Source organism: Solanum stenotomum, chromosome 2, assembly GCF_019186545.1.
Source record: "Solanum stenotomum isolate F172 chromosome 2, ASM1918654v1, whole genome shotgun sequence".
In the NCBI taxonomy this organism is placed as follows: domain Eukaryota; kingdom Viridiplantae; phylum Streptophyta; class Magnoliopsida; order Solanales; family Solanaceae; genus Solanum; species Solanum stenotomum.
The window spans coordinates 9,727,293-9,799,381 of record NC_064283.1 but is presented as its reverse complement, the minus strand read 5'-3'; the positions used below and the strand labels follow the sequence as shown (position 1 = coordinate 9,799,381).

The 72,089-nt window shown below is 30.9% G+C and overlaps 6 protein-coding genes and 1 pseudogene across 6 annotated transcripts in view; 3 read left to right on the top strand and 4 right to left on the bottom strand.

Moving 5' to 3' along the window:
- Nucleotides 1-2,785, bottom strand: part of LOC125855602 (uncharacterized) — a 6,839-nt gene extending 4,054 nt beyond the window's left edge. Inside the window, exon 1 of the mRNA XM_049535342.1 lies at nucleotides 2,448-2,785. Within this exon, the coding sequence (XP_049391299.1) occupies nucleotides 2,448-2,784 (337 nt within the window). The 5' untranslated portion in view covers nucleotide 2,785. The remainder of the gene's footprint in view (nucleotides 1-2,447) is intronic.
- A 7,355-nt stretch (nucleotides 2,786-10,140) lies between these two features.
- Nucleotides 10,141-13,348, top strand: LOC125857052 (laccase-14-like). Its single transcript, XM_049536723.1, has 6 exons — nucleotides 10,141-10,261; nucleotides 10,374-10,525; nucleotides 10,613-10,857; nucleotides 10,933-11,061; nucleotides 11,623-12,567; nucleotides 13,099-13,348. The coding sequence occupies exons 1-6, from the start codon at nucleotides 10,160-10,162 to the stop codon at nucleotides 13,227-13,229; spliced, it is 1,704 nt and encodes a 567-aa protein (XP_049392680.1). The 5' UTR covers nucleotides 10,141-10,159; the 3' UTR covers nucleotides 13,230-13,348.
- A 10,505-nt stretch (nucleotides 13,349-23,853) lies between these two features.
- On the top strand, nucleotides 23,854-45,867 carry LOC125855003 (exocyst complex component SEC6). Its single transcript, XM_049534632.1, has 24 exons — nucleotides 23,854-24,267; nucleotides 25,054-25,092; nucleotides 25,317-25,405; nucleotides 25,485-25,575; nucleotides 26,249-26,338; nucleotides 26,434-26,513; nucleotides 27,052-27,144; nucleotides 27,815-27,841; nucleotides 28,061-28,168; nucleotides 28,273-28,435; nucleotides 29,567-29,622; nucleotides 31,264-31,372; nucleotides 32,486-32,626; nucleotides 32,716-32,895; nucleotides 34,001-34,084; nucleotides 34,185-34,271; nucleotides 35,693-35,737; nucleotides 39,261-39,339; nucleotides 41,452-41,521; nucleotides 41,737-41,824; nucleotides 41,925-42,014; nucleotides 44,324-44,440; nucleotides 44,776-44,838; nucleotides 45,381-45,867. The coding sequence occupies exons 1-24, from the start codon at nucleotides 24,139-24,141 to the stop codon at nucleotides 45,510-45,512; spliced, it is 2,250 nt and encodes a 749-aa protein (XP_049390589.1). The 5' UTR covers nucleotides 23,854-24,138; the 3' UTR covers nucleotides 45,513-45,867.
- A 526-nt stretch (nucleotides 45,868-46,393) lies between these two features.
- Nucleotides 46,394-47,062, top strand: LOC125856325 (ethylene-responsive transcription factor LEP-like). Its single transcript, XM_049535839.1, has one exon. The coding sequence runs from the start codon at nucleotides 46,410-46,412 to the stop codon at nucleotides 46,890-46,892; it is 483 nt and encodes a 160-aa protein (XP_049391796.1). The 5' UTR covers nucleotides 46,394-46,409; the 3' UTR covers nucleotides 46,893-47,062.
- Nucleotides 47,063-51,681: 4,619 nt separating this feature from the next.
- LOC125855381 (uncharacterized) lies at nucleotides 51,682-54,050 on the bottom strand. The gene is made up of 2 exons (XM_049535102.1): nucleotides 53,569-54,050; nucleotides 51,682-52,114 (listed from the first exon to the last, which is right to left on the bottom strand). The coding sequence occupies exons 1-2, from the start codon at nucleotides 53,899-53,901 to the stop codon at nucleotides 52,037-52,039; spliced, it is 411 nt and encodes a 136-aa protein (XP_049391059.1). The 5' UTR covers nucleotides 53,902-54,050; the 3' UTR covers nucleotides 51,682-52,036.
- A 5,519-nt stretch (nucleotides 54,051-59,569) lies between these two features.
- Nucleotides 59,570-61,511, bottom strand: LOC125855660 (ATP-dependent 6-phosphofructokinase 3-like; annotated as a pseudogene).
- Nucleotides 61,512-62,908: 1,397 nt separating this feature from the next.
- On the bottom strand, nucleotides 62,909-65,425 carry LOC125855519 (putative F-box/FBD/LRR-repeat protein At1g78760). The gene is made up of 3 exons (XM_049535249.1): nucleotides 64,442-65,425; nucleotides 63,975-64,136; nucleotides 62,909-63,272 (listed from the first exon to the last, which is right to left on the bottom strand). Exons 1-3 carry the CDS (start codon nucleotides 65,423-65,425, stop codon nucleotides 62,910-62,912), a joined length of 1,509 nt encoding a protein of 502 aa, XP_049391206.1. The 3' UTR covers nucleotide 62,909.
- Nucleotides 65,426-72,089: the final 6,664 nt, after the last annotated feature.

Here is a 72,089-nt window from a genome sequence, read left to right as displayed (position 1 = left end):
ACAATATATGGCAAATTCGAATTTCTTGTAACAAGTATTTTCGCGGCATCTAAGTTGCCAAAACGCGCAGCATAATGAAGAGGTGTTTCCCCGAATTTATCTTGTATAGCTAACATATCATCATCTGTTATTGAATTTACCAAATTTTCTATGAAAAATCTGGCATTACCGTCTTTCTTTGACCCGATTGAAATATGAAGTGTTGTTTGTAACAAGGATGTGATATGAGCTCTACTTGCTGCATTGTCTTTTTTCAAGAATGTTTTTGCATTTTCCCAATCACCACATAGTGAAGCATTGTAAAGTGGCAAGTAGTACTTGTAGTCTTTCTTTGTCTTTGTACTTTCTGTAATTTCTGCTAAATATTTAACGATAATTAATATTAGTACTGACTATTTATATTGATTTGACTCTTTAAAAATATCAACAATATAATTAGAATCTTGGACTAATACTTGAAGCTATCTTTAAGTTTATTAATTTGATCAGTATAAAGACCTCCAACAAAGAATGTGAAAGATCAAGCACTTCAAGAAGTACTTTTTGGTTAAAAAGTAATTAAAAAAACATAATTTAATAAGTCTCTTATGTTTTCATTATTTGAATGAAAAAAAAGAAGAAGAAATACCATATAAAATAAAATCAATAAAGTAATTTAAGAAAAACACGTATTTACCCCACATATGTACACAACCCCACCACCCACCAAAAAGATGGAAATTGTGTTGGTTTATTTAGCTTAGCAGGGGCCCAAATACGAGATATTTAAGCCCGTTTGGCCATAGATTTCCCAAATAATATTTGGGGGGAAATTTGGCAAATAGTATTTGTTCATACAATTTGTCATTATTTGACAAATATTTTTGGCAAATATCTCAAATACTAGTTTTTTTTAGTATTTGGGCCAAATCTATTTTTTGAAAATTAAAATTTTACACCAAACTTTTATCTTTTACAAAAACACCCTCTATAGTAGTTGTTTGCGTTGTATTACATAATTTTTTACGTGAACACCAAAGTAGTGATGAAATATTTCGTGGATATGAAACTGATGATATGGTTATTGATGAAAATGATGAACAATTGGTTTATAGGATAACAAAGTCATGTGTTTTGTCTACTGCACGATGTAAAATGATGCTTGTTGCACTCACTCCAAACTACCACATTGCTCTAGTGTCATGGACACTACTTATTATTTGTTGCAACGAAGATCCAATTGACTTGTAATACAAACTTATGATTTGTTTTGATAGTTTTTGAAACTTATGGGTATAAATCATATTTTCTAAAAAAGTGAAATATATTTCCCAAATACTATGGTCAAACACATGGTGAAATTTCACCCAAATTTTTATCCAAATAATATTTGTCAAAAATATTTGAAAATCTAAGGGCAAACGGCTAAGTAATGCTTTTTGATTTATCACATGCGTTTATCACATGACGTTTGAGGGTAATGTTGGAACATTCAATTAATTTGAATCTTCATTCGTGCATTAGACGAAACTTTTAAGTGAATACTTTCTCATCCATATTAGTTGTTATTTTATTATAAATAGTTGTTTCAAATGACTTATCAATTTATAAAATTAAAATAAAATTAATTATTATTATATTAAATTTTGTCCTTACAATTAATAATTTTCTTTAAAAAGTGTAAATAAATTTGTAAGGTTTCAAAAAGAATTCTTACGGATACATTAGTAAAAATAATTCTACTTATTCATGATTTTTCAAGGGGCTTATAAAGTGAAAATTAAAGGAAAAAATATGAGACGGAAAAAGTATTAATTTTGTTATCCATCATAATTCACCATTTATGTCGCGTATTTATAGCTTGTTTGTCTTGTTTTTGGATAACAAGAGATTTTATTTTTCAGCTTTTAAGAAAAAAAATAAAAAATATTTTCTCTTAAAGATAATGCTTTTGAGCCTTTTTAGAAAAAAAAGATTACTCATATGAAAACTTATCTTTGCTAAATGAATTAGTAGTAATTATTATCGTAATTTAACAATTAAAATTAAATCATTTAATGATAATATTTGAATCAAACACAAAACACTAATCTCTAAAATATTTTAATTAATCAATATATATAAAATAAGTTGATTTTAACTGGTTGAAAAACCATACTTTTATTAGTCTCGAGAAAAATAACTTCCCTTAACATGTCAGAGAAAAGTCATTTAAGAAAAATTAAGTATCGCAAAGTTAGGCGCTTGATCATGAAAAAATTTCACTTTTTTTTTTTTGGAGTTTGGCTATAAAATTATGGAATTTAAATATCATTTTCCAATTTGAAAACAAAAATTACTTTTTTTCCTCCATATTTCACAATAAAATATGATCAAACGCTCACTAATTATTATTTTTTAGAGTTCTCTTTTTTCCTCCATAGGCAAAAACACACATGATAAATAAAGTGAGAAAAAAAAAAACTCACCTTGAAAATTGTCAAGTGAATTATGGCAACAAATTTTCTCCAATTCCAACCAAACATCTCTAGCACTAATTTTCTCCACCACATACTGAAACATTTCTTCAGCCAAAGAGCCAAAAATCCATCCTTTAACAAGCCTATCACTTCTTTTCCACTTCAAATCCAACGATGGTAAATGAATTAAATTAGTTCCATCAATAAAACCAACTAATTCTTGACTTTCAAGAAGACAAATAATTTGTGCTTTCCATAGACTATAATTGGAAGAATTAGACAGTTTTATGGTTACAAAATTGTCTATATTAAGAGTTGATGGATAAGGATATGAATTTTCTGTCATTTTGATGAGTTTGAGTACTTAGAGAGTGAAGGAAATTGGTCAATAATTAGCTCATATATTCAAGGACAATATGTGAAGGAACATAAATAGTATTGCTAGTACATTAGATAAGTTTTTGACCACATGCACATGCAACTTTTGTCAAGTGGCCCTAAAATATACCATACTACGGAGTACGGGGGGTATTTTTTTTATTTTTTTTTGTAAAAAAGGATAATATTAGAGGTGATGAAGATTAGCTCATTAAATCATAACTCATCTAATTAGTTAAGTTTGGTGTCATTATTGATCCACTCATTTGTTAGTTTAGCTTATTTTAATGATAATGTTTGTTAGAAAATTGCATGACTGTTATAGTACTGAAATGTTATTATATGGAATATAATATATGTATACTTATATTTGATGTTTAGATCTCATTTAGTTATTAGAAACAAAAGTGAGCCAAAAGATAGTATAAAGATTTTGTGTATCAAGGAAAATGAATGTATTTGCTAAAAGAAGTATTTTAATTTTAGAAAAAATATATTTGTTCAAAAAAAAAAGGAAAAGTCTCATCCAAAAATATTTCATAAGAGGGTTGTCATTCGTATATGAATGTATTTTCTAAAAGAAGTATTTTAATTTTAAAAAAATATATTTATTCAAAAAAGGAAAAGTCTCACCCAAAAATATATATATTGCATAAGAGGGTTATCAATCGTATTCATAATTCAATATGTGAAGGAGGTATTGTTTTCCAAGGGATAAAGAAGGTAAAGTGGAATTGAGTAAAAGATAATATGTTATTTTTTTCATGTGTCTACGCTTTAATAGATAAAGTTACTCAATTTTATGATGACAGAAGATATATAGTATATTTTGATCTGAATATCATCCTCATGAGAAAATAATATTAAAAAGAAAAAAAAGATAAAAGAACTTATTTTCACTTAGTTAGATTATCACTGCGAGAGTGCGAGGTAATGAAACTTTTCAGTCCATTTTTATTTGTTTTAACTTGTTACGACTCAAAAGTTTGAGTCATGATAACATTTATCAACACCCATTGATAGGTAAGTCGATTCATAGTCCAAAACGACAAGTAACGACTCCAATGAGCAAAAATCTCAAATCAATTGAATCAACAATATAATAAAGAAATAAACAGTGGAAAAGATGAAATGACAAAAATATACGCAACAAACATGATCCACTCCCGCGACCTGGTGGACGATAGTACAAAGCTACTATAATGAGTACAGATTCCAAAATAAGAAAAATAGGTACAAACTTGTTTCGAATACAAAAGACTAGTCATAAACTATATGCAGATGGAGTCAGGATAAACTAGAATGTCATCAGCTCGCCCTCGAACTCTGAATGTCCCAGATGTTGTGTCGGATCAATGTTATCGGCTGATGCTCTGCATCTACTTTGTATTGACTTGACACGATCCTTAAAGAGTACTCCCTCCTATGGACATCTTACTGAAAATATTTGTCCTATATTACTTGATCGCTTACTAAATCAGGAAAGAATTAAAGGGAAAGGATTAAAAATATCGCTCAACTTCATGTATTAGTTAACTTTACCCCTACCGTTAAATTGAAGAATTAAGGTTTGATCAATATGAAGATTTTGTACTAGTTTTATCTCGCTCAGTTAATTATCTTCGCTACAATGGAGAGGAGCACCAATATAGAGTATTTCCATGGTCCATTGGATATAATCCTAAGGAGGAAATGACTTTAGTTGTGGTTTGGATTTCTTTACCGAACTTATCTCCTTATTTGTTTGCAAAAAAGTCTATGTTGTCTATACCATCGACGGTTGGGAAATAAATAGCTATAGATAAAGCTACTCAAATCAAGTCAAGACCTAGCATGGCTAGCGTCAAGGTTATACTTGATCTAATGGACAAGCTTCCAAATCATATAAGGTTGTAGTTTGTGGATGAAAAATTTGATAAGTTAATAGAGGTTTTTCTGGACATTGTATATGATAATCTACCTTTGTATTGCAATTATTGTAAGCACCAAGGTCATGATGAAGGTAGTTGTCGTTTGATCTCGAAAAAAATAAAAATGACAAATAAATTTATGGTACCATTGAAGTTGCTTTAAAAGGTACTCTCGATGGTGAAAAATATCAAGGTGATGAAGGAAAATACTAAATGAAAAAAGAAGAGTTGCAATTGTAGATGTCGATCAACGTAAAGCTACTGCTTTAGATCAAAAATTGGTTGTTGTCACTACTGAAAAAAATCATGCAGACTCAATGGATATTGATACATGTAGTATTGGTCTTGAAACAACTACTGAAAACAAAAATATTTTAGAGGTTTCAAATGATCTAAAGTTAGCTCTAAGTCCTAAATCTATAGAGATATTACAACAACAAAAAGTGTGCATGTTTCGGGTGATTGCAATAACCAATAAGTTGCTACTAATGAGGTGCAATGAAAAGAATTTGGGCTGAATTGATGTCTAATGCAACTAAAAACACAGGGGATATCAATAGTTGGGATTGATGCGTTGCGAGTTGATTCAAGACAAAAATTAATGGATACATTTAATTTTAAAGATGCTGAAAATTTTGTGCAGTATGTTTTGCAAGTTGACAATGAGAATGCAACTAAAAACTAGATACTGGTTCTGCACAAAAATTAAACTAGTAGTCGGACCCTTTCGACTAGTCAAAATAATTCTTCATGTAGTGGAAAGGGTGCGACTAAGAATTTTTATGACAGTGAGAAAAGGCAAGATATTAGTAATGCCTCAAGATACCTATTATGTTCGAATAACTTTGATGCTTTTTGAAGGCTGCTAAAAAGCAAGTAAGGTTAACATAGAATGACAAACGATTTGATCCAAGAAAGCCAGGTTCACCACTTGCTTTGAATAGAAAATTAAGTCCAAAAGCTTTCGTATTTGTGCCTAATAAAGAAGAATGACTCACAGGCCTTAGCATCTAATACAATTGATTTGGGCAAGAATTCTCTTCATGAAGATGGGAAGACAATATGCGGGACATATGCTTTGATAGAGTTGCTAAGGAAAAAGATATATTACCTAGGCAACAAAGAAGTGGAAGCAACAAAAGCACAAAGAAGACATGTGGAAGGCAACATAGTTGGAATGGTAAAGTGATTGAGGAGTTTGTTCCAAGGCACATATCGATGCAACAGACAAAGCAAAACAATACGACAATATCAATAGGTTCAACAAGATCCAATAAATCCATAAAGAAGGTCTGAATTATCAAGAGTTGTTGGATAGGTTTGAAGAAGAAGACACGAGAAAAATATTTTTAAGTTACTTTGGATAGACAATCAATCTTTTTTAATTCATACTTTCGTAATAGAAAGTTTGAAGTTGATAACTCAACCTTCTTCTAGATTGTCGTATATTTGCATCATTTAAGCATCCTCATTTGTAATATCATCATGGAGTGAATTATAAACTTCCTGGTGATCACAAAATACTTAGTTCTCTCTAACTCTTATTTTCTCCGTGCCTATTAGTTAGAAGAAATTAGGTACATTAGGATTGGTAAGGCAAGACCTAGCCCCTTACTTGTACTTATCCTATTGATCTCTTTTTATTTTTAATAAAAGATTGCTAGAAACTTTATTTAGTGGTAAAATTGCTTTTTCTTTAAAAAAAAAGAAAGAAAGTTGAGTATTTGATTAAGTTTTTTTTCTTCCTTAAGGTATATACTTGTTTTAGAAAGTTAAAATATTTGATGAAGCTTTTAGAAAAAACAGGAAAAAAGTACTTTTAAATAATAGGAGGAATAAATTATTTTTTAGAAACAAAAAAAAGTAACTTTTCTCTAAAAGCACGTGTGGAAACCTATCCGAATTGGATCTAATTAAAGCACAAACCAAAATAATTGTTGAATCTCATGTACGATAAATATATACTTTTTTTGCCTATATAGTTAGCGAATATAATTATTTTCAACCTAACTTTTTACATAAATTTTACATTTACAAAGCTAAGGGGAATTTAGGGCCAAACTGGTCACGAGGAGAACCTGAAACATGTAGCTGAGCCCATTTATTAGTCCAAACCTAAGGATTTCTGGGCAGACTGGCCGAAACAAGCCCAATGAGTCCGACTAGGGAATAGTCGAAAAATAAGAGTAACTTACATAAATTTTACTAGTTTAAGAACTAATTAATTAAATTTGTGCTAGTTTGTTTGTATACATGTATCACGAATACATGGGGTCAAATTTAAGTTTTTTGTTCTACATACACTGTATTCAAGTGAATTCGCATGTATCTGACTCTCTCCATGCATCTAATATCCCATGTATTTGGGGATCTTGCTCGCCTCCATCCTATCTTGCCCATCTCTCTCACTCTTTCCGCATGTTAGTGAATTTGGTAGCAACAATACATGTATCTAGTGTATCTGACTTGAAATATGGTATGAAACTATTTATTAGTAAGATACATAATATGTAATTATTTCAAACTATTAGAAGAATTAGTAAATATGGTAGGAATATGTTTGTTTAATTGTGTAGTTTTTCCAAATAATATTTTGTGGTAATATATTGATCCATTTCAAAATAATTGACATGTTTCTGTTAATTTGACTATTCTTAAGTAAAATTATATTATATCTACTCAACATTTTAGTATTAAATTTAGATATTTAAAAATTGTATGAAAAATATTATAAATTGCAATTTTACTTATACTAATTAATATGATGAATAAATATATCTTAAAATATTAATTAGAGTTTAAATAATTTAACTCTTGAAAATAACACATAATAATTAATTAGAGAGGGAAGGATACTTTGAATGTGTTTTGTAATGAGGGGAAAATAGTGTTCACAAATCACAACTACTGCAGATATCAAAATATTGTTCCTAATTTTCTTTCCGTGTTGTCAGACAATATTATTTAAGGAAAAATTATAGGGAAAAAAAGAACAAATCATTAATGTTAGGAAAAAATGATGATCCTAAACGTTATATATGCCAAACATTAGATATGCAATAATATACTATATACTTACTATAATTAAAAGAAATGTTACGAACACCAACTCATTCAGAGAAAAAAACATGGACATTAGACTCTATGGGAATTTTTTAAATTTTCGTGTTCAATATTTACTTTGATGTGTCGATTAATTTAAATTTATATCAGATAAAGCTTATTAAATGAAGAATCGCTACCTTTTTTTCTTTCTTTTTTTACTTGCATTCAAAACCTTTGATTAAGAATGAAGAGATCATATTCATTCAATCACAACAAGTCAATAATTCGTGAATATTTTTGTCTCAATATTATTAGAGGTATTTTTTTTTCTTATAAAGGAAATAGAGGATTAGAACCTTAATTGTCTGACTTTTCTAAAGCTCCAAAATAAGAAAGTTGTGTTCTGTTTTTCTTCAAACAAATTATATAATATTGACTGTGATATTATTTAATATTCTTCCCTTACACGGTACTACTACTACCCAATCGACAATTTTCATCGACTTTTCCCTATTCGACAATTATGTAATTCTTACGTGGCATATATTCTTGAACCAATAATATTAACCAAAAAATGTGAGAGATTTTCCTAAATTTATCCACGTTGTTATTACTTTCATGGGTCACATAAAAATTTATGTAACATCGATCTTATTTTTTAATTCTTCAATATGATGCTATTTAATGTCTAAGGCTAAAAAACTGAAGCATGACAATTTTTATTTGGGTTCCAACATTAGATAAGATAGTCTTATTTTGTAAAGAAATAAATCTTGAATCCAAAGTTAGATTATAAGGGAAGAATCGTTCAAGACTATATAAAGAGACCAATCATTTTATTAACAACTCATGTAGAACTTTTTTGACTCTTCAACATAAAATTGAATAATTAATTAAATCAACAAGGATTGTGATAAAGTGATAATTATTTTTTCATCCTTAACCTAAGTTTTCAGAAATCGTCTTTGTTATGGAGCTGTAGTTACTCATATTTTCTTTTCTTTGTACATTTGTGATCAAAGGGAAAAGATCAACTGACAACATATTTGTTGTTAGGTTAGTTAACATTATATTGTTTACTATTTCCTCAAGCAAAGTAATTAAAAGGCAAGTATTAGTTTTTTTTTTCTTCTTCTTCTAAGGATATATATCTTCTTGGCATGCAATATTTTCCAGTCAAAATTAGGTGTAAAAAGAAAACGAGTAAATTAATTAAGCAGCCACAAATATTTTACTTATTAATTTTAATTTCAAGAGAAAAGTCAGATCACAATTGAAATTTACCTAATTCTAGAAATCGACTTTTAGCGATTTAATAGATTAGCTTTAGTATAAATTAACCCTCTGATTTAAAAAAAAATGTTTGACTAATGAAACATTTGGAAGATTAGATTTTCAACCTTTTAATGTACGCGTATTATGATTTATGATGAGACTATTGAATTTTCAAAACTGTACAAAGAAATACTTTTTTTTTCTTTTCAATTTCAGATCTAAACAATGGGTAGCTAATGATATTTTCAAAAATTGTAAACTGTACGTATACAAATATTCCACGAGGAAGATATACAGGTAATATAATTATTTAGTGACTTTTGTGATACTCAGATCATTATAAAGAAAATTAAGTGATCATTTTCTTAATCCTAAAAGATAGCTAAGTAATTAACTTTGATAGAAGATTACCATTCTCGAAATTACTCATATAAAGGAAGGATTTATAGTTTAACTTAATCAAATATAATAATTTGAGTGTAACTTCTGTAACAATCCAAAAACAATAATCTGAGTTTAAATTATATACATTCTTAATTTAAAATATTTCCCAGACTATAAGGTAACTTAAAAGGATATTTAAATTATAGGTGGAACTATAATTATGGGCTTAAACCATTGACCATCTAATTTAATGCGAGTAATATATACTCCCTCTGTCCCTAATTATTTGTCCACTTTTGAATTGACACACTTATTAAGAAATCAATAATAGACATAGTGAGTTACCATTACCCATATTAATTATGAAGTAAATGAATTAAAAATTTAATATTTTCAAGAAGTTTTACATTTCAAAGTAATTAATTGAGGGTATAATTAGAGACCGGAGTGGGGTTGACTTTATTATGTGAATACGGGAGTGGGGTTGACTTTATTTGCAAAATTATTCAAAATCTTTGAAAAGTAAAAAACCAGACATATTATGAGAAACAGCTTAACTATTTTTGTACGCTAATTAATGGTAATGATAGTTATTTTGAAGTTTGCTACGACAATATTGTCCTCTTTTTCTCTTTTGATAACTTCATGGTCTCTATAAATACATTAACATCCTTTACACATTTTCAGATCATATTATTAGTAGTATTTGTTTGCACAAAAAGAAAAATCATGAGATTGAAAATGAATATCTTCATTCAAGAAATTATAGTATTTCTTTTTTTACTTGGTCTTTTACCTGCCCATGCTTTTGTTCATCATCATCGATTTATCGTAAGTAGTCTCTCTACCTTCTTTAATAAATAATTTAATATAACATATAGTTTGGTTAAGAATAAATTAACATTTATAATTTGTCATGCCAAATATATTTTAATTCATGCAGATTAACGAAGCACCATACTCAAAGCTTTGCAGCTCAAAGAATATTTTGACTGTGAATGGCCAATTTCCAGGTCCAGTTATATATGCCAATACGGGAGATACCCTCGTTGTTAATGTCCAAAATGATGGAACCCAAAATATAACAATCCACTGGTAAATATTGAACTGTGTAACTATCTCATGACACTTTTATAATACTATACGATCGAGTATACTAAAAATTAAAATGACAAATTTCAGGCATGGAGTGAAACAACCGCGATATCCATGGTCAGATGGTCCTGAATTTATTACTCAATGTCCAATTCGACCAGGAACAAATTTTAGTCAAAGGATTAACCTTTCAGATGAGGAAGGAACTTTATGGTGGCATGCTCATAGTGATTGGTCAAGAGCTACAGTTAATGGAGCACTTATTATACGTCCTGCAAATAAAACTAATTATCCTTTTCCTAGGCCTGCTGCTGAAATTCCAATAATATTAGGTACGTATTAATATACTCCTTTCGTTTTAATTTGTTTGACTGGTACAGAATTTTAAAATTATTATTAAATTGCAGGGGAGTGGTGGAAAAGTGATGTACAAGCAGTTGTAAATGAGTTTCTAGCAAGTGGAGGAGATGCAAATAAATCTGATGCTTTTCTTATAAATGGTCAACCAGGAGATTTATATCCTTGCTCAACAAATGGTAAAAACAAATAGTATTAATTAATGCTAATTACACTAATTTTTGTACTAATCTATATGTTATATTCTATTCGGCCACTTTTAATTGTCATGTTGCGCTTTTCGAAAGTACTATACATTTAGTGAATTACTTAATAAAAATATGAAGTTTGAGCAAAAGCTACTGAGTTCACGTGAATCTGTAACTAGAAGGCTAAATTTGCCTCTAAAATGATTTATAATCACATAAACAATATCTTACTTACATCAGAATTTTCAATTTCTTTATTTTTTCTTTCTTAAATTTCATACCAATGTTAAATTTTGTCACGTATATTGAGATAGAGGGTGGAGTGTTACTTTTCAAAGCTTAACCGCGTTAGCATAATTCAAAAGGAGAAATGAGAGAAGTCATGATAATATTCAAGTATATGTACTTTGTTGTAAAATTCAAACTAGTCAATGGGATTATATATATTTGTTTTTATTTCCCTTTGTACCACGTAATATATAGTTTTGATGATGCAAATTATGTTGAAAAATCATTTATGAACATAACCAATTTTTTTCTTTTTTTCAACAGACACATTCAAACTAACGGTGGAGAAAGACAAGACATATATGCTCAGAATTGTAAACGCCGTAATGAATAATCTCATGTTTTTCTCCGTTGCAAATCACCAACTCACCGTCGTAGGAACCGACGGTGCGTATGTTAAACCATTCAAGTCAAATTACATCACAATCTCCCCAGGTGAAACTATTGATGTTTTACTCGAAGCAAATCAAAACCCTAACCACTATTATATGGGTGCAAAGGCATATAATAGCGTAGTTGGAGTTGAATTTGACAACACAACCACCACCGCTATCATTCAGTATAGCGGAAATTACACCGCTTCATCTCCACCCATCCTCCCCGATCTCCCGAATTTCGACGATACAAACGCATCGTTTAATTTCACTAGGTCATTAAAAAGTCTAGCCGATAAAACACACCCTATTAACGTACCATTAAACATTACTACCAATTTATTATTCACATTTTCCGTAAATACCTTACCTTGCGAGGATGAATCGTGTGGTGGACCTAACGGGGATCGATTCGCGGCTAGTGTGAATAATATAAGCTTTGTGTTGCCTCGTATCGACATATTAGAAGCTTATTATAAAAATATTCAAGGGGTTTATGGAGATGAATTTCCTAGTTTTCCGCCTTTAAATTTTAATTTTACGGGTGGTTCTCTTCCCGTGGAATTACAACGTCCCGATCGTAGGACGGAGGTTCATGTTCTTGAATATGGAACAAATGTAGAGATTGTATTGCAAGGAACTAGTTTATTGGGTGGAGTTGATCATCCAATTCATTTACATGGATATAGTTTTTATGTTGTTGGAGCTGGATTTGGAAATTTTGACAAAGATAAAGACCCTTTGAACTATAATCTTGTTGATCCACCTCTTCAGAATACTATTGCTGTTGTTAGAAATGGATGGGCTGCCATCAGGTTCAAAGCTGATAATCCAGGTATTTTTTTTAATTGATTATATTCTTTGTATACATTGTTATTTATTGTTACTATACTTTAGAGGTGTCAAGTAGGTGTGCTTGACGAGATTTGACTAGTTAATATTAAAAGAGTATACTGAGTTAATAATAGGTGCATTAAACTTATATACATTGAGCGAGTCATCATATTTTTATGAGCAAATTTTAGTAAGCAAGGTGCAAATTTTATTGGCACGTGCTGTGCTCTAGCATGTTGATCTAGTCAAAACAAAGACATTTTGTCAATGTAAAATTTGTTTTACAACTAATCACAATTTTTTCTATAGATACCTTGTTATTTTTAGACGTTAAACTCAGCTTTATTTTATATTAGATATAAATATATCAAGCATGTACTCTTGTAAACCCTCAAAACATGGTAAATAACTTATTACAATATGATCAAGTAAAATAATTATATAATACTTATTGTATTAAATTAAATTATGTCATCAGTGTATATAATTCGAACTCTTTATCTAATACTATGCATTTTTTTTTATGTGACAGGAGTATGGTTTATGCATTGTCATTTAGAACGTCACGTAAGTTGGGGAATGGAAATGGCATTCATTGTGAAAGATGGAAAAGGTTCTCAAGAGAAATTGCTTCCTCCCCCTCCTGATATGCCCCTGTGTTGAATTTAAATATACCTCACATTTAACTATAATTTATTTTTAATTTTGGAACATACTCTAATGAGGGGAGAAAGAAAAAATGTATTTGCTTATTGATTTTATTAATTCGTTACGATGACATATATAGCTTGGATATAAATATTTATGTCTCTGTTTTTCTTATATGTAATAAAATTGATATTTTATATAGCTTATTGGAGCTATATTTAATACTATGATAATAATGTTAATCTGGTTTTATGTTAGTTATTGACTCTCCCAATTTCCTTCATATACTTATATTACATGTTAGTTTATCGTTGTTATTCGATCGTGTATTCTTTTGTTATTTAATATTATTTTATTTTCCTTATTAGTTTTTTTTTTTTAATTGAGAGAGGGGAGAAAATAAAAATAGTGGTAATGGACTAATGGTAATAAGGATATATAAGATTTTGTTTAATTACATTGGCAATATATACGATTAAGATTTGTTCTTTTATCTTTTAAATAAAGTTATTGCATCAAGTGATTCTTCATAATGTAGTCATTGCCTCACTTTATGTCCAATTGTCCATGTATCATAATTTATCAAGTTAATATTTATATTTATCAAAAGGTTTAGTAATTTCTTTCGATTGTCATTTGACGACAAACAATAACAAAACAAAAATAGAGATAACGTCAATATCAACTAGAAGGATTTTACGAACAAACAATATAGCGTTATAAGATGTTGTTGTGATTGTTGTTGTTAAGGTCTAAGAATAGGAGCTTGATGAATGTTTCAATTTTAGTAAAAATTAGGCAAATCACATAGTATAAGAAGGAAATTACTTTCTATCCCTACTCTTTCATTAATTACCAAAAATTCCTTTTTTAATGTCTTTCGGATACATAATATAGCAGCGCGGATACTTTAATTAATAACAGGCGGATACTTAAACTAATAAAGTATCCGGTTAAGTTGAATTGGGGGAAAATAAGGGATTTTTGTATTTTAGTAAAAGAGTAGGGAAATATTGAGAATAGGTAAAGTAATGTTGTGTACTTAAGTAATTTATCCTAAAAAGAAACAGAAAGTCAACAATAAAGGTTGAAAGCTTTTCATTCCTCAAAGTCATCACGTTAAGGTAAATAAAATTTGTTTCTAATAAATAAAAATTGAGGAAATGTATGAAAACACCTTTTAACTTGTTAGATTTTATATCTATACATTTAGGTTTTGTGAAAATCTTATTACCTGTCATTAAAAATTAGAAAAAAACAACACCGAAGATGTATTTAGATTTGGGAGGCACAACACTAGTTCTAGAAATGATAATATCGAAGGAGCGTTTAGATTTTGGGAGACACGATATCAGTTCCATCATAGGATTTTTTTTGAATATTTATGAAATTATATGCAAATGTCTGAAACGACTTTTATATTATCTATATTGATTATCTGTTATTTAAGTCGAACATAAAACTTTCTTATTGATAATACCTTAGACACAATAATTATATTACGTAATATCACTACCAACCAACAAACTATCTATGTGCCCTTTCTAATTATTAATTATCCCTTAAATATGTATTTCTCTTCTCATTATCATGTTTTCTACCTCCATTTGGATTTCCTACAGGCTATATATACACGTTCCTTCAATTTTTGTTTAATGTCTAGTACAACCTATTTTATATACTTTGTGGTTTGGCCATCTTCTGGTTATAAATAGTCTTATGTTTAGCCTCGCCCTTTTAGCCATTATTAACCATATTTTGTCATGTTGATTTGCACCCATAGTAATATCTCCTTTAGGCCTCGGAGAAAATATACTCAAAATAAATATGTTCAATTGTTTTGGCCAGTGCCACACATAACATGCATTTTTCATCCCATAGTACTATTCAAATATGTTGATTTTCTTTAATAAAAGTTTAATTCAATTAACTTATGAAAAAACATTTTTTAAAAGACAAATAAAGATCAAAGATACCAAATCATTTTTTTCCTATGTAATAATAAACAAAATGATAAAAATAATTATATTTATGAAAACATGACTATAAGAAAATTCATGAGAAAGACTAGTTTTATTAGTATTTTTGTGAAGTCATTAAGGTGCTACATGTGATGTTATGTCACCCCTGAATGCATTGTTTAAAATATTTTGTTTAGTATTTAAACATTAGGCTTTTGTATAAAATATATATTTCAAACTTTTAGTTAGACAATTTGGACTTATAAAAATAAAAATTTGGCCATTGTTTAAAATTTTAGAACTACTGAAGATAGCATTGAATCAAAGTTAAGTGTGAGCATATTAATAAAGTGATGAGAAAACGTCATAAATGGTCCCTAAATAATTGGAATGGGTCTAAAATAGTGCAAAATTGACCTCTCTGAAAACTAAGATAGCAGATTGGTATCAAAATGACAAATACAAGTTGACAAAATGTGGTACTTATTCAGTCACAAGGAGTTATAATGCACTGATAGGGGCTCAAACCAGGCTTTGGGAAGCAAATCTTATATGGACAAAAATTATGCAGCCAAAACTTAGATTTATCGTATGGTTAGCAAACCAGAACAAACTGCTCACCAAGTCTAGAATGATGAGATTGACCATTCATGTAGAGGATGCAAAGTGTCGTCTCTGTTTGACAGGCGTGGTAGAAACTCCTCAACATCTATTCTCCGAGTGTGAATGGATTACTGCAGTTCGACATGGTCTGGCAAACTGGACAGAGGTCAAATGATTCAGAAGGATGTCCCACAAAGTCTGAAATGGATGAAACGAAGGAAATGGAAGCAAATACAAAAGGAAGTTTGGGTTGCAATATGAGGGGCAATGATCTATCACACATGGAAAGCTAGGAATTGGAAGATTTTTTGAAGCATAGATGTGAGTACAAGTTGTGCAATTGTACAGATACAGAAAGAAGTGAGAACTCGAATAGTCACTATCCAGGACATAAGAGGAGTCGCGAGGTGTCAGAATCTGCTGAGAAGACTAACTAGAGAGTAAATAGTTTAGATCAAATGAATAAACTTGTTTGTATTTGGTAATAGCTTATGGTTTTTTTTTCTGGAACAATTTTGTTTGAGACCTGGATAGTCCTAAACCTCTTCTTAGAGGTGGTTGGACTAGAGATGCTCTTTAGAGGTGGTTGGACTAGAGATGCTCTTTAGGTTGTAAAGTTGAAGTTTTCATGTTGGAGTAATGGTAGTAGTTTACAGTTATTACCAAAAAAAATTATATACTTATCGAATTTAGTCCTTTAACTATTTCAAATCTTATCAGGTTTGATCTCTTAACTATGCACTTGCCGATTTTAATCCTTTAAGTATTCAAAAACTTACCAGGTTTGATCTCTAACGATTTTTTATACAAATATCATTTGGTGTGAGGGATAAAAATAAGTATAACTTACATAAATCCCATAGTGTAAGACCTAAATTACATCTTATCCCTACTCTTTTCTATTTTACAAAAATCCCTTAAAATATCAGTCATCCGGATACATTGATTTTGATACAATATATGTGAGGCTGTTGCGCTTAAAAAGGGAAAGAAAATGGAAAAAATCTTATTCAATCCCATGATTTATGCTATTCAGTTCCTCCCTTACTGTCAATCACTGAAACATAGATCCTAACATAACACACCAATTCAAAATTTTAATTCTCTGTTCATCGTTCTCCCTGCTTCGTCGAATAAATTTTTCACTAAGATTCAAAACTTTATCAAACACGACTTTTTGTGCATAGTATAAAGCCTCAGGAATCTGCAAGCATACCATTTATGAGCAAAAGGAGAGAAATAATTCATCTAGGCAACTTACAAATAACACATCCTTCTTTACGCAAAAGGAGGAAGAAGGGACACCATCAAAATTCAGACCAGGAGAAAGACCAAATTGTGTGACAATGAAAAGATTATGTAGTCATTTTAGCTTGACAGTATCAAGTATCAGCTACAAAGTGATGGTGCCAAGACAAAGTAAATTGACTTACATGTATATGTCTAAATGTTGAACATTCAATACATGTTTTGATCTCTCGAAATTGTTGCATAATTGGTGACAATGGTTAATTTCAAAATTTTTAGTCATTCGTGAATCTAATTTCAGTCATTGTAATTGAGGTGAATATTGAAGAATTGAGGAAAAAAAATTGAGATCCGATACATTATAGAAGGTAATTCATCTTCACTGATTATTAAGAATGATATGAGAGTAAAGTTATACGTTGAGGTGAAGAAATGTGAGGTTGGATTGGCTATGTCTCCCCTCTATATTGATACAACAAATACGAATGTTGGTGAGATACAAGACTTTGATGTATCAATTGGTGCAATTGTCTGAATTTGCTATGTATACCATCTGTTTTTTCATTTTTGAATTTGTACATTGATATATAAGTCGTGATACATACTGATTACAAATTGATACATTGGTAGTTTGACATATATGTAATGTGTTCCTTCCAAGTGTTAGCAACAGTAGATTATGTATCAATATAATAACTATAAACATGATACATTGCATAAAACTCAATAGTCGAAGTATCAGCAACATTAGATTATAAGTATAATCAGTATAAACATGATACATTGCATAAAACATAGTCATTGTATTAGAAAGCTAAATTATGAAACAAAATAAACTGGATACATTGAGGTTATATACATTTGGTAACGATAGGCGTGATAATCCAGATCCATTCTTTTTCTCTTTTTTTTTGGACGTTTTTTTCACAATCGATTTAGAGATCGAAGATACATCCTTCTTCGACTTTGACTTCTCTAATTTCAAATTCTTTATGAATAATGAGTATTTAGCAGTATTTTTTTATAAATGTATCATGGTCATTAATGTGTATTTGATAATGTGATACACATTAGTCTTATCAGTTATAGTACATTATAGTTTATATATCACGATTATTATTGGTAATCTTGATAGACAACAATAAAATTGATTTATTACTATCTAAATTAAAAAAATATTGAAGATACATTATAGAACTTGATATATTATAAATGATACATTAGGCATTACTCATGTATCAAGTACATAAGTATTGAACATGAACCCACTAGTTGAATATTCATCAATATTAATTGGATACATACTTTTGGTAACGATAGGCGTGATAATCCAGATCCATTCTTTTTCTCTTTTTTTTTTTGTACGTTTTTTCCACAATCGATTTAGAGGTCGAAGATACATCCTTCTTTGACTTTGACTTCTTTAATCTCAGATTCTTCATGAATAATGGGCATTTAGCAGTAATTTGTATAAATGTATCATGTTCACTAATGTGTATCAGATACGTGTGATACACATTAGTCATTAATATGTATCAGTTATAGTACATTATGGTTTATATACCAAGATTATTATTGGGTAATCTTGATACACAACAAACAAATAATTTATTACTATCTATATCCTTTTAAAATTTAAAAAGTATTGAAGATAAATGTAAATGATACATTATGTAGTGTTTATGTAACAACACCATTTATATTGAAGTGGGAAGCCAAGAAACATAAAACATGTGAAAAGTTGTCCATTTGGACCGTATCAGAAATTGATCTGATAGAGAAAGCTTTGTCTTGCTTTTGGAGCACTTGCTTGGCCATGCCTAAAGAAGATAACACCAAAGTTGTTATTTGGCCCAATTTAAGGCGCATAATTAGGCCATGAAAATCGACGAGTTTGGTTAGGAATTTATGGGAATAAAAAATGAGAGAGTTTGTGGAGTGAAATAAGGAAGTGATAAGCATGGGTTTGGGAAGTGAAATTATGTATCCGGAATTTTGGCTGTTGGGCTCAAAATAAGGGATTTTGGAAAATTTTAGAAATGGTAGGGAATAATGGGAATTATGGAAAAAAAGGGTGTGTATATAGGTAATTTTTCCTAAAAATAAACAGTGATGGGATAAATTTTTTGTATCTTGTTTGGTTGTCATATTTGGAATAACTTATCCCACCATTTATATCTTAGTGATTGGATAAGTTTTTCCATATACATGGTGCGATAAGTTATCCCAGTATAGCTAACCCCATAATAACTAATCTTGGATAACTTGTTTCCAACCAAACATTAGGGTTATATTAATGGATTCCATGCCTCCATGAAATTAAAATTTTTAACCCATTTTTTCAATTGTTTCTCTCCCCGCTACTTTTTCTCAAATTACTCTTATAAAAATATTCTTAACATCAATGGTTCAAAATAAAATTTACGAGAAAAGTAAATACAAATCTTAATTTTCTGGCAAAAGTACTCATTACCCCCTGAACTTGAAGCTTTTTATACGGTGTACACCTGTGTACACCTAAACTAAATTCCATTTTAATTACCCCCGAACTTGTTTATTCCTCCTTCGCGTACACCTTTTTCGTCCACCTGCTCCTATTGTGACTACACGCACGCGACGGCTAGCAAAACTGATGATGTGGATTTCCACCTGGATAAATAATAGCCACCTAGATAAATTAATATTGCAAAAAATAAATTTCTTAAATTTAAAATTCATTGTTTAAAAGTTATATTTGAATAAGGGCTTATTTCACGGAACTTCTTTTGGATTTGGGTTTTTCTAGACGTGAAGTTGGTCGATTAAATTTCAAATTTGTCTGAAATTCTTACCAAGTAAGTATTAATCTTTGTTTCCTTTACTTTTCATTTACATTTTGCCCTATTTTTCGTTTAAAATATGCCAAATATTAAAATTCATTGTTTAAAAGTTATTTTTGAATAAGGGCTGATTCGCGGAACTCCTTGAATTTCAAATTTGTCGGAAATTCTTACCAAGTAAGTGTTAATCTTTGTTTCCTTTACTTTTCATTTACATTTTTCCTTATTTTTCGTTTAAAATATGCCAAATATTAAAGAAAAATGGAGATTTTACGTTTTTTTTTACCGTTATAGCTTTGTGATGTGGCAAAAAAACACTTCCTCACGCGCCTAATAGAGTGTGTTGTCAATTTCTACGCCAGGTGGACAAAAAAGGTGTACGTGACGGAGGAATAAACAAGTTCGGGGGTAATTAAAACGGAATTTAGTTTAAGTGTACACCGTATAAAAAGCTTCAAGTTCAGGGGGGTAATGAGTACTTTTGCCTAATTTTATTCAGGGAAGGATAAAATGAAACATAGTTGTTGTTATTAACTTGAATATGCTAATACTTATTATAAAAAGAAAAAAGTTATTATCCGTTAGATGTGGCAAGAGATTTATTTATATTTAATGAAAATATTTTTTTTGCAATGAGAATAAAATTAAAAGTTCTTTACTCACAGGTTTTGATTTCAAAATTTGTACTCTAACAACTTTATTGAAGGGAATTGTTTAAATTTTTAGAAGTTAAAAATGATAGATTTGCATGTAAATTTTTTAGATTTTTTATATTTTGAAATAGATCGATTTTGTTACTCTGTTTAATTTATTTCATGTAGAGAAATTTGAGTACTAAGATCAAATTTCTTATTTTTCTTTTGCATAAAAATAAAATTAAAAAAATCACGTTGATTATGAATCGTTAACTGCTAAAGGAAGAAATATGACATATTCAAGTCATTAGCAATAATAATATGCTTCATTTTATCCTACATTGAATAAAATAAGGACTTATATATTCTTTCCTCATTAATTTTATTTTGAATAGTTGAGGTTTGAGTTCTTTTCACAAGAGTAATTTGAAGAAAAAATAGCGAGAGAGAAAAAACTGAAAATAGGTTAAAGATTTAATTTTATGGAGGCATGAGTTCCATTAATATAAATTTAAGTTATTTATATATATATATATATATATATATATATANCGAAATTGCTGTTACGACACCAAACTTTATGGAGGACTTATTACCCCCCTAAACTATTTAATAGCGTATTTTTTACCCCCTGAACTATTTAATAGTGTATTTTAAAGATATATATGTTCCCACGTGGACACATTACTATTTATAATTTTGCATTAATTTTTATGTCTACGTGGGTAAATATATATATATATATTTAAAATGTAGTATTAAATAGTCTGGGGGGTAATAGGTCCTCATTAAAGTTTGGTATCGTAACAACAATTTCGGCCAAAGTTGGGGTATTTTTCAAACCCTTATCCCTTTATAAAATAAATAGAGACCAAACCTGATATATTTTTTTAATACTCAAAGTGCTAAAATCGGTAAGTGTATGATTAAAAGACCAAACGTGCTAAAATTTTAAATAGTTAAAAGACTAAATCCGATAAGTATATAATTAAGGGACTATTTTAGACCTCCACTATTAATTTAGAGACTATTTAGGACATCTCTCATAAAATATAGTGTCATTGTTTTTAGGTGTAATTGCTAAACAAAATACTTGATTAGAAATATGTCAATTCTATCCTAAAGTTATATACATATTTTCATTTGTCAATATGCTTGATCACATTGTAGCAGGGGTGAAAATAACCCCTAAAAGTCCTTTTAACAATAACAAAAAAAAAAGAAACTCAATTTTTACATTTCTAAAAGATCTTCTATAAAGGTATTTCCTTAAGGAACGACTTTGGTAATGTATCTAATAAGAGATTTCGATTTCGAGTTTTGGGTATAAAATTTTTTTAATAGAAAGAGCAACTTTCGAATAAGCCTTACCCACTACAAATTCAAATTAGCTGAACTTCAAATTTTAATGCAAATATCGAATCCGATTTTTTTTCTTTTATTATCCAAGTGTTCCTCTCTCTGTTCTACCTCAAAGATTTCTTTCTACCATTTTTATTATATTATTGAAAAGATTTAAAAGAGGTTATACGAATGGAAAATTAAAAGCTTAACTATTCGGGATGAATCATTCATTCTCTAGAACATCTACAAGAAAAATTTAGTAACATTATCTTCTACTCTCAAACATCTGGATATTTTAACAATATTAATATCCAAATGACTATCCTAGATTATTCTAGAGACTTAATTAGAAAATTATGATATTTATTGTCAAAATAATCACTTTAGATATATTCACAGATATATGCTCTGGCAGCTAAGTAGTAATGAACATGCTTTTGGTTGGCATCTAAAAATGCAATCAATTGCTTGTCATGGGCTAATTGCAATATAGTCTCTTGTAAAGGGCTTTATGTAGCTTTCATCATTCCAACTATTGTTAGAATATGATTTGCAATTCCCAAAAAGAGAATTTTATTCATTGCAAGGGAAAGTGAAACAAGAAAATAAAGTAGCTTAAAAATAGATAAAATAGTTGTGAGGGATAGTTCACTAAAGGATGTATTTGGCCATTTACTTGCTATAAGGACACGAGTAAGAATAGAAATGAGGTATGTAAAAAAGCAAATTTGAGTAAATAGCCAAATACATTCTTTAACTATGTCTCTAACTTAAACTTCATTCTTATATTATTATTGTGAACAGAAAACATTCGTGAACTATTTTGAAGTTACAAGTTACATCCCTCCTTAGTTTTCTTCAAAAATCTAACGACCATCTCCTAATGAAAAGAGATTTTGTCCCCTCACCGTCTTCTTAAATCTAACGACCATCTCCTAATGAACTATTTAGATAAATATTTTTTAAAAATTTTGGCCAATTAAATATAAAATTGAAAATAATTTTTTTCCCGGGCATCAAAACATACACTAAGAGTTCAAATCCTTCTACTTAAGTATCACATAATTTTTTTGGTTATGTCCAAAGACAAATGTGCAAGTTTCATCTGATTTTTATGTTTAAAGTTTTCATTTAAATAGTTGAGCGTATAGGAAATTTGGTGAAAGCTGTTGGAGGAATAACGTACAAATTAGAAAATGAGAAAAATAAAGCATACTCGATGTGGCATTGGATCAATAGGATTCTTGATAAGAAAGCTAACAACATAATAACAATCTCAGTAAAATATAATTAAAAAAAAAGGACAAAATGAAGCTAAACAAGTCCCAAGTTATAAATCTTTAGGCCTTAATTAATATTCCTACAATAATGCTAGCCATGGAATACCCTTTAATATGATTACTAGTTTACTACTTGATAGACAAGATCAGTGAGTGGGCAAAATTGTTGCATTTATCGGGAAATCGTGTGCTTCTAGTTAAAGTGGTTAGTTTCTTGACAGAAAGTTAACGGAATGATGTAACTTCCAATTTTTTGGATAGTTAAATGGTGTTTTTTGTTCAATGTAATGACACAAGGATGTAGTTTGAGTTTGAGGTATAGTTTAGGGATGCTTTTAGCTATTTACTCCCCTATAGCCCCCCTCTACTTTCACCCACTTTTTTTAGTGCTTCATTTGTCTCAATTTATATGATTTACCTTCTTTTTAGTCCGTTTTCAAGAAATTGTCACATTTTTATATTTAATAACAATTTAACTTTAAAACCTCATTTTATTTTTAGTGAAACGAGTTATAGTCACATAAACATTTATGACTTATTTTTGATCAAAAGTTTCTTTTAACTCCTTTAAATTAAACTAACTCACATAAATTAAGGTGGAAAAAGTATTTACTATTATATACAAATATTTTTAAAATAATGTATTTTTTATATATACCAAACACAAAAAAATAATAATTAAAAGCAATTTATTTCTTAAAAAAACATTTTATAAAAAAATTACCTGTTTCGACACTCATGCATGTTTTACCTTTTACCAAACGTAAAGGTTATCTTTTCACCTGATAGGTTGATCTTTGAATAGTCCAAAATATCAAACCCATTACCATGAAACCCGACCCGATTTGCAGAAACTCTTCCTTCTCCATTGAAAAATCGAGCTGGATTGTTCACACTCTTTGAATCAACCCTTCGAAGGTCTTTTCCTTCGAGATCCCTATATACTCCATCTTCAATTTCAATTCAAACAAACAGAAACTTCTTCAAAATTTTCTCAGTGAATTAAGCTGTGAGATTTGTAAATAGTTGCGAAAATGATGGCTGATGATCTCGGCGTTGAGGCGAAGGAAGCCTCCGTTCGTGAGGTCGCTAAGCTATTGCCTTTACCTGAGCTTTTACAGTCTATTTCATCGATCAAAGCCGATTACATTGCTCGTCAACAGGTTTCACATAGATCCACTGCTTATTTTTCCTTTTGTTTGTTTTATGGTGAAATTTTGAGTATGTTGTGAAGTTTTAATTTGTTCTGTCTAGGGAAATTTACTGTCATTTGTAGTTCAATTGTGTAGAGGAACTGTTATAAGAAACATTTGAGTTGTTGACAGTCTTTTTGAAGTAGATAGTGATTGATAAATATGAATTTTGGAGACAAACATGATTATTTCTTAATTCAAGTTTAAATTGAGGAAAAAATCTATTGTGATCAGGAAATTCTTTAAGAGCTACCTTATGCATCTGGTATCAGATGGCTTGTCATTTTTTTTTCTTTTTTCGTTGCCACATAAATGTGTTGCTTTGAACGTTTGGGTTTGGTCACTAAGTCGTTATTCCTGTATTTCAGTTTCTTTTCACATTGCTTCTTTATTGAAAATCTAAAAGTAATGTAGAAAATGTCATAAATACGATGGATTAAATTTCAGCTTTTGATATGTTGTGGTATTCTGTTGAAGTGATTTTATTACCTGCTAAAAGCAATAAGATTTTTTCTCGTGATTATAAACGAGTTGTCGATGGATCTTCTCTGGCTTTCTTAGCCTCGCTTAGTTTATCACACATTGTAATAACATGAAGGTCCAATTTTGGCTGATGTTGTTGCACATGGTCATGTTTATTTGTGGCTTTGTTGTAGAGAAGTTTCTTGTTTCCTCATAGTTTCAACTTAGTGGTCTGAACTTAAATTGAACTGCACGACATTACTAATGATCTGGTACTGTTTCATGTTGGATCAGGCAAATGATGCACAACTTAGTACGATGGTCGCCGAACAGGTATGTGGATGCTTCGACTTAATGTTTAAACGACGCATTCTTATATTTAGATGATGTTATTGCAATTTCTTCTGTTTTTTGCTGTATTTTTACTTGCAAAGCTTTTGAAGCTCTAATGTTCACCTTGTAATTTTTTCTTACATGGAGAGAAATGTTTGATTTGAGAAACATCATCTGTCTCCAGATACTAAACTCTAGCTGCTGTATAATTTTCTGGAATGCAGGTTGAGCAAGCTCAAGGTGGTCTGCAATCACTTTCCTTATCTCAGAAGACTATAAACCAGCTCCGAGAAAACTTCCTTTCTATTGAAAAGTATAATAATGATTCACTATTGTAGTTACGTATGTCATTATGTCTTGTGCTTGAGCTGACTTCTTTCTTCTTGAACCAGGCTTTGTCAAGAGTGCCAAACTTTAATCGAAAATCATGACCAGATAAAAATTCTCAGTAACACCAGGAATAACTTGAACACTACTCTGAAGGTATGTCTTGCTCGTAGCTTTTTGTTCCTAGCTTTAAGGTAAAGCAGGTAAGTGAAATTTTTATATGAGCTCTGAAGGTCTGTCTTGCTCATATCTTTTTGTTCCTAGCTTTTAGGTAAAGCAGGTAAGTGAAATTTTTATATGACCTTTTCCTTAAAGATGACATCTTCCATCAAATCATGCTACACTGTCGCTGCACAGTCAACTGCACAATGTCATATAGGTTGCTAGTACTTCTGCTATTTTAAACTCTGCTTGTGCACCTAACATTATTTATTTCATAGGTAAGCATTGTGCCTATCTTTATAACAGTGACTTAGGAGCCATTTGTCCATGGAACTTTTTTCTTTTCGTTTTTTTCCAAAGTAGTGTTTGGTTATACATTGATGGTTGAACTGATTTTTTGAAAATGAATTTCAAGTTTGAAAACGTGATTTTGACAAGTTTTAAAGTGAAAATCTTTTCCACTCGCAAAATTTCATTTTTTTTCAAGTCAACTACATGTCCAAACACAACTTCAATTTCCAAATACACTTTTTCAACTTAACTTCAAATACTACTTTTCAAATGTCACATTTTTATGTCCAAATGCCTACTTAGTTTAGTCCAAAAGCTTGGAACTTTATGATGCTTCGCTGATTCTCAATCCATATAATTGCTTCGTCTCTCGTAGGATGTGGAGGGAATGATGTCAATTTCAGTAGAGGCGTCTGAAGCACGGGATTCTCTTAGAGATGATAAGGAACTAATTAACACCTATGAAGTAGGTTCTTCTCAGATTTATCACTTTCTTAATCATCAACTCTCTCCCTAGTCTTGCGCTGATAGTCTGGTGCGTCTAATTTAAATTGGTTACAGAGGTTAACTGCTCTTGATGGAAAGCGAAGGTTCGCGCTAGCTGCTGCAGGGTCTCATAAAGAAGAGGTTGGTAGACTAAGGTCAGTATCTTCTTTTTACTTAACTGCATGTTCATTTAGGTATGAATCATAGAATAAGTTCCTCTTTTCTGATCCCATAATTTTAAAGTTTGTTTGACTGTTCGCATTTTACCTGTGCTGCTTTTGGTTCTTGATATAATATCTATCCCGTGCAAGAAAATCTAATTGAACCATTCATGTTGGAATTTGGATAAACACACTAAGAATCGCTGCAGTCGAGGGCTTGCAGCTCTCTTTATGGAGAAAAGTAGTGACTATCAACTTATACGTGCTAGTTTCAATTTCTCAATAGCTGATGTAGTAAATTATGATGATGACGGAACGTTGCAACAACATACCATACCAACGAACAGATAAAGGAAGAACATTGCAGTGGCATCCGAACAATTATATGCTACTTAAACTGTGTGTGCAGTGAATTGTTAATTATTATAGTAAAACATATAAAAATGCTTTAATCCACTGATTGTTAGAAGACCTCTTACTTGTTGGCATTGGAATCTGACCATTTTGATTTGGAACTTTTGAAATTTGTCAGAGAATATTTTGAAGATGTGGATAGAACATGGGAGACGTTTGAGAAGACACTGTGGGCCCATATTGCAAATTTCTCTAAACTGGCTAAGGATAGGTATTCTTTATTGTTTAAAGAATCATTTATCAAGCTGTCCAATCACGCTGCCTGCATTACGATAATCTTGTTCGTTGTGGGAGTTAATGGTTTGTGATTCATGATTACAAAGTACATAATTCATGATTACAAAGAATGCATAGATGGATGAATGATCTAATCATCTAATGAACGAACAAATGATAAATATATATGAAATATTGTAGTTGCGTCACTCATATCTTAATCTGTAGGAGACGAAGTGCAAGATTAATAGTGCAATGAGGAATCTAGGCTAGACTACACCATGTAATATGTTTGCACTGTTACCTAGATCCTACATGTTTGTCCACATACAATCAGTTAGCTCAAAAGCTACAGTATCACTTTAAGCTTCTCATTTTTTCCTTCATATTTTAATTCTTGGTTCTGTACTCTGAATCTTTTCTCTATAACCACTTAAATAGATCTAGTTTGCTTTCCATATATTTTTATTGAAATATTATGATTTGTGCATGTCATTTATAATTCCTAGTGAACTAATCTCTTCATGTACCTTATAGAAAAAATGAGTAAACTTATTCTTCATGTGTTAATTGACATCTTCTAGTTTGTGCTGAATCTCTTAAATTTCATTTATTTATTTTTTGAATTCTGATTATGATATTTGTTTGTTTGGCATAATTTGCAGCCCACAAACACTCGTCCGTGCTATAAGGTATGTTAGCTTAAATGGAAACTTTCATGGTCAATGCTGAGTTGATTAATAAGACATTTTTTCCCATTTCTAATTAACATACTTGTACTGTGTTGGAGCTGCCCCTATTATGCCAATAATCTTGACATATATTGCACATATACAGTGTATAGTACCTTCATGCTCATCAATACATGTTTCATGAATCCACGAACTGATAATTTATTCACCCTTATTCAGGGTTGTTGAAATGCAAGAAATCCTAGATCAGCAACTCGCAGAAGAAGCAGCTGAGGCTGAGGGAGGTGGTGCTATGGCTTCAGTCGCAAATCCTCGAAGAAATGCCAAGTAGGTGCTTTATCTTGCCTGGTTTGTGCTTTGTTTAACTTCCTGTGTGCATCAGACATGTCAAAGTTATCAGTGTATATTCTGATTAACGTTTTGGCCTGCAGAAAAACAACTTCTTCTAAAAATCTCACACAGCAGAAGTTGAAGGTTCAGGGAAAAGGCTACAAGGACAAATGTTATGAAAGTATAAGGAAGTCCGTTGAAGCACGTTTTGACAAATTGCTTGATGAGAAAGACCTTAAAACAGCTATAGAGGAAGCTAGAGTGGTTAGAATATCTACTTTTGCATGTCGTCGTGTTCAACTTGCCTGCATTTAGAAGTTAAAACTGTTTACTTCTCCGAAGACATTTTTTTATAATCGACAAATTGAAAGACAATGATTCTAAAGTAGACTTTTATATGGTAAAAAAAACATATGTTCATCTTTTATGAAGTCTTTCTGTTTGATGAAACTCTTGATGCTTATCAAGGACCTCCTCGCCTGTCAGGTATAGTCATACATGTTGACACGAATTGTCCCCATTTTCCTTCATCTTTCTGACAGAATACCAAGCTTTCCCGAGCACGTGCCCCATTTTTGTTGCTGATATCATGCCTTCCTAACTAATGTCTTGTTAACGACTCAACTAGCTTTCTGATGGAGCAGACATTGAGTGATTTGACACATTTGGTCCCTGTAGGTCTTATACTATCATTTCTCCTCAACTTGGCAAAGTTTGCCACCTTTGTTATCTTGTCTCTTTTGAGTTCAACTGCCATCATGCAAAAGAACCGCTTGAATTGAAAGGCTGTTGTCTCACCTAATTAGTTATAAGAAATGGTCCAGGAACACTTTAAAGGATTTACAAGGGACACAGCAATGAGAAGAAAACTAAGGAGAAATGGAACTCTGGGAAAAGACGCACAATTGGCTATGCTCCCTAAATAGTGAAATTGCAAACAATCGAAGACAAGGTGGATGTGATGATACAAATAAAACATATGTTGAGAGAATTGAGTTCTTATCCGAATAGTAAACAATTAGAACCCTTTCCATGGAGGTGCATGCCATGCTTTTCTTTTTAAAGCCTTTTTGGTTTGAAAAAAATCAGGATGCTTTTCTTCGAAAGACATGTCATAATGGGTTTTAACCTATTATATTAACACATAAATTTGTTGAGAATATGACTAGATAAGGCGTTCTTTGAATTGATCCCCATCTGTTTCTTTGCTTGATAAAGAAAGAACATCTGTAAACAGTAGGAAGAAGAAATCAAGGTGAGAGATACATCCTCCTGCCAGAGATAAATGACAAAGTAGAGGAAAATTAAACTTTGCTGTAATATGTGTTTATTCTCATACTAATTGCAGTTATCCTTTCCTATATTGGTATTTACATGCAATCTCATCAATTTCAGATAGGAGAAGAGCTTGGAGAGATATATGACTATGTGGCTCCTTGTTTTCCTCCAAGGTTCGTCCTATGCTCTTTACACCTATGTAATGTCATTTGCTTTTCCATTTGTCGGGAACAACTAGAATAAAGAATAACCTCCTACATTACTCATACTCTTAAGATTGTCCTCAGGACATTCCCACTATCTCAAATTTGGCTCTGTTGTATTCATCAGAGACTATGTTGGAAGTTTCTCCTCAATTTTGGAAATTACTTGGCAAAATAACTTTTTTAATCAGGAAAACGTCGTTCCCGGGGATAAAAAATAAAGTCAATTTTTGGCTCTGTTGTATCCATTATAGACTACGATGGAAGTGTTTCCTCAATTTTGGAATTACTTGTCAAAATTAGGGGTGTGTATCGGTCGGTTCGGTTCGGTTATGAGTATTATCGGTTCGGTTTATCAGTTTTCGGTTTTTAAATATGCTAAACCGATAACCAAACCAATAAGATATTTGTTATCGGTTTTCGGTTTATCGGTTTTAGATCTTTAACGGTTCGGTTTTCGGTTTAACCAATAAGAAAGTGCTTTCAAAACAAATATATGACTTATCCAATAATTTGACGCGATACACATACATCGAAATAATCATTCCAAACGGGACAACAAGGACCAACTTGTTATATTTTGGTCATCACAACAAAGACTTGGTTAATTTTCGATCATCATAATATATATAAAACGAGGTCCCCTTTATGCAATAAAGAGAATCAAATAAAACCAAATCATAGACAAAAGTCAAAACAGTAGCAAATGAGGCCATGCTTATGGTAACTAAATGAAGTTCTTACGTTATTTTAAAAAAAAACACACACACACACAATTTGAATTCCTAACGCTAATCAAATTGCAGATATTTACAATCGTGCAAAACCTAATATTAGTCAATTATAAACTAACTAAAGTAAATAAGTAATACTAAAAAGTAAAACCTAAAGGTTAAATAACTAAAAGTAGAGAGGAGAGTCAATTGTTAAGTAGTGTTAATTATTGCGTAGGGTTTTATATATTTAGTCTAATATACTACTAATTATATTAATATTTTTTTTAATATATTATATATATGTATAACTAAAAATTAAAATAGTAAATTATTATATTCTTAATGGGTTATCGGTTAACCCAATAACCCAATATTAAAAACCAATAACGAACCGATAACCCAATAATTTTTTTTTGTAAAACCATTAAATAACCGTTATCCCAATAACCCAATAACAATAAGCCAATAACACTTTTTTCGGTTCGGTTTATCGGTCGGTTCGGTTTTTGCATACCCCTAGTCAAAATAACTCGCATCTCTAACATTAGTCACAATCTGAAATGCTTCTCATTGCTATTAATTGCTTTCTATGACTGCTGAAGTATATATAGTTGATCAACATGATGTGATGTTCTTAATATTTTTGTTGATAGAGAAGTTTCACATGCATCTCGTCGGTACAATTTTCTTCAAAAGCTTTTGTTAGCTGTAAGCTACTGCTTGTGCTAAATAAGCCTGAATTTTGGTCTTTATCATGCAACACTTTCAACTCAGAGGCATCAAAAAAAGGGAAAAAATAACTCAGAGGAGTCTGTACCCTAATATCTCTAAACAGATGATCTACTTCTGTTTCTTTTCCGTATGCTATTCTAACTTATACTTTATATGGTCTCAGATATGAAGTTTTCCAGCTCATGGTGAATCTTTATACAGAGAGATTTGTTCAGTGGCTGAGAAAGATGAGTGACCAAGCTAATAATATGACAAATATAGAAATTTTAAAGGTAATGCAACATTAATCATGTTGGCATTTTCTTTCTGTTGGATTACTTTGGCATGAGATTCTGTTGTTTGTTTGATTAAAAGTTAGAGAATATAGAAATCTTATAGATTATTGAATATTGAAGTCACCAAAAAGCATCTCAGTCAGTTTCTCTAATCTGAGGAATATTTGGTATTAATTCCTATGTTGTGGCCATAAGCTCATCACTTTAAGGTCAAATGTTTGGTATGATTTGTTCAGTGGTTGAGAAAGCTGAGTGACCAAGCTAATAATATGATGAGTATATAGATTTTAAAATACAACTTTAATCATATCGGCATTTTCTCTTCTTTTCAATTGGATAAGTTAAGGATTATGTTGGCATTAGAATTTGTTGTTAAATTAAAAGATGGAAAATATTGAATTTTATGTACTATAGAATAGGGAAATCATAATAAAAGAATTTCAACCAGTTATTCCGTTTCTAATGAATATTTGACATTAATCCCTATGTTGTGGTCATGGGCTCATAGCTTTGAGTTAAAATTTGGTCAAATATGATTGTTTCTTTTACTACTTGTGGGCTTCTTTCTTTATTTTGACTTTATACAAATTAGGGGGTTCAATTTTTTATTCTTATCCGTGCTTGTAATTAATCTCAATGTTACTGGATTGTGCTTCCATCCTTCTCGTAAATTTTCACGGGTAGTGCTATAGCATCCAATCGTGGCCCATGGGGCAGTAGTCCGAAGTTCCTTATCCATGTTAACAGTTCACCTAATTGGCTGATGGCTCAGTTTTGGTTCTTCTTTCAACCAGTAATAAATTTCTATCATGAAAAAGATAGTCAAGTCTAGGGGTTTCACTTTGGTTTCCTATCCCCCTTTCTGATTCTTTTGGTAACTGAGCTGTTGTGTCCATGAGCTACATAATTCTGCAAAAGCGAAGTTCAGATTCCTGGCTCATGCATAATTAACTATAACCACTTCCCATCATCATCTCAGCATGAAGATATTCATCTTCCCAAATAATCTTTTTTTTATGGGTGAGCAAATGGGTTCTCTCCCCCTCCCCCCTTTGCAAGAGATGTTGCTGTGATTCAGAATTGAGGTGTTTTTTTGAATCCATGAATTAGGTAACAGGTTGGGTGGTTGATTACCAAGAAAGTCTAATTGAACTTGGAGTTGATGATTCTTTAGCTCAAGTTTGCTCAGAGAGTGGTGCAATGGATCCTCTCATGAATGCGTATGTTGAGAGAATGCAAGCTACAACAAAGGTGTAAACTTGATTCGTTATCATTATTGCTTTTCATATTATTTTAGGACATACATAATGCTGACTCTTTCATGTCATTTCGTAATATAGAAATGGTACTTGAATATCCTTGAGGCAGACAAAGTACAGCCACCTAAAAAGACTGATGATGGGAAACTATATACACCTGCTGCCGTTGACTTATTTAGGATCCTGGGGGAGCAAGTGCAAATTGTGCGAGAAAATAGCACTGATGTCATGTTATACAGGATTGCTTTGGCTCTCATTCAGGTAAATTTGTTGCTTTCATTTTATATGAGGACAGATATTATGTTAATTTTAAGAACTAAATGTCTTCTTCACAATTACTGGATCATTCTGCTTCAGTCTGTCATCTCTCTCTCTCTCTCTTCCCTCCTTTTCTTCTCAAGACATCACTGTCTTGCCTATATACTGAACTGAGGATATTTTACTCGAGTCTGCCTTTTTGTCAGAGTGTGGGAGGACTTGTTCTATTTATCAGAAATCTTTCTTTTAGTGCTCTAGTTTTAGCAACTGGAGCAATTCTTCTGGTATTTCAAGATTCTAAGATCTTTTCTCTTGCACTTTATTATCAAAGAGTGGGAGGACTTCTTCTATTTATTAGAGATCCTTCCATTAGTTCTCTAGTTTTAGTAGCTGGAGTAATTTTTCTGGTATTTCAAGATTCTAAGATCTATTGTCTTGTCTTTGTACTTATATACAGTGAATTTAGCTGGCTAGTTCATTATATACATCTACAAGGGAAAATCTTCAATGCTTTGCATTCTATTGCATCATAATCATGCATGTGTTGAACCAAAAAAAAACTCAAATTTCTGGATTGTTTGCTAAAATTTTCCTTTGAAGTAGGGCCTGATGGTGCATGGTCCTGTCAGCATTTTTTCTGAAGTAGTTTTTCTCAACAAATTTGTACAAGTGATTCTCAAGTACTTTTAGTTTTTATAGAAAATATTTCATGAGGACTGACGTATTATTTGAATTTTGTTTAGAGAAGTAGTTCTCCTGAAATGCTTCATCTTCTATATCCTTGCACACGAAGAACCTTTTTTTTTCAGTTTTAGTTGCCATTCTATCCTTTGATGAGGCGAGAGAAAAGGAGGGAATGAATCTTTTGTTTTTATGATAATTGGTTTCCCCCTCTTTTATGTGTGTTTTTAAGATAGCCTGCTTGATCAGACGTCAAAAATCTTGTCCAGAAACTGAAGGGACTTATTCTTATTTCTCTCCCCTTTATGATATACCGCTGGTGATCTACTCCATATGAATTCATGAGTTTTTGATTGGCAACAGCTTGATTTTCAGGTTTTTGAAAAGAAGCTCTCTCTAATGATTACTTGATATTGTTGCTTTCCAGGTAATGATTGATTTTCAAGCAGCTGAGAGGAAGAGATTGGAGGAACCTGCTTCTGAAATTGGTCTGGAATCCCTATGTGCAATGGTTTGTAAAATTTGGAAATATGAACTGTTTATTGTGAAGTGGAAAGATCTTTAAATTACGCTGTGCTTTACCACTATGCTAAGAGATGGACACTCGGCAGATTAACAACAATCTTCGCTGTTATGATCTCGCGATGGAGCTAAGTTCTAGTACTCTTGAAGCTCTCCCACAGAACTATGCTGAGCAGGTCCTTATTAGTTTTTTCCCTCCTCCTTGACTGCTGCGTAAATCTTCTGTGCTTACTGCCCTTTTGTTTTCAATCATCTTGACCGTTAGCTTACATCTAGGATTAATCTGATAGGATTTTATTTTTTTATGTCGATTTTGATTAAAAAGGTAATAGACAAAGGTGGTTCATATGTCAATGTCTTTAGTTCTTATTATTGTTATAATATTGCTGTGGTCTTGTGCATCTTGCTGGTGTTATTATATTTTTACTTTTTATTTCTTGGTTAGGAAAATAGAGTCGCATTCTTTTGATAGGTGTAAGTAGAGTCTCATTTATAAGGTAGAAAGGGTGTACAGGAGGACTGATGTCCACGACTATAGGAAAGTGTTACTTCTGATTCTGATAAAAAATAAACCATCCGATCTCGCTGAGGGTTGATAAATACTTGCTGATCATAAAAGTTAATTATCAATAAAAAGGATACCATGAAGAAGATGGAGAGCACAGTATTCAAAACATGTCCTGAAAGAAACTTACCGTAGAAGTATTGACATTGGGCTGTAACCAAAAACTTAATATGACAACCAATTATGTATGTTTCCAGAGAAAAAACGTCACCCTTTTTCTGCAATGAAAGCCCAATGTTTTCCAGTTAAAGACTCAATAAATGAAGTGGAAGCACATAAAATTTATCAAACAGTCGGATAACCTCTGCCACAAGCTCTTGCCAAAGAAAAATAGAAATGTGAAAGGGTCACATAAAATATAATAAATGTAATGATGTAGGTTACTAATCCAGAAAGGACCTACAATCAGAATAGCCCGCTTCATGTGAGTAAATCATGAGGCAACGTAACATAGAAGAATCAGAAGTTGGGTGCGGAAATATGAGAATCTATGACGTTTCTATACCTCCGTGTGAATGTGTGGGTGTGTGTGTATGGTTCGATCAAAGATTCCTTCTCACAAGCCTCCCCATTCAAGCAACTCCTGCTATTTCCCCTTCATTGTTGGTGAGAGCTGAGATTCTGCGCTGCAGCAGTGGTACAACCTTCATGGCTCGATACTACTATATTTTACGATTAAGATAATCTAATTTAGTACATAGACCCACTATTGCCTGATGTAGACCAGCAAGTATTTCTATTCTTTGATGTTGTAGACTATGATTTTGTTTTGAATATATGGTTTTCAACAATGCTTTGTCAAAGAAATATGGATGTCAGATGTGGTTAGAGAGTTCTGCATTCAACTCTTCTTATCAATGTGATTATTTGTTTAATTCTTAGTTATTTGGCCTAGAAGTTGCATTTCTGGCACTCACATCTATCTCTTGTCAATGTGATTATTTTTCAAGTCCTAAGTTGTTTGCGCTAAAACTTGCATTTCTGGCACTCAAGTTAACTTCTCTTATATTAAGTTCTTTCATTGCTTCTCAGGTTAATTTTGAGGACACTTGCAAAGGGTTTCTAGAGGTTGCAAAGGTACATTAAAGGCTTCATTTTATGGATGCATGTGACTTTAATGTTTTAATTAAGTGGGCAACCTATCTCATTTTGAGGATTGCTTTTTTTTTTTTTTTGCGACAATCTCTAGAGTTAATTCCCCACTCAATTTTATCAAGGAGTTTTAAGGGACGGCCTACTGGAAACAAGATATAAGCCAAATGTAGAGATGGCAAAATTAGCCCTTGAAACATAACCCATTCAACCCCCTAAGTTTGGGTGGGTTATTGACCCGCCTATTCCAACCCATCAAAAATGAGCTTATATGTAGTCCAATTTGACCCATGAGAAATCTCATCAAAATATTTTTAAAAAAGACATTTTTTTATTTGATGTGTTATATATAGCCATAGCAAAGAAAATATTGCTTAAGGTTGAAGGTCATCAAAAAATATAGCCATATCAAAGAAAATAAATAGTTTTATTAGGTACTAAAATTATATATGAATAAATAAAGCAACTAAAACTTAGTAAAAATTGGGCGGATTGGGTTATGGCGCCTGCATTTTAAGCCATTTCAGCCCAAGTAACTTTTTGGCGGGTTATTTATTAACTCAGACCATTTTAACACCTACAGTTAGATATAGGTGCATTAATTCAATATTGCTTGAGGTTGAAGGTCTCAAGTCAAGGATCGTAAAGTCCATGACACGTTTCTTTCCCGAAACGATATTAAAGAACATATATTCATTGGAGGCACTCTTTGAGGTGCAAAACATTAGAAAATTGAAGTGGCCTATGAAAATTGTATAACCCATCCAAAATCTCTAACATCCTTGCCATTTCAAGAAAATAGAAGAAAATGATATCATATTGGAAATACCAAAGAGTTAAAATTAAGGCTTAGTTTATTGTATTTATATTAGATTGTGTCTTAATAATTTTCTTTTAGTTATATTAGATTAGGTGTTTGCCAGGTGTCCTAGGTGTCCTTGTTGTCTGTTTTGGGACTTCCATGCTAGTGTGGGGATAAGGGACAAGTGTGAGATTTAAAGAACTTTTAGCGTTAGGAAACTCTTAATTCTCCTTAAAAGACAAGTTAATTTGCTAGTGTTGGAATGAGATGGACTAGAGCTTAATGGATATGGAGGGCTTGCTTTTTTGTTTTCCTATTGTTAGGATATGAGGGCTTGTTTTTGTTCTGCCTAGCTTTGGATTGAGGCATAATTGATGGATTGGTTGACAAGCAAAGTACCCAACAACATAAATCCAAAAGCCTTTTTTGGGTAAGCCCAAATTGGACAGCCATCGAAGGTGATTGTCGAAGTTTTTGCACAAATTGCCGCTATTTCGAGATGATCTTTATTTTTGCCCCTACTACTGATTTTATGAAAGTTTGTGGGTCAAATTACCATTATGGATGGTCTACTTTTGCTTGGCGTAAGTTTAGAGAACTTTTGCCTTATCTGGCGCAGGTTGTGTAGTATCTAATTTGCTTGTCATAAGTTTAGAGAGCTTTTGCCCTATCCAGCATAAGTTTTGTAGTATCTAATTCGCTCGTCATAGGTTTAGAGAACTTTTGCCTTATTCTGCATAAGTTGTGTAGTATCTATTTAAGAGTTTTTGGCTAAAATCATCCTTAATCTATACCTAAAACTTAAAACTACATCCTTAAAGTATAACTCTTAGCACCCCCGGGATTAGTCGGGGCTCAAAGAGACTCGGACACCCGGTGCAAATCAAAAAAAAAAAAGAAAGTATAACTCTTAGCAGAAAGCATCCTTCAAGTATTTAAAAGTGAACAATTTTCATCCTTCGACGTGAATTTATCAGAAAACTAATAGATCCCATAAAAATTAAGTCATCCCTTCATAATTATTATTCTTAGATACGTCAAAAATACTATTGTGAACTTTTTCGGTAATTGAGTTTAGCATTATGCAAAATCTTTTAATTTGACTGTTTTTTTTTCATGTAATTTGATATTAAAAATATTACAACAACAACAACAACAACATACCCAGTGAAATCCCACTATGTGGGGTCTGGGGAGGGTAGAGTGTACGCAGACCTTGCCACTACCTCGTGGAGGTAGAGAGGCTGTTTCCGAAAGACCCTCAGCTCAAGTACACCAAAACCAAGTTAAAGGCGTGATATTAAAAATATTATTAGTTGAATGTGTTTCTTCTCAATTGAATATGCTAGAAGCGGTGTTTGTTGGAGACTTCCGCTTCTAATAATGTAGAATGAAACTCAAATGCGAGACATAATCAATATTTTGATCACTTCAATATCAGAATGACCCAAAATTTATTGATCTAAATACAGTTTGACTTTGAAAAAGGTAAAGATAATTAAGCTCCAACTTCTTTCCGTTACTAAATGAGAAAAAGAGCAGATCATGTATCCTCACACCTTCAAAACATTTTTTGTTTCAGTAAGCAATGGTGCCTGAGATTTTTAATATTTTTTTTAGGAACTTCTTATAGCAGGTAATGAAATTATGTAGGAAATTTTTTGTTGATAGTCACATGAACTGCTCATGTTTTTATAGAATCCTTAAGTTTTTTGACAATATCTAACAGAAGGATGAAAATTGGTCACTTTTAAATACTTGAAGGATGTTTTCTGCTAAGAATGATACTTTAAGGATGTAGTTTAACTTTGGGGTATAGTTTAAGGATGTTTTTGGCCAAAAACCCATATATTTCACTTGGCATAAGATAGAGAACTATTGCCTTGTCTGGCATAAGTTCTGTTGGAATTAAGTTATGCCTCTTATGACATAACTTGTGGTTTCTGAAACTGAACTTATGCCTCTATTAGCTTAAGTTTTGTAGGAACTAAGTTATGCCTTTTACGACATAACTTGTAGATTTTGAACCAAATTGAACTTATGGTAGGAATTAAGCAGCATAATTTGTGTTATATTATGATACAAAATATAAACTTATGCCTAGTGAATTTCTTTAGATTTTTCGATGTCGGGTATTTTTGGCCTTTTTTTGGTTTCTTAAAGAGGCACACTTAAGTGGATGCGCCGACGCTATGTCTACTTTAATTTTATAATAAATAAATCCTTTTGATAAAAAAAAGTGCTGAAGGGAAAAAAAATTGAAGACCACTAACGGAAAAATTAAACACCACACCGAAATAGGGGCATTCGTGNACTTAGCGGGATTTCACTGGGTATGTTGTTGTTGTTGTTGTAAAGAGGCACACTTAAGTGGATGCGCCGACGCTATGTCTACTTTAATTTTATAATATATAAATCCTTTTGATAAAAAAAAGTGCTGAAGGGAAAAAAAATTGAAGACCACTAAGGGAAAAATTAAACACCACACCGAAATAGGGGCATTCGTGCAAATGACCTGTAATTGTCAGTGTTTGTTGCTTAGAGGTCTCAAGTCTTGTCTGAACAGATGATATTTGAGAAGGGGCAGACTAGTGGACTTGACACTTGCGTGGCAAGATGGGAGCGTTAAAGTTCACGGAGTAGACTCTCGACCATATGCTTCCATTTACAAATATCTCGTATCTGACCTGCTCTCACTTATTGCAGGAAGCTGTTCATCAAACTGTCAGTGTTATCTTTGAAGATCCAGGAGTAGAGGAACTGCTCGTTAAATTGTATCAGAAAGGTGAGATGTTCCTCATATTTCTTTCTGCTGCTAGGAGTTCTCGCTCCATCTGTTGAAAGCATTTATCTCTGATTTGTTACTATCTGTCAGTGTAAACTTTTGGATCTACTCTGTCTTTTTGTTATGTTCACAAGGAGATTCTAATCATTTTACGTCATACAGTGTCTCCAGTTGCTTGTATTTTTTTGAGCATTTTCTTTTGTTATCCCAGTTGGATTATTTTGATTGTATACATGTATTTGCTTCTTTTATATTTTTGATAATGCTATCATCATGATTACCCATATATTGAAGTATCTGCTCAAAGATGAAGAGAAGAAAGCATGAGTTGATCATTTATCCCTTCATGGCTTCATCCCCAAAATAAGTCTCCATCTTTCCTTCTCGTGTCTAAAAATATAAATGCTAACTGTTCTTACTTAAAAAGAGAAAGGTCTGGTTTATTTATGACACAAGGTTATAAATAACACAATTTTTTCATTTGTTCCTCATGACAAACCTTTTTTCTATTATTACTTTGGAAGACAGTTTTTCTAAAAGAAGTTTGTACTTCCAATTTTAAACAAAGGGAAGATTACTCGTAGAATAATTATTTTGTACTTCCATTTTGAACATTAGAGTAAGAGAAGTGTTTATAGTAACATAGAATGTTAACTGAAAATTACTCGTAGGATAATTATTTTGAAAATATATCACGTCAAGATTAAGATAATATAAATATTACTTACGTAATTTGAATTGATATTTGAAAAACAAACAAGAAAAGTTGGTCGCGTAATTGTGATGGAATGATAAAGCATTAAGATACTACTAGTGAAATTTAATTTCATAATTCTGTGTGGAGTCATTAGTTGTGTGACTTGGCTTAAAATGTCGGCCATTTCTTTGATAACCAAAGAAAACCCGATAGAATCTTTTTTCTTCTTCTTTCATAGAATGGGGCTGTCAGTAACTCTGGCGATCATCTTGTTAATTCCGGATCTTTAAGTGGCTCGGAAAGTTATTGAAGGATGTCACAATCAAAAGTTGTTGAAAGGATTTTAGACACTTCTCTTAAACAAGGTCATCCCTAACTCATAGCATGGTGGTTCTACTTATTTTTGACCTGCAGTACATGCTTGCTTCTCGTTCTAGTTTGATGAGATCTTATGGCAATATGATAGTAGAATGTATAAAGTATTAAAATAAATTATTTTGTGAACATCTTACAACAATTTTCATTCCTTGGTATCATGACAATTTTCCATTGGACAACTAATATGTTAGAAGCGAAAGGACGCCTATGGTGCAAATATTTTCCAATTTCAGCTCTCTTACGATGTAGAAACCTCATCAGCTGTATTCATATACTTGGTGGTACATTAGTTGCCTGTCTTTAGGAGGATTAAGAAAATCTCCTCCCATCTGAGTTCTCATGATTATCTCTCTTCCATTCTCAGTTATCACAAAGTGAATGTTCAGCTTTGTGATGAGGAGCCTTTGGAATTTGTGTTTGATTACCAAAAGTTGTGTCAAGTCCATACTACTCCTCTACTATTCTAAAGACAGAAAATATCATGGTTCCTTTTCCAATTCCCTCATACAATCAATAGCAGTTCCTTTTCTTGCTAACTGGGCGGGTATGCTATGCATTTTATTCAAGTCCCGGTTCGTCCTCCCTTCACAACCTAGGAATATACATCAATGAGCTTAAAGTAAGGCTTTTTTACTAGTATTCTTCAACGAACAATCAATTCTAATTCGTCAAACTGGGATATTGAGTTTGGATAAAGGGATTGCTAGAAAAGATGGTTGTAACCAATTCGAAACTAATTTACAGAATTTGCCTAGCAATTAACGTTAGGAACAAGATCTGCAACCGTTATAAACTGTTCTGCAACCTAGCAATGGACGCTAGAAGCAATATATTTCTTGCCACATAAAAGGAGTCTAACCATTATGTACTGTACCAAATAAAAGCTTTCTATTATCTCCGTGTCTATCAAAAAAATATGTGAAGCATTCTGTCAATGAATTAATCCAAGTCAGATATTATGCAAATGATTTAGGTTGTCAATTGTCGTATTTTTAAACTCTAGCCTTCACTTGAATATTCTATGTTTTATATCTCAGATTGGCTGGAAGGACAGGTTACCGAGTTCCTAGTTGCAACATTTGGAGACTACTTCACTGATGTGAAGATGTGAGTTTTCTTCTGTGCTTAACTCTTATAATAGCTTTGAATGGCATCATCATGTTGCTGTGCTCCTCCCATGGAATTCTTTTTCTCCTATACATGTGAGCTATTAAAATATTTTTATGTTCATATGCAGTTGCAGCAACAGTTTCTAATTGAGAGATATCCTAGAATGAGTGAACACATATCCTTAACTTTTGTGTGTTTCACAATTTTTAAAGGTACATTGAAGAAAGATCATTTAGGCGTTTTGTTGAGGCTTGCCTGGAGGAGACTGTTGTTGTATATGTGGATCATCTACTTACCCAGGTTTATTTGAAAAGTTCCTTACGGTTCATTCATTTGATACAGGTTTTATTTTTGGGCTGTAACACAATTTCGCTGACTATTTTATGTCTCCTCATGGTAGAAAAACTATATTAAAGAAGAAACGATTGAGAGGATGAGGCTTGATGAAGAGGTTCTCATGGATTTCTTTCGGGAGTACATTAGCGTATCTGTAAGTCCAACAACTTTCATATTGAGCTCTTACTATTACCTGAGATATATTTTAAGTTTTGGGGAATTTCGAAACTCATGCACATATTGCACTTAATTCGTTGGTGAGTGTGGCAAATAGGTATGCACCTCAGCGTATGTGTACATCTTTTAGTTCTTACCTTATCCCATTTACTTCTGCATTTTCAGATATGGATAAGTATTGCCTTTCTGTCTTTAGAAAGCTTGCCAAATCCTTTTTTGTGAATTTCATGTTCTAGTTTATGAGTTAAATGTCTTCAAATTACAAAAGAGTCACAAATTACTATACCAGTCTCTTCTATCATTATTTTGGCTTAATGTAGAACTTAAACTCCAATTTCGGTGCAAGAACACTGCCTTTTTAATCAACTTTTTTCTAAGTTTTATTTATTTTAATTTACCATTGTCAGTGCCAATTTAAGGCTTTTTTTAAATTTTATTTTTGGGCTAAAATGGTGGAAATTCGTTCATCCTAAGTTCAATTTGGTAGCAATTAAACAGAAAATAAGAATGAAAAACACTAGACTTGTTGTGTAATATAACTTTATGGCCAAGTGCAACAAATATAAAAATAGGATTTGAATTCACTCTGAATCCTACATGTAAAAAGAATATATATATTGCATGGAATCTCTTATTTTTCAGTTTTAGATTGTAACTCTAGGAGACCATTGGATAATTAGCACCAACTTGCCAGCAAGAGATTTGTGAAACATTTGCAAAGAAGAGAAAATACTTTGCTTAAAATAATGACAAAAGTGATTTGTGATGCTCTTAGTCATCCTCCTTCCACTAGATTTGAATCCCTCGGTTATGTTTTACCATCATATCGAGGTATTTGGAGATCAAACTTCAACTTTATACTACAATGTCATGTGATAAACATGTAATTGTAAATAAGGAAAACCTGGTTACAACATTTTAGAGATGAAAAGGTCATATATATTTTATAATATATCTTCTAGAACTTGAAGGATGAATGATTTTTTTTTTTTGATAAGATAATGGATTTCCTAGAAGGCATCAAGAAGATGCATAAATTACAGGGCATAGAAAAGTTAAAGACATTGTTAGCTCTATACTATAGGCTAATCTAAAGTTAAGGAGCTAACAAAGTCCAAAAAAGCTTCAGGGGAATTGACAGGGGAGAAATTGCTCCAGGTACAAAGAGTTGTTAAAACTCTTGCCTTAAAAATGTAGCTTGGGGAAGAAGTGCCTTCAAAACATCTTTTGTTTCTTTCTGTCCAGACACACCAAAAAATGCAAGCAGGGATCATCTCTCATACTAGCCTTAAGGATAGAGTGAATATTATACTTCTGAAATTGGTTCCAAGAAGTGTTGTGTTAAATTCTAGCCTTAAGGATAGAGGGAACATTATACTTCTGAAATTGGATCCAAGAAGTATTATGTATTTATGTTGGTTGCCTAGATATACAGCACCAAACTCTATGACATGTCAATGAAAAACAGAAATTAACAGCAAAAGGAGAGTCAAAATTAGTAAGCAACTAGCCAGAGAATTGAAGAGATCGGAAATTTTATGTAGTCATGGTACTAGGAAGAAATAAAGGAATATACTTTACTGAATCCAGTAAATACATACCACTAGATGTCTTTTTAATCGTTGGACTAGTTAATTGAGGGTTTTGTGTGGATAGTTTCTTTGCGATCTAACAATGGATGTGTATTGGTTGTCTCCCCTTTAGTCTTTAGATCTATTACATCTAATTAAAGATTTTCATGTCAACTGAAAAATAAGGTTACATCTAATATATCATTATGATATGAATTCAATCTCAAGCTATTCTAATGAAATCCTGACATAATTTAAAAGATCCTACTGCCCAGAGCTTTGGTCTGGTGATAAGAGCACAGGCACGTGATGACCTATAAAAAAGAAAAGAGACCGCAATGCATGCTTGTGGATTAACTGCACGTCACTAGTTCAAATCATAATAGAATTGCCTAGTATTTAAGTGGAAAATGATAGATAGACAGGCTCATTATGCTCAGAATTTTGAACCACACGCCATCTGGCCCTTGGGGATTTCTCAGTAATAGAAAAAATAATTTGAACCTACTATTCCAATTGAAATTTATATATCTGCATTACTGGTGCTTCAAATCAAACAAACATACAGTGTGTGTGTCTCTGTTTATATATATGCTGTCTTAACTTTGGTAACTACCAAGTTGTCTTTTTATGGCGAAGACATTGTATGTCAGTGTGACAAGGAGTATGTGATGTGTACCTTTATAATTTATCTCAAATTTTCAATCCACTGCAGAAAGTAGAGAGCAGAGTAAGGATACTCAGTGACTTGAGAGAACTTGCTTCATCTGAGAGCCCTGATACTTTCACACTGGTTTACACAAATATTTTAGAACAGCAACCAGACTGTCCGGTAAGTTTTTTGGACTCTTCTCATCCATGCAGAGATATTGCAAAAACTTGAGAATCATTATGAATCTACATCTCAGTTAAAAACTGAAATCTAGAGTGTGGAAGCTGCTGTTCTTTTTTTAAAAATAAATAAATTTGGGGATAGGGGAAAGGGAAATGGAGAGGGGATTACATTGTGGGGAATCGAACCCTCACCAGCAAGGTGGGAGTTCAGGAAGCCAACCAACTGAGCTACCAAGATTCCCCCTGAAGCTGCCTGGTTAAAATCATTATTTATTGTTTTTAGTTTGTCTCCTAATGATCCCTGTTATTGAGCATTGTTACTCTCAACTGCAGCCAGAAGTAGTTGAAAAGATTGTGAGTCTGCGAGAAGGCATACCACGAAAAGACGCAAAAGAGGTATATATGTGTTATCTAACTGGCACACATGTTCAAAATTTTATTACAGAATTGAACTATTTGAGAAAGTCTACTCATCAACTTATCAAAAATAAGATGTTGCTACTCATTAGCAGTTCTTTTGTTTGCTCTTTTCTATATTAAATCCCTGCCAATGCATTAAATGAAGTTATGATATTTTAGTAAGTTGTGATTATGTATCATTGCTTTGGGGCTACATCATTTATTTTTTCTTGTTTCACCATACTTCTGATAAATATCCATTCTTAGCTATAAATATATTCATCATGTATAAAGCAGAAACTTAGTCAGTTGTGGGTGTTCTTTATGCCCAAAACCCATGTTTGCAGATTTCTCCAAAATATTTGTCTATCCCTTGTCGACATTTATTGCAAGAACAGTGATATTGCTCTTGAATCTCATGCATTTACAGCGTCCCCATGTATAAGTGAGCTCTTCAAAGAATGTTCATCGCCTTTGAGAAGATAACTTGGTTTGTTTCTCTTTATTGCTTTCTTGATGGGGATTTCTTTGTGATATAGGTTGTTCAAGAATGCAAAGAAATCTATGAAAATTCTCTGGTAGATGGAAATCCTCCAAAAACAGGTTTTGTTTTCCCCAGGGTGAAGTCCTTATCAGCGGCAAAACATTCAATATGGCGAAAGCTCACCTAGACAGATGCTGCAACAAATCGTTTGTTTCAGTCACTGAGTATTTCCTGTACATGCCTTACGTCATAAATGTACAGATTGGGACTATATTTTCTGTCTTCATATGATTTGATTTATTTAGCTCATTAGTTCGGATTGTAGTTGCCTTTGCCAAATATGTATTCATTCCTTTATCTTTTTATCTACTACCAATTTTGCAACCGTTAGGGTTACAGCGTACTTGCTCGGTTCTACTTGTAATGATGGTTAAATAATAGGTCAGCTGACTTCATTCTCTCTCTCTTTTGATTCTTGAAATGTTTCAACTATGAACAGATCGATCCCTCTTGTTGTAGCATAAAGGCTCGTAAATTTGTTAGTATTGCAAACCTTGTATGTGTTCAAAGGGATTCAATTATGGTCCATCTCAATTATTCTAGAATCAAGGTGTAATTATTGTTGTTCTAAACAAATAAAGCTCTAGCCAATGAACATGTGATTTAGGGAAAACAAGTGATAGGAGGAAGAAGAGACAGAAACCAAATTTAATCAAAAGAATTAACATATAAATAATATGGAAGTTCAGAAATTACGCATTATGCTTGCTTTAATCATGTCAAAATTGAGGAAAAAGGGATAAAGTTAACACAAACAAAACACAACTTGTACTTAAACACCTTTTAAAATATATAACATATGGGGAATGCTTCCCACTTGCTCCACTTGACCAAACCACAAATAAGACACAAAAAACACTCATTTTAACTCACTAATTTACTAATTAACTTATCTTAGTGCTAATCAGTGCTGTCTTATCTTGTCAATAAACAAACATTAAACTTATGTCATTTCATCACTATATAAACCCCATCTCATTTTTTCCACACACAACCCTCATTATTTAATTAAAAAGAAAAAAAAATGGAAAATATTACTAATATTCCTAAATTGCATGTTAGAAATTTAGTTAGAAGAAGTTCAAGACATTCAACAAAATATCATGGTGTAAGAAGAAGGCCATGGGGTAGATATGCTGCTGAGATTAGAAATCCAAATACAAAACAAAGGCATTGGCTTGGCACATTTGATACCGCTGAAGAAGCTGCTCTAGCTTATGATATTTCTTCTATTGCTTTTTGTGGTATCGAAAATGCACGTACTAATTTTGTCTACCCTATTTCGTCTTTTCCTTCACCTTATAATAATTCTACGGCACCACCATCACCACCACCTCTGCCACCACCACCGCCGCCACCGTCAACGCCGGAGTTGGAAGTGGTTGAAAATAATTGCATGAAGATTGAGATGAATGATGATATTAATGATGATGATGAGTCTCTTGTTATTGCTTCTATTTTACAAAGTTTTCGTTATACAAACACACTAGATAAGCTGGCTCTTTGAGGATATCTTCAACAGTTTTGAATACTTTTTTTTCTTAATATTATTTGTTGAAAATGCTATGGAAAAAATTAAAAGATATTTTCCTCATTGATGCAAAATTATTTAACATATTTGATCTTTAAATTAGTTGAGATTTATTCTTTTCGACCTTCCAATAACAAAGCTACAACAATGTTAACCAATTATTAACCTTAGTTTTAACGCCAACGACAACAAAAAATCACTATTGGAGGTAGTGACATAAAGGAAATTTAGATGAGGGGGAGTTGCTCGGATGGCAAGCACCCCTCACTTTCAACCCAAAGGTTGCGAGTTTGAGTCACAAAGGGAGCAAAAAAGGGTGGGAGCTCCTAGGAAGGTAGAAAAAAAAAAACATAAAGGAAATTTCAACATTCGTGTATGCATTTTGATTTTCTTGTGAAAGAAGATTCAGATAACCCCTTATACACCTATAGGCTATAGGATCGGAGGCGTTGACAGATTCAAGAGTTAAACATCATTGTAGGTCTTAAATTGCAAGTGTGACCTCTGTACATGTTTTTATCCATTTGTAAGGAGTTTGAATTGAAAATAATAATTTTAGCCAACACTTCTACTGTTCTACGTAAATAGATATAGTGTTTACTAGCCACTTTTTAATTATGTTTTCAAAACTAATTACTTTTATGAAATTTCAATCATAAAATTGCAAGCTTCAAGATAATGACTATTTTTCAATTATAAAACCAGAAGATTACTATTTTCCACACTACAATTTGGAAGAATAATAAAGCATTTGTAGTGTTCAACAGATGATCTGAATGGGTATATTAGAATTTTTGACCAAAGTAAGCTATTATAAAAATTAATTTATCAAAATAATATGGTTTTTAAAATTTTTACAAAACTAGTATAAACGTAGTTCACAGTAGCGTTTTAGGTTATATTTTATTCAAGAAAAATGAATAACAAAAAGACAAAAATTGACAGAGTAAACAGACACAAAACGTTATTGTCAGTAACGTTTTATAATTCGTTACTCTGAAGCACATTTTACAGCTAAAACGTGATTCACAGTAACGTTTTTCAATGGTGAAAATTGAAATCCAATCTTGTACATCTCTCATTCATTATTCAAATTTCCACTATTAAAATGGATAAATATATTTTGTACATACCTTCATTTGAAATATATATGATTTTCTCTTTTCTTTCTCTTTTCACATAGACAGTACTTTTTTTAAACAAAAGGAAAAAAAAAGTGAGGATGACTTTACACAAATTGGAGCTTGTCTTATATCATTTCAATTTCAAAATTTGTAAATAAATCATATATATGAGAGATCTTCTTAATTCAGGCCTAAGATAACATCCCTTCCAAATATTAGACCAATCGGTTTCTTATCATTATTAAATATTAGACTTTCAATAAAGAAGTTATTGAATTAAAATTGATGTAATAAGTAAGCAAACCAACTATTAAAAAAAATATAATGGCCACATTCTACTTTCTACTATTATATAAGAGGGAGTTTATGATTGGACATTCTAATGTCCCATCATAAACTCCCTATATAATATATAATATAATAATATATTATAATAAATCATTTTTTCTACTATATAATATATATAATATATATTTATTTTTCTAGGGAGTTTATATAATATATAATAATATAATATAATAAATCATTTACAAATGACTTAAAATATTTAATATTTAAACGATATATAATAAAATAGGTCGACTCTCAAAATTCTATCCGGGTCACATATATTGGGACAGAAAAAATAACATATATCATTTTAAAATTACCAAAAAAGTATTATAAATAATAATAATTAACAACTTAAAATATCTTAAAGACATTTTAAAAGGGTTAATTTTGTAATTTTATCCATATCACTTAAATTAGGACAAAGTGACCAGTAATGTAGGTTATTTGAAAGTTACATAAAAATATTATAAATCACAATAATTAATAACTTCAAACATTTCTTTAAATAAATTCCAAATTTGGATGACTCTTCAAATTTCATTTGTGTCACATAAATTGAGACAACAAAAATAATATATATTGGGTCCATTTTAATTTATTTGTCTTATTTTTTTATTTTTTTTATATTTAAAAATTGCGTAAAAATACTATAAATCATGATAATTGACAACATAAAATATGTTTTGAAAAAGATACAAAAAATTGCACTGATTCTTGAAGTTAATCTATCGTAAAAATACTATAAATCATGATAATTGACAACATAAAATATTTCAAAAATAAATACATATAAAAAATTTCGATTGATTCTTGAAATTAATCTATCGTTAAAAATTATGTATAAAATACAATAAATCGTGATAGTTGACAACTTAAAATATTTATTAAAAAAACTGAAAAAAATAAATTGACTGATTCTTAAAATTAATCTATCAATGTCACATAAAATGAGACAAAAGTAGTAATATGTATTGTTTAATGTGAAATTATTGAAAACTACGTAAAATGTATTATAAATCTTAACAATTAACAACATTTGATTGACTCTTGAAATTTCATCTATGATACATACATTGAGACAAGCGGAGTAATATATATTAAGTATTTAAAAATTACGTGCAACCATATTGCTTTCTGTAGGCTTCGAATTATCGTGGTCATTTTTTAGGCTGATACAAGTTTTGTACATTCTCTATTTTTTTTTAATATTATAAATCGCAATAATTAATAATTTAAAATATTTAAAAAATTATATTCAAAATTGAGTTGGTTTCGGGAATTTTATTTATACTATATAAAATGGGACAAAGGAAGCAACATATATCATTTACAAATGACTTAAAAAGCATTAAAAATTACAATAATTACCAATTTAAAATATTTAAAAGCTATATAATAAAGTAGGTTCACTCTCAGAATTCTATTAGACTCACATATATTGAGACAGAAAAAATAATACATATCATTTTAAAATTACCAAAAAAGTATTATAAATAATAATAATTAACAACTTAAAATATCTGAAAGACATTTTAAAAGGATTAATTTTGTAATTTTATCCATATCACATAAATTAGGACAAAGTGACCAGTAATGTAGGTTATTTGAAAGTTACACAAAAATATTAGAAATCACAATAATTAATAACTTAAAACATTCTTTTAAAAAAAATTAAAATTTGGATGACTCTCCAAATTTTATTTGTGTGACATAAATTGAGACAACAAAAATAACATATATTGGGTCCATTTTAATTTATTTGTCTTATTTTTTTTTGGGTTTTTTATATTTAAAAAATGCATAAAAATACTATAAATCATGATAATTGACAACATAAAATATGTTTTGAAAAAAATACAAAAAATTTCATTGATTCTTGAAGTGAATCTATCGTAAAAATAATAGAAATCATGATAATTGACAACATAAAATATTTCAAAAATGTTGTATGTGGGTAGTCTTATTATGCCTTCAATAGCATCAAAGAAAGTACAAGTTTGTGATAAAAAAACTTATTCTTTTATCCACGCAAACAATCGCTTCAAAAACTCCGTTATTAGCCCCAAAACATACCATTTATATTATTGGGCCCGTGCATAGCACGGGCAACATTATCTAGTCATAATAGAAGAGACAAAGAAATTAATTGATATTGTAATAAAGCTTCCTTTCAACTTATTTTCCTTGCAAAAGTATTATCTATGTATGAAAAACGAAGAAAAGAGAAATTTATATATGTGTAAAATATATATATTCATTTTAATAGTGGAAAGTTTAATAAAGTTGAATGAGGCATGCACAAGATTATTTTTTTAATTTTCAGTCATTTTAGAAAAACGTTACTGTGAGTCACGTTTTAGCTGTAAAACGTGCCTCATAGTAACGAATTATAAAATGTTATTGACAATAACGTTTTATGTCTGTTTAATCTGTCAGATTTTTATCTTTTTGTTATTGAATTTTTTAAAATAAAATATAACCTAAAACATTACTGTGAATTACGTTTATATTAATTTTGTAAAATTTCAAAAGAACATATTATTTTAGTAAATTAATTTTAATAATGACTTACTTTGATAAAAAATTCGGTATATTATATAGTCTACTCAACAGTCAACTGAAAGAAGAGTCAAATAAACCAAAAATGCCACTATTTTATGTCTGACAAAATAAATGTGTATGGGCCATATTGTATTAATGTTTTTGAAGATATTCAATCTTTTAAGACACCCTGCAGTTATTGTTGCTAGTCATATGAATGACTAATGATCCAAATACTCATGCTTTTTCAATAATAGTCTCATCTATATAATTCGTATTCTTTATTTCCTTCGTCTCAAAATATTTGTCTCAAATTATTTATTAATATAGATATTATTCAATTGAGAGCCTAGCAAAAAATATATTTTTTTACCTTCTCATAGGTAATTACAGTATAGACATAATTATCTCAAATTATTTATTATTGTAGATATTATTCGGTTGAGAGTCTAACAATTTTTTTTTTTTACCTTCTCATAGATAATTAGAATAAGGTTTATGTATATTTTATCCTCTTCAGATTTATTGTTATGGTTTAGAAGTTCAAGATGGTCCCATATGAGACTTTGTATCGAAGATAGTACCGTTCCCTAATTGAGAATCATTTGAACCTGATGAAAGAAAGTTATTGAGTTCGATCAAATTGAAAATCATTTGAACATGATGAAACAAAGTTATTGAGTTCAATCAAATTTCGAAGAGCAGTAGCTAGTAATCAGTAGAAGAAGATTTCATCCCCTTAATCAATACAGAATTGGAAATCAAAATTCGACAAATACTCAACTTGTAGATTTAATTATGTACTAATAATTAGCTTGCAAATATGAAAAATCCTTTTAATATCTTACAATATATGTATATAAACAAATAATTAAAGGACCTAATAGAATTAAACACGGAAATCAAACCAAGATAAAAGAGCAATACCACTAGACCTAAGTCTTGACATAAAAATTGACCATATGAAGAGCAGAGACATTTTGGACCGATTACTACGACTATATATGTCTATCTAGTGCCATGGCTTACAATAAACAAGTTTATCTTTCGAAATTCTAAATAATTTACCGATTAAAATGACCTTCAACTAAATTACGTGTTGATATATTGTCAACTAATTATTTAATTGTTCTGAGGAGGAGGTCCACTGCCAACTTTAGGTCTTGATGGTGGTCTTCCCCTCCTTTCTGTTGCTAATATCTGCGTACACAACCAAAATAAAACAAATCATAATGACTTTAATATGTGGACATGAATTATTAAATACATTCGACTCTCGAAATTCAAATAATATTATATAAATTGAAATATATGAATCAACTTTCTGAACTATATCACCTAAATTAATAGGAAGTATAACAAGTGTCAAAAAACCCTAACTTTGGTAGATGACAAGATGTTAAGCGTTAACACCTCCTTGGCACAAATAAAAATGTGATAGTTTGAAACAAATAAATAAGACATATTAAATATGAAACAAATAAATAAGACATATTAAATATGAAACAAATAAAAATGTGATAGTTTGAAACAAATAAAAATGTGATAGTTTGAAAGGGTTGATCTGAAAGTTTTAGTCTATGAGGTCACATAAATAAGACATAATTTAAATATGAAAGATACAAAAAAAAATAAAAAAATTAGGAGAGTTTTGGTCCATTATTTAAAAAAAAAAAGAAATATGTGTAAGACTTTGGTTTTGCATGTCGCTATATCTCATTTTTTTTGCTAAAATAAATACTTAATAACTGGAAATAATTCTAATAAAATGAAAAAGATAAATATAGAAACTGCATAATTGGAAATAATTCTAATAAAATGAATAAGATAAATATAGAAACTGCATATTCTATCATATTTTATGTTTTATTTTTCGGTAAAAAAAGACATATTTCTTGAAACTCAAAGAGAGAGAGAGAGAGAAGCAGCTATTATTTTCATCAAAATACTATTCAACAACCGACATATTCTAGAGAATTTCAGTTTTTTTTTAATAATAAAAATTATGACCTTTTTATTTTTATTTTAAAGGAGGTGTTTAGTCATGAAATTTTTTCATTTTTTTGAGGTTAAACTTTGGAATGTTGTCGTAAAATTTGGAACTCAATTACTTTAGAATTTACAAAAATTAAAAAATAATAAAAAGGTATTTTCACTTTTTTCGCTCTAAATCACACACAAAAAATTAAAAACATAGTTAATTTATATTCATAACTAAATACAATTTCAAAAATCATTTTATACCTTAAAAATAAAAATTAATTTTTTTCTTTCAAATTTCGTAATAAGATATGGTCAAACATCAGCTAACAGTAATGTAACATTATATACAGAAGTGTATGTAGTGGATTAAGTTACTATACATCAAATCCCTTTCGTTAGAAAATTATTTATTACGCAGATATCAAATCTTCTTGAGTTTTCTTTGTAATAAATAATCATATGAGATCATTGTTTCGTTTTTTATATTTTAAATTTTCTCTATGAAAATATTAATTTAAAGAGAACAGTTTAATGTAAATTAATGACAATAATAATAGGCTTATTGTAATTTGTAAAAAATGATGTGTACCCAGTCTTGTTTGTACTTTATTGAAAATAGAAAGACTGTTTCCGATTTAATAAAAGGTGAAAAAAGCAGTAGATCAACTTACAAGTGTCTCTGATTGAGGTGGATCTTCATCATCATTTTCAACTGGAGGGTCATTCTTGTAATTATCATTTGTTGAATCTGAACCTTGCTTATTACCATCTTCTTGGAACAACACACACTCTTGTTCTTGTTTTTCACTCTCTTCTTCTTTTTTATTAGTATCTGACATACTTGAAGAAGAAGAAGACGATGATGATGATGCTTGATGAACAAGTTTTGAAGATTCAAAACCAAGGCATTTTAGAATAGCTTTAATGCCTTCTTGTAAGTAAAACATTGGATTCTTGGTGATAACTTCATCATAAACTGATCTACTCTCTTTTTTCTCTTCCATTTTAATTCTTACAAATGCTTAATATATTTCTGGACTTGTTATTTATTGCAACTAAACAGGAAGATGAGTAGCTAGCTTGCAGGGTCTCTTTAATGTTTTTGCTGAATGGTTTGGTGTGAGGTTCTTTAATGAACCTAGCTAGCTTTGGCCCTTTATATGTTAAAGAGACAATATTTGACACATACAATATGCTTGTAGTAATCCCTCTAGAATACCGAGAATGGAATTAACTAATAAAAGTGTGATTTCTTGAATAACTTAAGTTTTTAAATAAGATGGTGACATATTTTCATATTGTATTAGAGCAGACAGACGTCCTGTGATCAAATCTCACCGTCATTCATATCAAAAAGAATTTTCACGTGCTTGGTCCATATCTTTATCAAAAAGAATTTTCACGTGCTTGATTTATGAAAAAAAAAACAGAGCTGCATGTGAGAGGGCGTGTTGAGAATGCAATTAACTAATAAAAATGTTCATCTCTCTCTAACAACTTAAGCTTTAATTTAGACGAGACGGTCACACACTTCACCATACACAAATATATGTGAATCGTTCAGATTTCGAGAGTAAGATAGTTTAAAACATAGTGAATTATTTTGAAATAGAGTTTATTTATTTATTTGGTTTTTTGCGTGATGTTCGATATCCGTATTAGAGTACTGACTAATTATATTTGAACCACTCGATGTTCGGTGCTCGTATTAGAGTAATAACTAATTAAATTTGAATTGCACATTATAAAACTTATTTGGGGTGACGCTCTCAACAAAATTTTCTTCATACACAAAGCTCCAACTCAAGACTTCTAAGTAAGGTAGAACAATTTCATTATTGCACCACAATCTATGTTGGTGAAATAATATTTATCAGTAAAAACTATGTAAAAAATATTATCAATCATAATAAGTGATGATTCAAGATATAATTAAAAGATATATGTGTTAAGAAGTCTCACATCAGTAAAGTGATGAGAATTTGGTCTCCTTATATAGACTTGGACAAACCTCTCCTTATGAGTTAGTTTTTAGGATCATTGAGTTAGGTTCACGTGCCGTATCTCAACATGGTATCAAAGTCAGGCCCATCACAATTTGTTGTTCACCAATGCTAGGCCCCCATTTAGAAGTGTTCACGCTCCTGTTGAGGTATAGGCATACGGGGGAGTGTTAATAAGTCCCACATCGGTAAAAGGGATGATAATTTGGTCTCCTTATGTGAACTTGAACAAATTAAACCTCCTCTCATGAACTAGCTTTTGGGATTGAGTTAGGTCCAGGTGCCGTATCTTAACGATATAAAAAATCATGCAGTTTTTTTTTGTTCGTTTAAATCTCAAAATTTGATGAGAAAGTAATATTTTATTACCAACGATTCAACATTATCATATGCTGAGTACTGAGGGAGTTGACCAGTGGCCACATGTCTTCGTTACACATCAATATCACCTAATTTAAATTAATGTCCCCTTTGACTAAACCACCCTTTGTTTACTTAAAGATTTTAAATATAAGTATATATAAATTGCCGGAAGAGAGCAAAAATGGTTAAATTACTAATTATATTATCATACATATAAAGTATATTTATCATAAATATTACCTAATTGTATAAATACCATAGATAGAAACACTATATAAAAATGATTTTTAGTTGCGATTAACACTCTTTGTAAATATCTCACATGTTTACAGCGATATCAAATCTAATAACAATTAACGTGAATAAATGCATTTTTTATTAATATGTATATATATTATCGTTAAAATTTATTTTTACGATAATGTTATCGATGAGATATAAAGCCTTCTTTACCATGTATATATGTGATGTACACTATCTTGTACAAAGATTATAATTCATGCATGTATGGTCAATTATATTGCTATTTCTGCTTTGGGTTAATAATGTCATCACACACTAATTTCATAAAATATGATATGTACGTAGTAATATTAAATGCACAATAAATTGAAGGTGGAAAAGAATTAAATATAAAGAAGTTAGCATGGCAGGTACCCTACTTACCTTAAGAAGAAAGATGTCAGCCGACAGACATGTAATTTTAACTCTTGGAGTTTGTCTTTACTTTCTTGGAATAGTACAAAACCACACCTAATTTTCTATATATTAAATTAATTAATTCACAACTCAGATATTCTCAGACTCATCACTTCAATCTTAATATTATATGAATATTTTAAATCATAGTACTATTATTTTATCTAACTAATATGATATAGTGATCCTTTGTTTTCACCAATATTCAAGTCCCAACTATATGTTAACCCAAAAGAAGACACAAAGAAAATGTTACTAACATACGTCCAAAACGTAAGTGGGATTAGAAGATAGGTATTATAATCGTTCGGATAGAATATGAAAATTTTAATTTTTGAATTTAGAAAATTATGATTTTGATTGAATGTGAGTAAGTTTGATTGGATCGATTTCTTAAGTTCAGTTTGATTAATTATTCTAAAAAGTTTTAATTTTGAGCTGATAAATTGAGTTGTTACTTGTTTGCTTTCTTACAAAATAAATATTTATATCAAACTGCATTAGTAACTCCTTATTGTCATTATATTCATCTAAATAAAATATTGAGTCGATATAATTAAGAAGTGATTTATTTTTTATGATACGTTTCGAAATGTATATCGTAATGATATAAATAAAGTATACATCGTAGTGCTCAAGTGGTCCAAGCTTAGCTAGAATGACTCTCAAAAATAAATAATGTAATATTCTTTCACATAGCTAGGTGCCATATATATGGAGACGATAATTTAGCAAAACTGAAGGATGCTTGGGTTTTACATGCCTTACCGTCAATTTTGTTAAACTGATTATAATATTGGTACAAAAATCGGATTATCAATGTATTTAAACATGTCATTATATTAAGATTATATAAATAGTTATATATGTGGTTCTTATAGGCTTACATACGACTATCTATTGTAATATAGTATTAGAATTCGTTCTATATCTTAATTATGACTATATCAAATTAATCTCTATATTGCTAATATATTAACGTTAGGATTCTATGTCCTAATCTTAAAACTGTGTTAGCACTCTCTATAGTATTAACTACTATTAAGGTAGAGATTTCTTATCTAGATTTCAATAATTAAAGGCTTTAAAGGGTAAAATTGAGACAAATTAAGTCGAATTGCTCATTTGTCAAATCACAAATCTTTTCTTTAGTTTTGTATGGATATGTTTTGTCAATATTTAGGAATCTTTAGATCCCACATCAATTTTCATGAATTATCTTTTCAGTTTTCCCACTGAAAAAGAAAGGATAAGATCAAGAACCAACCAATCAAGCCATCAATTTTTTGATGCAATTGAAAAGTAAAATATATTCTCAAACTATTTTTTATAATATTATCACAAAAAGTCATATTTCTTATGGGTTTCAATTTTTTTTAATAATAATAGAAAAAAAACTTTTTGAGATAATAGTTATGAATTGAATGACTATCCGAGAAATCAACTCATAAGTACAACAAAAGAAGTTGAAGGAATTTTTCTTTAAAAAATAAATGGGCTTTCAGCCTAGTTGTTTTTCGTACTTTAATAACCTGGATTAATTCTTTTGAACAAATGGAAGCTTATATTTTAACTATATACTTATCTTCCATAGATGATAATCACTTTTAATACATAATACAGATATATCATAGTATTGCTATGTCTTACTATAAATGATACTCCATAAATAAAAAATAATATCGCTAAAATCAGTGATTATTTATTAAAAAAGTACTTATTCAAGTAATATTTTCAAATTAATTTGTGGCTTGACGGGCTGAATTGAGAAAGCAAGATGAAGTCCATAACAACTCGATGGGCCGAGTAGCAGAGAAGCCCAGAGAAGATCATGAATCAATTATTTTATGTATGCTGTTACAGTATCCAAGTTTTTTTTTTAATTTTTAAAAGTTACCTAAAAGAGTAAAGATAATCGTCCATAAAAAGTAAGACTAGCTATTAACTTAGAAAATAAGCTAAGTTCTAGCTACAATAGATTAAATTAATACTGGTCATACTAGCATTCGGAGTGTAGTCAAATAGTCAATGAAATAAGAAATAACTATGAGAACTGAGGTTCAAATTTCAGTGGAGGAAGAAGCACTAGGTGATTATTTTCATCTGCATAAATCTTGTAGCAGAATAACCCGATATATATGAATACCTGCTGAAATAATTGAGATACACATAAGCTAATCTGTACGCACAATCATAAAAATAACGGAAAAGGGTCAAAATTGCCCCCGAACTATATGAAATAGACCATTTATACCCTTCGTTACATTTTGGGATAAAAAATGCCCTTGCTGTTATCCTAAGAAACCACAAATACCCTCAAGAATTAACCAAATTTTTGTTGACGTGGCAAGCCACGTGGGACTAATCCTTCCACCTAAGCGTTGCCAACTAGGATTCACTACAAAAGAACTAGACTTTTAGCGGCAACAACAGTCGCTACAAAAGCCTAGAAAATCATCACTAAAAATTTTTAACATTAAATTCTAATTTTGTGTTTTTTTCTTCATTGTTTTTAAAAAACCAAATATGATATCGATTAAGTAGGAGTTTGAAGACACTATATGTTTTATTTTTATGTCATATGTAAATGTATAAAATGTACAATGATGCATTATATATATATATAGTAGGAGATTTGAATCGAGAAGTAATTTTGATTATTTTTCGTAATAATATTGAATGTTTTTAATATGGATATTGCAAGTTATTTATTTTAGAAAATTAGGTCGCAATCGAAAATTAATTATCATATTTTTTTGTTGAAAAAATAGGTTTTACTAGCAAATGGTTGTTGGAGCCTTAGTCGCCACTAAAAATCACTCATAACCTTTAGTGGCAATATTTTGGGATTTTGTGGCGACTTTGTTGCCACTAAAAGTCAAGTTCTTTTGTAGTGAATCTTAGTTGGCAATGCTTAGGTGGAGGGATTAGTCCCATGTGGCTTGCCACGTCACTAAAAATTTGGGGTGTTAACTCTTGAGGGTATTTGTGGTCTCCAGGGATAACTGCGAGGGTATTTTTGATCCCAAAATGTAATGGAGGGTATAAAACGTCTATTTCGCATAGTTCAAGGGCAATTTTGACCTTTTTCCGTAAAAATAATAAAAAATAGGGAGTTCGCTTTAAAATTGTTTTTCCTCTGTTCACCCTCAAATCGTTTACTCATCCATTGTGCAACTCACCGTAATGCATCAATACTATTGCTTGCTTGTGTGTGTGTTAGCAAATTTTATTTGCAGAGTACAATATAGTTTTCAGAGCAACTGTTTTCCTAGTTAATTTTCTGGCTAAATAATTTTTACCCGCCTAGTCATAACAATTTGTAGTCGTCGGTGTATATTTAGTATATAATAAGTACATAAATTCAAAAGCTCTTGAATCTCACTATAAGTTTTCTCTATTGAAAATAGCTAGTAATACCCGTGTTTATAATTGGGCAAAGCCTAATTGAACTAATACTAGAAAACCTATTATACAAATAGGTAGAATATAATGTTCAAAAAGTTACTACTAGCAAGAATTTGTTTCTCGATCTGATAGTTGAATAGGTGGTTCTTCGTCCTTGTTTGCTTCAATTATATCGACTGACCTCGTTGTTGACAAGAAGCTAGCTAGGTTGATTTGTTGAAGATAGAAGTTTGCCCACATGCATCATATCGATCGGTAATGTCAACCTTGTTTTGTTTCTCAGTGATTCTATCAAAGGGTATGTAAGCATGTGTGTTGTTGACAGGACCAACCGTAAAGCCTGTGTACCCAGCCATTGCTCCATGTACAGCACTTTGAGCAACAAGAGTGCAATACACATTATCAGATGCATTACTTGCAATAGCCCGAATCATGTATGTCGGATCTATATATTAAAGATTGATCATCATCTTCTTTTCTTTAGAAAAATGCTCCTTTATCTTTTTCGATATCCATAAACCAACATCAACTTGCTCATCATCTTGTCCGGCACCTTCAGCTACAACTATAACCATGTGTCCATTCTCTTTCAGCCTTTGTTCTATATACTCAAACACTCCACCACGTCCTTCAAGATAGTAATGAGATTCTGGAATCAAACAACAATCAACATCTCGACGAGCAAGACTAGCATACATCGCTATGAAACCACTATCCCGTCCCATTAACTTCACAACCCCAATTCCATTCTCAAAACTCATAGCTTCAACATGAGCAGCACGTTGGGCTTCCTCAACCGCGGAATCAAAACCAAAAGACTTGTCAATAATTGGTATATCATTATCGATTGTCTTGGGGATTCCAACAACTACAACATTCAGACTACACCATGTAATTTCCTCAAATAACACCGATGCTCCTTTCTGTGTTCCATCTCCTCCAAATATATAAACCTGATTAATTCCCCGATCCTGAATGCTATCTACTATTTTCTAGTAACATGACCTCCTCGATATCATTCACAACCTTAGGTGTCAATAACGCAGGGCACCAGAACGTTGTACCGGTACCGTTCCGGTCCGGTAGTATTCGGGTGGGATACATTGAACCGGTACACGGAACGGAACGGTATCATGATTTAGTACCGGTATACCGGTACCGATTCATCCCGGTTCATTCCGGTTCCGTTCCGGTACCGGTCCGATCCCGGTAAATTATTTTTAATTAAAATAAAAAATAATATTTTTGTCATTATTTACTTTTATTAGCATTTCTTTTTTTGTTTATTTAATTTTTTAAAATTACAAACTTAAGTTATTTAACTTACAAGTTATAAGTATAACTTAATAACTTATAAACTTCAAAAGATTCAAATCTTTAAAACTTATAACATAACTACATAAGCTCAAAAACTTTTAAAAAAAACTTTATTAAACTTAACTTACAAATTTATATACGTAAAAATTAAAAAAAAAATATCTTTAAAATAAACTTAAGTAAAATTATTATAAATTTTAAAACTTAAATACTATAAACTAATATAACTTAGAAAAATAAAAAAAAACATTCATATTTTCGTAATTCAAAATAACTCAAAAATAATAATTATTTTTTGAAATAGCTATATGTGCCGTCCCGTTTATCCCATCCCGTTCCGTCCCGGTTCTATCCCGGTATATAGTGGGACGGGACGGAACTGAGCCTCCATCCCGGTCAAACCGTCCCGTTCCGGTCCCGTACCGGTTCGTTCCGGTCCGGTGCCCAGCCTACCTGTCAATGGAATTGTGTTCTTTGAATAGAAACCTCGATATCTGTATTGAGACCTCCACATGTTACGATACATGAGTTAACATCGTCCAACTTAAAATAAACGTTTTCGCAAGGATCATCTCGACGAAAATGTATCCCTCTTGGACTATTCTTACGGACAATAATATTTTGAGCAACTGTATCATCTTCATCGACAAAATACTGATTGACGATTGAGTATGAGGATTGTTCTTCAATGGATTAGGATATGTAGGAAGACTAGGAATATAATCAGACAAATGAGGAACATCTTCAAGAACATAACCATCGTCACCCATCACGATTTTCTTGTACAAATTATGTACCGCTATACTATCATCCAATGACTCCATAATCCAATTCAATTCAATTTGAAGGAAAATATTTTCTTTATAAACTCAAAAGTTCTCTATAAACTCAAAATTCTCTTAAATCTCACTATAAGAAAATAGGTGATAAAACACCTATTATAATAATACTAATAAACCAAATTAAAGTAGGATTACAAAACCTATTCCAATAGGAAATAAAACAAATAAATTACCAAATATAGTAACAAATACTAAACAAATTAGGATTCGCATTATGGTAAGTTACCTAATATTTTTTTATGCACGGTAAACGACATGTAAGTAAATATTTTCCATGTCGTCACCTCAAGAGTTTTGTTGCAAAAAAATAATAATCTGATCTATCTTGTATCTATATTTGGTATCTTTCTTCGAAGTACAACCAATTTGCTAAGATTCTCTGTGTGCATTTACAATTTTATCATAGGCCTCAATTCTCTATTTCTATCTCCAAATATAGAGAGTTTCTATATTTGTAGAAAATCAACTTCAATCCAATTTTCTATTTTTTACTTCGAAAAAGAATTTTCTTCTCTCAATATTATATTTTTATTTTTGTTTCATAAAGTAAATCATTTTTTTTTTCAAATAATCATATATAATTCATATTCTTTTCAAATGTACTTCTCATATTCCATTTTTAACTATTGCATCAAGCTATCAACTATCCTCATGCTCATTAAAAAATGTAGTTTAATAATGTATCATAATAAAATAAAAATAAATTGTTTGACTTATTTTAAATTTTGTGCATTCTTCATAGTGAAAAATAATTATAATTGTCCTCTGGTTCACTGATTTAATGACGGGCAAATGCAGATTGGCTCAATCTTTCTGTGGATGTTCGTCGTTGATATCATTAGTTTTGGGTCGTTTTAACTTTGATGCTAACGTAGTCATAGCGTGAAAGTCTCTAAAAAGCATGAAATTGAGGATTTTTTTCCAGCATCTACAGTGTCTTGCATTTGTGAAAAAATAGAGAAGAATGTGTAAAATCTACATTCATCCTTTCTTAGCCAAATGACATCTCTCCTTGAATATTTCGCCTTTTTCCTTAAAAATATGTTTTAGTTAATTAATTATTATTTCATTAAATGCATTTTTCAAGTAGTGTGATTTTATTCGTTTCCATCCTTTTAAAATGACAAATTTATCACCTCCCGATATAATAATACCTTGATATCATCGACAAAGTTTTCAAAACACAACATTTCATAAAATATTCTGAAAAATGTGCACAACAGACAGCATCTAAAATGCGACTAAGAAAAGTTTAATGAGAAACCAAACAACCATAACATTTGGTATATATGTCACAAGGACAAGATAACAGAAACAAATTCAAGATTTTCACCAGCAGCAGTAAACCAAAAACTAAATACAAAGTAACATTTGTGCAATCTAGTAACGGAAAGTTCCTTCCTGGCAAATGATCACACATGTGGTTGACGATCTTGAGCAACCTACCAATTTCTCAGCCAATCGAAGTGAATATCGAGAAGCACACTTCATTGAACATATCTTACAAGTTTTCCTCTTTGATATAATTGTGAACTTCTCCAAAACTGTTGCATTCTTTAGTGTAAATTCTGAAAGTTTGAGAAGGTCATCATTATCCCATTCAATATTCCCTTTCAAACACATCTTCGAAGAACTGAAAACCTTAACATTCTTGAGGTAGGGAAAATTGAAGCTTGATAGGAAATGAATATCATGTTCTTTGGCCAAACATCCTAACTCAAACGCACATCGCCTAAGATCCATCTGGAGAGAGAGAGGATATAGTCAAATGAAAAATCACAATTCACAAAAGTTACAAAACAATGATTTCATATAGTACAAGTGTTTGCTACAAGAAATTACATTCTCTACAATTTCCACTAATTGGGAATTGACATTATTATAAGTTGTTTATATTTTAAGTTTTTTTGTAATTTTATTCTTTCATCTTCTTTCTTGGCAATAAACCTAATTATGAGTTTTCGAGTTATTGTCTAATAACATCTTTGATTAGGTTAGTGTCGAGTTGCGATAATGTATTCTTTCTATTTCCTTTAACTAGTCTAGTATAAACTTTGTACTCCTTTTGAAAAAATATTTATTAAGTACTTATTTAACTCGGTTGCACATATTAATTTGGATTTGAAATCTACCTTAGATTACTAGTATTCTTATAAATTTTGGGAAATAATTAAATGAATAAAAAATCTCTATTAATTTGTTAAAATAATTAAATAAAAGGAAAAAAAAAATATTTTTGAACATTAGACTAGTAAAATGGAACAAAATAATTTGAATTTTCTTTTTTCTCTTTTCTTATTTTGATGTTGTTATAGTGATTTGTTCATTTGTCCATTTCTTTAAACGTCAAACACTGTTCGATGTGAGAAAAAAGGGGGGGGNGGGAGATATTAAAATTCCTTAAATGAATTTGCAAATAGAAGAGTAAAAGTTGCAGAAAGATACCAAAGTTGTTGTCATAGTTATGTTGAGTGTCTCCACATGAGGCGTGGCTTTCAACAAGATAGCTGCTCCATAGAAATAAAACTTTGTGATACGCAAATCCAGAGTTAGACATTTGCATTTCAATTCTGGAAGCGATATCTCTTCAAACTGCATCAGTAGTACCTGATGTGGTTATCCCAATGAAACTAGTGAAGGATCGAGAAACCAAGAACAATAAAAAAGGAAGAAAAATTCGATGTAAATGTTATGAAAAATCTGACCATCTAACAATGTAGCTGAATAGTAAATGAAGTATCCGACTTTAGAAAGTTGATAGAAAGATTGCAAAAGGTTAGGATAGTTTTGTATTAACGCTAGTAGTCGTTGTATAATGTGTAGAAGTTCTCAAGTTGTGTTATATTCTAAATGCTATCTCTTTATGATATCTATATACCAAAAGAAAATAAATTCTTTATGACAAAACAAACCTCGGTGTACCAAGTCCCAATCGTTAACTTGGTTGCATTGCTCAACTTTTGAAGATAATCTTGGATGAGTTTCCTTATAACTTGATGTTCATTAGGGCATGTGGCACTAGAAGCACCTTGAGCAATTGATGTGCAACTCATTCGGAAATTTAGCTTAGCACTTACCATAGAGGATACATTTACTAGCCTACATTTGAGATCATACATATCTTCAGAGATCTCCAAATGTTGAATATTCGGGGCAATAATATCCAAAGAGGGATCATCAGAGTCATCATAGTATGACAAATAATCTTCGAACTTAAGCCTCTTTAAATTTGAAGAATTGATTTCCAGATGACGCAATCCATAGAATTTAGAAAATTCAAGGATTTCCAATGCAGGACAACCTGAGAGTATGTTTACAATTATGTCATCATTTAACTTAATGTCATTCAACTTCAAGGTCTTTAAAAACTTCCAATCTATGGAGAATTCTTCTTTAAATGTACAACACGTGAGATACAATGTTATCAAGGTAGAGCACTTGTAGATAGTGTCAGGCAAGTCAATGGATTCATAGTTATATGAATCTGACAGCAATACAACATTTTCAACATTTTTTTTGACAGCAGTAGAAAGCCATCGGGAGATTGGGAACAATAATTCATCATCAACAAATTCGAGTTGTGACTCGTATTTGGACAAGTGAGTGAAATCCAGATGAAATTTTTTAATTTTGGAACAAGTAGAATTATCTAATGCATAATCCACAAAGGATATAAAGTTTTCCCTTTGTGATTTATCTTCACACTGGATAAATAAGTTATCAACCGAAGACCATAGATACTGCCACCTTTTGGAGAGAATAGAAGTTGTGAAGGCATCTTTCGTTGGCAAAAGGGAGAGAATCTGGATAATAAGAGCGTCCGGTAACTTACTGATTCTATCATTTTCAACTCTTTTGCTTCTTCGTTTCTTTGAGAATGGAGGCCACAAATTCATCTTTTGGGTGCAGAAAGGCTAGCTAGGGTTTGAATGATTTTTCCTTTTCTATCCAACACAAGTTTTTCCTTTGGGTTTTGCTGTTGTTTCACAATGAAGACTATATATACAATGAAAAATAATTTATTTTCTTTGTTTAGTTTTTGTTGTAGAATGTACTTAGACATGTCTACATATAATGTATATAGGTAGAGATATTTAGGAATTTTTCTAATTTTGTTTCCTTAAATAGATTTACTTGATTTTCTTTCCTAAAATAGACATGGAGGCCTCTAGACCTGAATGAATAAAGTACCAAAAACTCATAATGATGTGCTAAAACCATGATCGACACGATAAGAACCATCTACATACAAAAGGGGTATCATTTATTCTTCTTTTTAAGAAATAATAGAATTAGAAATTTATTGATGCATCAACTACTCATGACAACAAGATAACTGATATTTCTCAATAAGTACTTAATTTGCATTTAGAAAATGATATCATGCTGTACTAAGTTGTTTAGTGAAACCATGTGAATTCTCAAGAATACATTTTGTTGCATATAACATGTAGCAGTTGCCTCATGTTCGGTAAAATACTCAACCTGACAATATTTTCTAAAATTCTACTTCATATTTTATGATTTTATATGTACTCCCTCCGTCCACTTTTAATTGTCATGTTGCGCTTTTCGAAAGTCAATTTGACTAATTTTCAAAGTTAAATTAGATTTCATCAATTCGATATTTTAAACAAAAATTTTAGATATTCAAAAACTATACGAAAAGTACTATAAATTGCAAATTTTTGCATATCAATATGATGAAAAATACATCGTAAAATGTTAGTCAAAGTTTTTATAGTTTAATTGTAAAAATGAAAATTATGAAAATTAAAAATGGACGGAGGAAGTATCATTTAAGTTCAAATTCATCAATATAGTCGAGATTCAGAGGTAACACAACATTCAAAAATTCATAGGAAATCAAATTTGAAAAGTCTAATAACGGGAAAAACACAGAGAAAAAAATACAATATACACATCCTTCTTAATTAATTAGTTATTTTATAATATACTAAATTAAGTGTAGGGGTAAAATGATATTTCAAATTTTACTTTTGTGGCTTCCCACTTTTAGTATAACCAGTTTCTCGACACGTGCCTTGCTATGTGTCCCATGCAATATTTTATAAATTCGTTAGGACGATTATAATTTAATGAAAACATGTGTGTAATGAGTACTAAAATGCAACAATCTCAAATAAATGCTATGCCAATAATTTTCTTATTAAAACTAAATTAAAGAATACTAATAGAGAGCAAATATATAAAAAAATTAACATACACATTGTTCTTATGATTTTAATCATAACAATATATACATGGAAAAAGAAATACAAAATGGGTACATAATTTTTCGAGTTTTTGTCGACACCATCTCTCTTATCCAATCAAAATTCAAAAGTCTTTTCCATCAAGTCAAACAAAAGCATGAATCAAATAGAAAAATCACTTCATTTAGTAAAGTGATATATATATAAATAAGACTAAGGTAGATATATCATGTACTTTAGATGTTGATGGCTTTCACTACTTTAACCTTAAAATGAAACTGATAATATGTGTGAGTTTTATTAAACAAAAAAGATGAATTTATATAGATTAAAATAGAGGAATACCAAAAGAGATCTTAAAGTTTTAAATTAAACATTTGAAGGTTATGAATATGAAAAGCATGAAGGTTATGGACATTAAGAATGACAATTGAATAGGTAATTAGATATAAGTTATGAAAAATATATTTATTTAAAACAAATAAAGAAGAATTTTTTTAAATAAAAAATGTAGATAAGAAAAAAGATAAGTGCAAATAATATTTAAGTGTAACACCACTAACAGTGGAATTTCAAAAGGTCAAAATATTAAATATATGCAATTAAACCTTCAAAATATGGAAGAGTAAACAATCCGGCTTCCTATGAGCACATGAACTCTCTATTTACTTGTTGTGGTAATTGATTATCACTAATATTTAAATAGTAATTAACTAAATATTTATATTATTTTAATTTAGTGTTGGGGTAAAATGATATTTCAGCTTTCAACTTTTTTTGTTTCCACTTTTAGTAATATATGATATCACTAATATTTAAACATGTAATTAACTAAATATTTATAATATTTTAATTTAGTGTAGGGATAAAATGGTATTTCAACTTTCAACTTTTTTTGTTCCCGCTTTTAATAATATGATGATATGATGATGAAGCTTAGTGCAAAATTTTCAAATTGTCTATCAAAGATTAACAACTTAAAAGTTGTAACTTAAAAATCAACAGAAATATACTTTGAATCCAATAGTACCTGATAGAAGCTCTATTGAAACAAACAAAGAGATCTAATCATACATGAGGCGAGGCTCCCAACATGATAGCTGCTCCATAGAAATAAGACTTTGTGACAAGCAAATCCAGAGTTAGACTTTGCATTTCAATTCTGGAAGCGACATCTCTTCAAACTGCATCTGTGGTACTGATGAGGTAATCCCAATGAAACTAGTGAACGATCGAGAAACCAAGAACAATCAAAAAGGAAGAAAAATCCCATATAGACTGATAATTTTAAGCCAAATCTGACCATCTAACAATGTAGCTGAATAGTAGAAGAAGTACCCGACTTTAGAAAGTTGACTGAAAGATTGCAAAAAGTCAAGAAAGTTTTGTATTAGCACCAGTAGTCTTTGTATGATGTGTAAAAGTTCTCAAAATTGTGTTATATTCTAAAGGGGATGCTATCTCTTTATGTTATCTATATACCAAAGAGAAATAAGGTCTTCGTGAAAAAACAAACCTCAGTGAACCAAGTTCCAATCGTTAACTCGGTTGCATAGCTCAATTTTTGAAGATTATCTTAGATGAGTGTCCTTATAACTTGATGTTCTTCAGGATGACATGTGGCACTAGCACTAAAGGTACCACTAAAAGTAACTCGAGCAATCCAAGCACAACTCATTCGGAATGTAAGCTTAGCAGTACTGACCACAGAGGATACATTACTAGCCTACACCAGAGATCATACATATCTTCAGAGATCTCCAAATGTTGAATATGCGGGGCAAAAATATTCAAAGACAGATCATCAGAGTCATCATCGTACGACAAATAATCTTCAAACTTAAGCCTCTTTAAGTTTGAAGAATTGGTTTCCAAATGATGCAATCCGTAGAATTCAGAAAATTCGAGGATTTCCAAAACAGGACAACCTAAGAGTATGTTTACAATTTCTTCATCAGATAACTTCATGTCTTTCAACTTTAAGGTGTTTAAACACTTCCATCGGGAGATTGAGAGCAATAATTCATCCTCAACAAATTCAAGTTGTGACTCATATTTGGATAGGTGGGTGAAATTATGATGGAATTTTTTAAACTTGGAGAAAGTAGAATGATCTAACGCATAATCGACAAAGGATATAAAGTTTTCCCTTTGTGATTTATCTTCACACTGGATAAAGAAAGTATCAACTCAAGGCCAAATATACTGCCACTGTGAAATTATGAAGTTGATTTTTTGGAACTACAAAAAAATCCTAGATTTTTAGGAAAGTTTCTAGAATAATATAGTGTAGTCACTTGGATACGTATCTTGTAGAAATGTCTAGATATTCTAGAGTAGAAGATAATGTTACTAGATTTTTCTTGTAGATGTTCTAAAGGAATTATATATTTGTAGAGAATTATGGAATAGTCTAGATTTTGTAGTAACTAGAACCATCCATTGGTAAGTATAAATAGGGGATGGTATTGTAGATTTGTAAATAACCTAAGAACAACCCAAATAAAAGAGTTTTCTTCCGTAAACAAGTTCTCCTTTCTAGCTTCCTCTTCTTTAGTTGAATCTTTCGATCTTAGTTAACGATCTTGGGCTAGCAGAAGGTTCCCTGATTTTACTTTTCTTCTGCTATTCTCTACATGGTATCATAACCATAGCCGTAGATGGGCTTGCAGGTGTTATTTCAAGATCAGGTTGGTGGTAGATTCAACTAGTTTGTGTAAATGGATTTTAGCGGTCGTGTTAATGGACTAGGGATGAAGTTGTTGAATCATTCCCATTACAAGGTATGAAAGACATGTATGGAATCATACCTTGTGGGAGGATTTGTGGGATGTTGTTAATGGGAATGACACAAGTCCTCCTGCTGACGGATCATAAAATAACAGTGCATACACGAAGTGAAAGAAGATTAATGTGAATGCGGAGTTCATTCTGAAGAGGACAATCTCCTTCGATTTTTTTGATCATATTATAAGGTGCAAATCAACTCATGAAATATGGAGGACCATCGATCTCTTGTTCAACAAGAATAATGAATCTCGGCTGCATATATTGGATAATGAATTGGCTAGCACCACTTAAGGTAACCTTTCTATCTCTGAGTATATTTTAACGATTAAGAACTTATGTTCTGAGATATGCTTATTGAATCCGAAAGAAGCTATTTCTGAAGCACGAATGAGAAGAATAGTCATTCGTGGGTTGAAACCTGAATATATTCCATTTGTGACGTCAATTCAAGGATGGACTCAACAGCCATACGTGGTGGAATTTGAATTTTTTTTGTCATCACAGGAATTACTAGCCAAGCAATTGGCTAGTGCGTTTGTAAAATATGGAGAAGGAGATGCTCTTGTAGCCGACAAGATAAACTTCAAAGGAAAATCAAGAGATATGTTGCACTCTCGATCCTCAGGTGATTCAAGCTTTCCTGGAAAGAAGAAAGATTCTTCTAACTATTATGGTAAGAAGCCTCTTAGATACAATCAATGTGGCAAAATAGGACACATAAAAAGATATTGTCGAGCCAAGGAGAGTAATATGCCTCAAAAGGTTACCGAAGAAGAAGAAGAAGAGTGGGAGAAATGTTTAGTAACTGAGGCTCGAGCAATAGATGCTATGATTTCCATCAACCTTGAAAAAGACTGGATCTAAGATTCAGAATATAATGCAGTCAATCACGTGGCGAAGCAAAATATTGATGTCATCAGTATGAAGCAAGAAACTATTAAAGATATTCATAGTGGTGATATGGTAGCTTCTATCGAAGAAATCAAGGAAATAAATTCTGAACAAGCAGTGTCTGGAGCTATATATGCCGATGGTGACCTTTATGGAGAAAGATTGAGGAAGATGTATGGGAGGTTGAAGTCTCTGATCAATCGCCAGCCATACCGAGGTCAATCATTGGCTTAGATCAAATACTGGATGCAAATGGAGATGATGAATATCAAATAGATAAGGAAGCTGACCTTAAAGGCCAATCTTAGGCGGAACGACAGACGATATAACTTTCGAAAGCTCTAAAGTTGCTAAACATGTTATTGAAGAATTAGAAAGGGAATCTGGTGATGGATCCTCTTATGGTGCTGAGGCTTCACAGGAAATTGACCATTATCACTAACTTAAATAAGGAGGCTTATATGGACGAAAACTCTTTTTGTTATAAAGTTGCAGGTTCCAAAATCTTGAACCTTGGAGTTCCAAACTTGCCTTTCACAAATGTTTACATGGACTATTCGATAACGGAAAATCTTTATCATTTTAAAAATCAAGAGGGGTCTGAAAGAAACTGCTAAGATTTGCACCAAGACGTGGCTCAAAACTTTGTTTGAGTTCTTCCGCTACAAACTCAGGGTAGTTTTCAAAAAATCACTTTAAGGGGGAGTGTGCAATTATAAATTTGATTTTTTGGAACTACAAAAATCTAGATTTTTAGGAAAGTTCTAGAATAATCTAGTGTAGTCACTTGGTTAAGTATCTTGGGGCAATGGATTATAGGTGACAAATAAGAGTTGAAATGTAAAAAGAGTGACTCAAGTTTTCTCTTATTATATAAGAGGGAGTTTATGATGGGACATTGTAATGTCCAATCATAAACTCCCTATATAATATATAATATAATAAATCATTTTTTCTACTATATAATATATATTTATTCTCTTATTATATAAGGGAGTTTATATAATATATAATAATATAATATAATAAATCATTTACAAATGACTTAAAATATTTCATATTTAAAGGATATATAATAAAATAGGTTCACTCTCAAAATTCTATCCGGGTCACATATATTGGGACAGAAAAAATAACATATATCATTTTAAAATTACCAAAAAAGTATTATAAATAATAATAATTAACAACTTAAAATATCTTAAAGACATTTTAAAAGGGTTAATTTTGTAATTGTAATTTCTACTATATAATAAAAGGGAGTTTATATAATATATATTCTACTATTATATAATATCATAATAAAACCCCTTTTATTATATAGTAGAAATAAATATAATATATATATATAAATATAATATAATATATAATAATATAATATAATAAATCATTTACAAATGACTTAAAATATTTAATATTTAAAAGATATATAATAAAATAGGTTGACTCTCAAAATTCTATCCGGGTCACATATATTGGGACAGAAAAAATAACATATATCATTTTAAAATTACCAAAAAAGTATTATAAATAATAATAATTAACAACTTAAAATATCTTAAAGACATTTTAAAAGGGTTAATTTTGTAATTGTAATTTCTACTATATAATAAAAGGGAGTTTATATAATATATATTCTACTATTATATAATATCATAATAAA

What these genes read in the sequence shown, in the direction of transcription:
- LOC125855519 (XM_049535249.1), bottom strand. Translation starts at nt 65,425, where the DNA reads ATGAATTTGTGGCCTCCATTCTCAAAGAAACGAAGAAGCAAAAGAGTT. An exon ending in TTGGGACTTGGTACACCGAG is followed by an intron (nt 64,137 to 64,441) that starts GTTTGTTTTGTC and finishes TAACCACATCAG; the next exon opens with GTACTACTGATGCAGTTTGA. An exon ending in TAACTATGACAACAACTTTG is followed by an intron (nt 63,273 to 63,974) that starts GTATCTTTCTGC and finishes CTCTCTCTCCAG; the next exon opens with ATGGATCTTAGGCGATGTGC.
- LOC125857052 (XM_049536723.1), top strand. Translation starts at nt 10,160, where the DNA reads ATGAGATTGAAAATGAATATCTTCATTCAAGAAATTATAGTATTTCTT. An exon ending in ATATCCTTGCTCAACAAATG is followed by an intron (nt 11,062 to 11,622) that starts GTAAAAACAAAT and finishes TTTTTTCAACAG; the next exon opens with ACACATTCAAACTAACGGTG. An exon ending in GTTCAAAGCTGATAATCCAG is followed by an intron (nt 12,568 to 13,098) that starts GTATTTTTTTTA and finishes TTTATGTGACAG; the next exon opens with GAGTATGGTTTATGCATTGT.
- LOC125855381 (XM_049535102.1), bottom strand. Translation starts at nt 53,901, where the DNA reads ATGGAAGAGAAAAAAGAGAGTAGATCAGTTTATGATGAAGTTATCACC. An exon ending in CACCTCAATCAGAGACACTT is followed by an intron (nt 52,115 to 53,568) that starts GTAAGTTGATCT and finishes TTGTGTACGCAG; the next exon opens with ATATTAGCAACAGAAAGGAG.
- LOC125856325 (XM_049535839.1), top strand. Translation starts at nt 46,410, where the DNA reads ATGGAAAATATTACTAATATTCCTAAATTGCATGTTAGAAATTTAGTT.
- LOC125855003 (XM_049534632.1), top strand. Translation starts at nt 24,139, where the DNA reads ATGATGGCTGATGATCTCGGCGTTGAGGCGAAGGAAGCCTCCGTTCGT. An exon ending in GAAGAGGTTGGTAGACTAAG is followed by an intron (nt 26,514 to 27,051) that starts GTCAGTATCTTC and finishes GAAATTTGTCAG; the next exon opens with AGAATATTTTGAAGATGTGG. An exon ending in GAATGCAAGCTACAACAAAG is followed by an intron (nt 32,627 to 32,715) that starts GTGTAAACTTGA and finishes TTCGTAATATAG; the next exon opens with AAATGGTACTTGAATATCCT.